General features: G+C 44.3%; 1 protein-coding gene across 2 annotated transcripts; it reads right to left on the bottom strand.

Annotated features, from left to right (window-relative positions):
• Positions 1 to 3,638: 3,638 nt before the first annotated feature.
• On the bottom strand, positions 3,639 to 51,200 carry LRRC56 (leucine rich repeat containing 56). Of its 2 annotated transcripts, XM_040410519.1 has the most exons (15): positions 51,174 to 51,200; positions 44,920 to 45,054; positions 23,630 to 23,674; positions 22,663 to 22,810; positions 22,473 to 22,560; positions 19,289 to 19,349; positions 18,393 to 18,489; positions 14,285 to 14,482; positions 10,588 to 10,759; positions 10,147 to 10,326; positions 9,924 to 9,988; positions 8,725 to 8,849; positions 6,733 to 6,917; positions 5,529 to 5,874; positions 3,639 to 5,098 (listed from the first exon to the last, which is right to left on the bottom strand). In XM_040410519.1, the coding sequence occupies exons 4-15, from the start codon at positions 22,801 to 22,803 to the stop codon at positions 4,924 to 4,926; spliced, it is 1,833 nt and encodes a 610-aa protein (XP_040266453.1). In that variant the 5' UTR covers positions 22,804 to 22,810; positions 23,630 to 23,674; positions 44,920 to 45,054; positions 51,174 to 51,200; the 3' UTR covers positions 3,639 to 4,923. The 2 variants fall into 2 exon arrangements, with proteins under 2 accessions (XP_040266453.1, XP_040266454.1); XM_040410520.1 differs by lacking the exons at positions 22,663 to 22,810; positions 23,630 to 23,674; positions 44,920 to 45,054; positions 51,174 to 51,200 and having other exon boundaries at positions 18,393 to 18,487; positions 22,473 to 22,491.
• Positions 51,201 to 58,564: the final 7,364 nt, after the last annotated feature.

Raw genomic sequence — 58,564 nt, 5'->3', positions numbered from 1 at the left:
TATGTCTGTGTTTAGCTCTGAACCTGGACAACCCCTTTAAGCTAGAAGGACTTAAAGGGAACCTGTCACCATGAAAATGCAATGTAATCTGACTGCAGGCAGCACAATATAGAGCTGGAGGAGCTGAGCAGATTGAAATATAGTTTTATGGGAAAATTATCAGTATAACTTGTAATTTATTTACTTAAATCTTAGAAGTTTTATGCTTAGGAATCATGTGGGCAGTCCTACTCAGTGGCTGATATCCTTCCCTGTATGCTTGGTCATGCAGAGTTAGCTGTCACCTACTGAGGGGCACCACGCACATGACTCTTAAGAAAAAAAGAGCAGAGATTTAAATAAATTACAAGTTAGGCTGCTTTCACATCTGTGTTCTCCCTTCGATTCTTCTGCTCCGTTATAGGAGCAGAAGAATGTAAAGGACTGATTCGTCACATAACTGAGCCGAGCGGAGCCTACGGACCCCATAGACTATAATGGGGTCCGTGAGGTTTCCGTTCAGAGGATCGGTTTTACATGCATGGACTTTTGTTGGAGTGGAAACCTAACTGACCCATAATAGTCTATGTGGTCCGTAGGCTTCATTCGACTCAGTTATGTGACGAATCCGTCCTTTCCGTTCTTCTGCTCCTATAACGGAGCAGAAGAACAGAAAGGAGAACACAGATGTGAAAGCGGTCTTAGGCTACTTTCACACTGCCGTTACTGTGTCCGCCTGTGAGATCCGTTTCAAGGCTCTCACAAGCGGCCCCAAACGGTTCAGTTTTGCCCCAATGCATTCTGAATGGATAAGGATCCGTTCAGAATGCATCAGTTTGCCTCCATTCCGCTCTGGAGGCGGACACCGAAACGCTGCTTGCAGCGTTTTGGTGTCCGCCTGGCAATGTGGAGCCAAACGGATCCGTCCTGACTTACAATGAAAGTCAATGGGGACGGATCCGTTTTTCATTGACACAAATATGGAATGGTTTTAAATTTTAATATGTGTGTTATGTCTTGATGAAGGGCTGGATTCTGTAGCCCGAAACATGTTACTACACCTTTTTCCTGTGATTTTGGTGGATTTTATATGATGAGCCAATAAAGAACTATTTTTTACTCCAAAAGAAGCTGGATTCTCTCTTACACAAATATGGTGCAATTGTAAACGGATCCGTCCCCCATTGACTTTCAATGTAAGTCAGGACGGATCCGTTTGACTTACACTTAGATTTTTTTTTGGACAGAATAATGCAGACGGATCCGTTCTGAATGGATACCAGCGTTTGTATTTATAGGTGCGGATCCGTCTGTGCAGATACCAGACGGATCCGCACCCAACGCAGGTGTGAAAGTAGCCTTATACTGAATCTTTTCCCACACAAATATATATTAATCTACTCACCTCCTCCTGTTCTATAACATGCTGCCTGCAGCTCAGATACCTTGTTCAACATGACAGGCCCCCTTTAAAGTAAACGTCTACTTTGAATTCCATCTCTAAGTAAATAGGCTCACAGTGCTGAGTTGATTAATTTCATAAAGGGAACCTGCCTCTAAAGAGGTTGTACCATCTCAGCCATTAGGGGCATATTGCTAGGATATGCCCCAATGTCTAATAGGTGCGGGTCCCACCTATGGGACCCGCACCTATACTTAGAACAATGCCAGCAAAGTCCCAGAGGGCGCAACGCGCATGTGTGGCCGCCCTCCATTCATTCCTATGGGAGCTCAGAAAATACACGAGCGTTACGTCAGCCCCATAGAAGTGAATGGAGCGGTGGCTGTGCACCTCCTAATTCATTTCAATGGGACTTCTGAAAATGCCTATGAAGCCAAAGACCGTACACTTCACTGCGCACTGCACATATGAAGCAGAGTACAGCACACCTGCAACAACCACCAGAGGGAGCATATTGAACTCCATAATGCGCTCCTAAGCTCCCCCTAGTGGTGGTAGTAGCCAGCATGCCTGGAGCGCTATTTTAAAAAGAACAAAGCTCACAACCGCTATATCAATATGTTAAGAAATTAATCAACACAGACGTTTAGCCCTAAAATTGTAGCCCTGAAAAAAATTGGTGTTTTGTTTGCGTGTGGACAAACGGTTTATCATAGAGTACCATTGAACATAAGGCACAAATTGGCTTACAAAAGACAGAGCTACCAGTAAAACACATATGTAGGTGTACACATATCTTGGTAATCACAAAGAGATTCATGTTGGTAATCTCATTTAAAAATTATAGTCAACGCGGCTCTATTCCAAATGGCTAATAACAGGGGCAATACATAGCATTCAACCGCAGAGCAAACGTGAATTACTAGCAGTTTTTTTTAACTGCAATTAAAAAAAACTTTGATATTTCATAGGGACATATTAAAGATTGTGGTCAGTGGGGGTCCAAATACGGAGACCTCCTGGATCACTAAAATCAGGAGTTAGAAGCGCTCGGCCAAGGTCTGTCTCTTCTCACTGCTCAAGCCCTTCTCAGACTTTCTATTGAGGATGCGTCTAACTGCTCATTTTAGTGATCATGGGGCCCCCAGCACTTGGACCCAAAACTTTCATATGTCACTATGAAATACGTTTTTTGAAAAGTACAGATAATCTTTAACTAATTATTCGTATATAGAAAACACCCCAAAAAATAAATAAAAAAAAGGGTCAACTTTTATGACATCACTCCATTCAAGTGGAATTAGATTTCCTGACATTTTGTGGAAGGAAACAAAAGCAAACATATGGTATAGTAATAGCCTATAACAAATAAATAATTTACATAAAACTCAGCTATATTACAAATTGATTTATGGCTTTCTGAAGCAACCTTGGCTCATTTCTAAAAACCACGGTTCGCTTTGGCCAATACAAAATGTACTAGTCAATGCAATGGCAGCAGGATATGCATCCTATTAGCACTGCAGTCTTACTTTACCATTTTAGCTGCTGTTTGATGGTTTTACATTTTTCATACAGGAAAATCTAAATTTACAGTAAATAAACCTCCAAAAATATAACAAATCACCTTTAAGGTGAGCCAATAATACATTAAAAATAATTTACCATGAATATTAATTTTTAATGAAAAGAATCTGATGTGTGTCATTTTCGAATCTAGACAGATTTGACTAACAACCTCTAGAACAGGGCTTCATGTGATGGAGAATATAAGACATACATTACTTTAAATGGATGTAGAAGTAGGGGATGGCCACATTGTACAGTTCTATAGAAGTATTCCCTTCAAATAATGCTGGAGAATTCGGCAGTATGCATTTAATTCCCCTAGAGCTCCACCACTAGATAACTTAGGGGGTATTCCCATCTGAGACAATGGGGGCATATAGCTCAAGAACAGAGCGGGGAAGGTGGTGGCCGGAGGACCCCAGGTTTTCCGGGGTCCAGCCACCACCAAGCGCTCTCCCCGTGGTAGTGAATGGGAGCGCACTGTGCTTGCGCGGGCACTGCTCCCATTCCTTTCTATGGGGCTGACGGAAATAGCCGAGGCAACTCTCTGCTATTTTCAGCAGCCACTTAGAAATAAATGGAGGGTGGCTGCGCATACGCAATACACCCTCCATAACTTTTTGGGCTCCGTTCTCAGTGTAGGTGCGGGTCCCAGAGGTGGGAACCACATCTATCAGACAATGGGGGCATATCCTCGCGATATGCCCCCATTGTCTGAAATGAGAAAACCCCTTTAAGCATTAAATGGGGCCCACTTAAATTAACTGACTGTCCATGTAATGCATGAATGCCCCAGGTCCTCCAGAGAGACATGTTCTTTGTAGTCACTTTGTGCTCTGTTCAATAGATGAGGGTGCTGAATGAGAGACCCTCTCCCTATTAACTCAGAATTCCTTAAATAAGGTATGTGATAGTCGTTTTGTAACTATAAAGGGGTATTCCCAACTGGAGCATTTATGGCATATCGCTAGGATATGCCATCAATGCCAGATAGGAACAGGTCCCAGGTGTGGGACTGGCATCTATCTCCAGAACGGGCCCCCCCCCCCCCCCAAAGTAACAAAGCAGCCATGCATGTGAGGCCACCCTCCGTTCCCAGATATGTGAGTCCTGGAAACAGCCAAGCACTGGCTTGATCATTTTCAGCAGTCGCATAGTGGTGAATAGAGAAGTGGGCAGACTTGCGCAGTATATTCACCAATATAGAACTTTTGAAAACGGCACAGTGAACCCTCTGACCTATTTTCAGGAGCTCCCATAGTGATGAATGGAGAGCACGCCACACATGTGCGATAGGAGCGTGTTCCAGAGGTGGGACCTCCACCTATCTGACATGGATAGCATACCCTAGCAATATGCCATCAATGTCCCAGATGGGACAATCCCTTTGACTCCACTAAAACCTGAAAAATTGAATGTGTTTTTAGTCCTTCACAACAACCACATGTCCAGTTTTTTGCACTAAAAGGCCTTCATGTCTGTCTATTTGTATTCCTATAATAAGGTGGAGAAAATAAAGAGGTCTCAAGTGAAGGAGGGCAGGGTCAAGGAGTCACATTTTTTTTTTTTTTACTCCATGGCACACCAGTCACCACCCCAGTCAGGCACAGGGACAACTCAAGTAAGTGACAGCCCTAAAGTGTGAAGACCCCATAAACCAACTCCCCAAATCGTTGCTTCCCTGATCCATCAAAGCGTGACATGGGAGTGAATAGAATATCAGGTTAACTGTAGTAATACCTGAACGTCAGATTGAAGTTGGGCTTTAAGTTATCAATTCAAGGCAACTTACCATCAAAATAATTTTTTATTAAGAAGGTTCCCTTTACCATCTTAAAATTGTTGAACTATTTTCAGAAATTGGTCCTCCAGTATGTTGCTTGTGAAGAGTTCCACTGAGCTAGAAGGAAGCAGTCCATTAAAATATGGAGGCTTCTTTGGTGGCCTTTGTAGAATATGTTTTTTTCTGCTTGCTATGTACTTGAACTTTTGCTGGCTGTTAAAAGAGTTGGTCGATTGGGCAGCCTTTGCAGAATACCTGTGGCTGTAACAGGACGAATGATTTGTGGGGGTGAGGGTCTCTCTGGGGTTTTGATGGAGGAGCGAATAACAGGCTGATGAGAGGAAATAAATCTGGCTAATGTTGGCCTAGACAGGAAGAAGAAGAAGATCTTGGTAAACATTTTTTGCTAGGACAATAGATCCTGGTTGAGCATCTAATATACAATGTCCATCCCTGCCAATGTACAGCCTACATAAACTTCAGTAAGCACACCGCTGGTCGTATTCTTACACAAAACAAAAAGGTAGGTGATAAATGAGGCAACAGTTTCCCCAAACCAATAAAACTTACCGTATATGATCTCCTAATCTAGTACCTGTACAATAGCTAAGTGAACTCTCCAGGATGCTTGCTGATGATCTACAACTGTCAGCAGTTGTGTTTTCTGATAAATTTTGGAAACAAGGACTTTACCATCGAAAGATGGAGGTCCACTTACATAACACAAAGCCTCATCTTAATCTACTGTAAAAATGAACTGTCACACTAGTCCCATGCATGTCTCAAAACACTCACCTGGAGTTATTATTTTCCAGTTGTCCTGTTCCAGAAGATGACCTTGTGTTCAGCTCACCTACTGGTTTACTAGTTTGTTGGATCATCAACTGAGCCCTAATAATGTTGTCATCAATATCAGTTGGCAAAAAGGCCTCATCCCCCATGCACGTATCTGTTGGCATTGCTCTCAGTGCTGTGCTCTTGCTTGGAGTGTAGACCCTAAGCAAACGCCTGGCTCGAATGTCTGCACCCTTGTTGGGTCTGGAATTTACACCTATTGAAACTGGTGGGCATGGAGTCATAGGGGGTGATGGCTGCTGTGGGGAATCAGGTGATATCAACTCTCCAGCATTCAGTGGGATGGCTAATAAACAGAAATAATAATTAAATACTTCTAAAATAATGTAATAAAACAAATTCTACAAGTCTGACCTACCCTATAAATCGTATTACTTGATGTAAAGAAATCACATACAAGTACACAATATAAAACTGCTTATGTATTTGAGATTTGCATAGATGTAATTTCTCAATACACTCTTTTACTGAAATCTCATTTCGCCTGGGAGCCTTTGTCCTGGGAGGACTGTCAGCAGAATGCAGAAACTGGTTCCTGTGGGGCATAGTGACAAGTCGATGACAATTCAACTTCCTTGGGACTTCTCTGCTCTATTAAAGGGCATCTGTCAGCAGATTTGTACCTATGAAACTGGCTGACCTGTTACATGTGCGCTTGTCAGCTGAAGACATCTGTGTTAGTCCCATGTTTATATGTGTCCGCATTGCTGAGAAATATGATGTTTTAATATATGCAAATGAGCCTCTAGGAGCAACGGAGGCGTTGCCGTTACACCTAGAGACTCTGCTCTCTCTGCAACTGCCGCATCCTGTCCACTTTGATTGATAGGGCCAGACAATGTAAACGTTATCACGCCTGGCCCTGTCAATCAAAGTGCATTTCTACAGCTGCCTGTTCAATAATATGCAGCATATACTGGTATTTTAGACTCTTACTATATCTATATTTTGAACCAAGGAGGATTCCATCATGAAAACCTCTCCCAAAGATTTTTCTTTGGGAGAAGCTTTCTTGATCTGTTAGTATGGGATTTAATCGCATTCCTGGCTCTAAGCATATGGCTCATGCAATTTGTTGTAATATTCTTTAGTACATGTACCACGACTGGATATTATTTCAAAACCAAGCTGGAGAAGCCCTCACCTGTCGGTGATCTAGGAGAGTGAATTGAGGTCTCAGGGGATACTCTAACAGGGCATCCTGAGTCCCAAGTGTCCCCCAGATCTTCATCCTCACTGCTGGAAGAGAAACTATCTGTATCCTCTTCATCACTATGTGATATTGTGAGAACCTGTGGAGCCCGTTCATCCTTTATCCTTTGCAGCACCCTAATGACATCAAATAAAAGCCATTATCATTTTGAGTCTTGCTTTAGCAGGTCATTGAATATAAGCTTAGTTCACACTTCACATTTTGATGCAGTTTCTGCATGCAGTTTTATGGTGCATAAACTAGTAATTCATAAAACAAAAAACAACACCGTTTAATTATATAATGATACAATTATTGCCTTGTAGAAAACTGGGTATTAATACACAAGATCATATTAACCATTTAAAATGCTTACATCCTGCATTTCATTCCTTTATTGCCAATGTGTCCTAAAGACAACTAGAAAACGTGTAAAATAAATAATGATGGGGAAGGAGGGGGGGGGGGGCACTTTATCAAACCCCTGCATCAGAAAATGGCGCTAAAAAGTACAGTTCTTTATGCAGTTTTTTCTAAAACAAAAAGTAGATGGGACATGGGTGTGTCCACCTTTACCCAACTTATTCACACATCAGTGAATCATGGACATGTGCTATCTGTGTTCTCCACGGACAGGACACGCATTGACTTTAAGGTGTGTATTCACATATCCGTGAATTTCCGCGGTTTGTGGGTTTGTGTTTACTTCAAGGAAGCATGTCTTATTTTTGTCCGTGTTCACAGGGCCTGCACGCCCATTATCTATGGTTCCATGAAAAAACACAGACAACATGGACGGCGTCCGTGTTTCACAGATCGTTGCTAGGAGATGCTCAGCTGAAAATGAATTTCAAGAGCAGCATCCGTGGAATACAGATGACACACGGAGGGCAAAAAATGGACACACAGACCAAACACAGATCATTCACGGACGTCTTCACGGATAAACCACCGACCATCTTGTCACTGATGACATCATGGGGACGGATGTATGAATGAGGACTAAGGATGGTGTCACACACACAGCTTTTTGTGGCAGTTTTTGATGCAGTTTTTTTTTAGCCAGAGGCAGACATGGATTGGAAGGGAATGGAAATTACAGTATAAAGAACTTATACTCCTACTTCCTACTGGATATATTTCTGGTTTTGGGGCACAAATCTGCATCAAAAACTGTGTGTTGCACCACCCTTCACATTACGTACGCCAAGAAACTGGCTTGTCAGCAGATTTGTACATATGACACTGACTGACCTGTTACATGTGCACTTGGCAGCTGAAGGCATCTGTGTTTGTCCCATGTTCATATGTGTCCGCATTGCTGAGAATTATGATGTTTAATATATGCAAATGAGCCTCTAGGAGCAACTGGGGTGTAACCATTACACCTAGAGGCTCTGATCTCTCTTCAACTGCTGAACCATTTGACGTGGCAGTTGCAGAGACAGCAGAGCTTCTAGGTGTAATGGTAACCCTCCCCCTTCCCCCCCCATTGCTCCTAAAGGCTTAGTTGCATATATTAAAGAATCATGTTTCTCAGCACTGCGGGCACATATGAACATGGGACCAACACTGATGTCTTCAGCTGCCAAGTGCACATGTAACAGGTCAGTCAGAGTCATAGGGACGAACCTACTGACAGATGCCTTTTAAATTACTCTTGAAATCTATGCCAGGATGATTCTAGATGGCACAGATTTCAGTTCCTGGTGCACGGACTTCCTGAGACGTGTGTCTGCGCAAACTAGATCAAGACTGGCACATTAAATGCCAGGCTTGATAAATTCACTCCTAAATGTATGTAAGATGGTGGTACACCCAATTACAGCTAACAAAATTATTTCGCTTATTTTTGACTTTGTCTGATTGTTGGTAGTAAAATATCTTAAGTTTGACAATGAACCAGAACCACTCTCATTAATCATCCTTGGTATGTTCTCTTACTCATGATGCATCTCTCTCCAAGCTTTCAGTTCTGCAAACACATCATCCCTATCCCTTTGAGACACAGAATCAAATGAGACTTCCGGCTTGAATCCCTTCGGTGGTACACTTGAGCCATGAGTTGCCTGAAAATAAAAATTACCGAAAATGATTAGTATAAGGCTACATGCACACGATCGTATGTGTTTTGCGGTCCGCCAAAAAAAAAAAAAAAAAGAAGGATGACATCCGTAAACCATCAGTTTTTTTTTGCGGATCCATTGTAACAATGCCTAAAATGGACAAGAATAGGAAATGTTCTATTTTTTTTGCGGGGCTACGGAACGGACATACTTATGCGGACAGCACACGGTGTGCTGTCCACATTTTTTTTGTAGACCCATTAAAATGAATGGGTCCGCATCCTATCTGCAAAAAAACCTGAACGGACACAGAAACAAAATACGTTCGTGTGCATGTAGCCTAAGTAGTACTTAAGCGTAGTGGGGTCCAACTAGACAGGCTTCACATGTGATTTCAGCTTTGCCGAAGGACTGTCCAGTATTCTTATTCCTATTTGCTTTTAAACCCCTATGCAGAGATTTGCCTCCATGGAGTTGATTTACAGACCACAACTTCATGTTTTTGCCCCATTCTCACCAAGAAAATACAAACTGACTGCTAAGGAAGTCAATTTGTTTGCAAGAGAATAAGAAGAAGGTAAATTATGTTTGCCCGTGGCGGGAAGACGGGGAAAACTGAGCAAAAGGTAGGCACTAAGTGGGTGCTCTAAAACATTATTTTTCTAGGCAATGAATGGCACTGGGTACTGTTTGCCTCCGTATGGTAAAGATATTAAACTGTGTGGGCACAGTAAGACATTATTTGGACAGACTGACAATCTGGGCATTGCTGTGGACAACATATGGCATGGTGGTCACTCTATCTTAGGATTTGCTCATATGCAGTAGATGTGGGCTGTGTGCTTCTCTCTTGACACCATGCCCCATATTATTCCGGAATGATTGGCACCATCTACAGCAAACAAGTTCAGAAAATGGATGGGTCATCATTCTCAAGATATTCACTACCCTCTAAACTTTTTCTTCCCTCCACAGGTGTGTCACATCTCAACCCATTCAACTCAGAGTAGTTTTGAAAAAAAGAAACAAACTATATTTTCAATATTTAGGAATCAAATTTTATTTTCTGGCGCTTACCTCCAACTTTTCCTTGCGTGCACGCAGAGCTTTAATAGGATTCCCACAGATGACTTTGCCAACACCTGCAGGTCACCAAAAATGAATAAACTGTAAAAAGAATAGAATGAATCTCCCTACCCCCTCATAAACGGCCATACTTTGGGGCTCCATGTAGCAAAAAAAAAAACAACACCCAACCAGATTCATTCTTGTATAAGCCCCATTCTAAAAATAATGTTACCATGAGTTAGGTCACTGGCTTCATCCTCGACTGGAGAATCATCTAATGGTTCAGCACTTGGGAGGCTAGTGACAATTCTTCCAGCACTTGAGGCTCTTGGGGCTGAGTGTGGTCGCCTGATTAATACTGGCTGGGCTGTACTGGGTCTCATAGATGGCTTTCTCTGGGCACGTCCTAGGTCTTGAAACAACATTTTTATTAATCAGTCACTGTACGGTTAATAAAAGACACCAAGATCTATAAATTTACCAATATGGTGTGAGACAAATCTAAGGCAAGATCGAAAAAGCCAATCCATTGACTCTTTTATTCAGACTATTAGGGTAAAATTGTGTTTTGCAACTTGACTTTTTTCTAACTATCGGTAGTTCTTATTGGCACTAGTAGACCACTATCCTCTCATCTATTGACCATCCATCCACATCTCTTAGTAGCACTTACCCACAGATGCTAAGCTGATAGCACTTTCTTTGAGGGAGTCCAACACCATTAGCCAGTCCTGGTTTGGAGTGCGTGGTGTGTTTGGGTTTCTCTGGTCAGCTGGGACATCATCAATGTATTGCAATTGTGGGATCAATCTTTTCACTTCTACACAGTAATTGTAATCTGAAGACTAAGAAGAAAAATCGAATATATCCCAAGTCGCTATTTAGGATCATGATTTTTGGCATTTTTCCATTAAGCATTTGTTCCAAGGGTTGGGGTATTTGAAAATTTACTGCAAAAGGAAACTATCACAGTCTATGCACTGGCTATTTGAATATTTATTGATTTCCTCTATCTTCTGCAGTGAACAGATTTATGAATCATGGTCTGAAGAAAAAAAAAAAAAAAAGTCACTGACCCCAAAAATGGTTTTGCATTCTCATCATAGTCATAATATTATACTTAAGGGCTTGTTCACACGACCGTGCCGTGTTTTGCGTATCTGCAAAACAAGGATGCCGCCCGTGTGCCTTTCGCAATTTGCGGAACGGACGACCCTTTATAGAAATGCCTATTCTTGTCCGCAAAACGGACAAGAATAGGACATTACTCATAATTTTTGCGGGGCAACGGATGCTATCCGCATTTTTTGCGGCCCCATTGAAGTGAATACGGCTCAGGTGCGGACCCAAAAAATGCGGCTGGGATGCGGAACAAAACCACAGTTGTGTGAATGAGCCCTAAAGGGAATGTGTCATCAGAAAATGACCTATTGTTTAAATCACTTTTTTATTTATTTTATTTTTACATTTTCAGGTCCCTATCTACTGTATATAAAAAAAAAAACTAAATGCCTGCAATTTTCACACTTGCCACTTGGCCTAAATATGTTAATACTTCCTGTCTTTCGAGAGCAGCTGCTTGGGCATAGATACAATGGACTTATTGACTTATATGGGAGAGTTTTCTAGGCATGCTCTGTGACCTGGGCAGTGGTTAGGAGGGAGCTGATGATATCACCTATTGTGAATGGTGGATTCTGACTAAGGCTACTTTCACACTTGTGGCAGGACGGATCCGACAGGCTGTTCTCCCTGTCGGATCCGTCCTTCGACTATTTCGCCGTGCCGCCGGACCGCCGTTCCGTCCCCATTGACTATAATGGGGACGGGGGCGGAGCTCCAGCGCAGCACGGCAGTTCGCGGTGAAAGGCCGCCGGACTAAAAAGTCGGACATGCAGGACTTTTAGTACGGCGGCCTTTCACAGTGCACTGCCGTGCTGCGCCGGAGCTCCGCCCCCGTCCCCATTATAGTCAATGGGGACGGAGCGGCGGTCCGGCGGCACGGCGAAATAGTGTAAGGACGGATCCGACAGGGTGAACAGCCTGTCGGATCCGTCCTGCCGCAAGTGTGATCCGTCCTGCCGCAAGTGTTTACTTGTCATTGTAAACCTGCCTGTGGCGATAATGATAATGGCTACTGAAAGATTACCTGTGCAAAACAGCAAAATCAAGACCCATTATTAGGCCAAGTGGCCAGTGTGAAAATTGTAGGATTATATAGAAACATAGAATGTGTCGGCAGATAAGAACCATTTGGCCCATCTAGTCTGCCCAATATACTGAATACTATGGATAGCCCCCGGCCCTATCTTATATGAAGGATGGCCTTATGCCTATCCCATGCATGCTTAAACCCCTTCACTGTATTTGCAGCTACCACTTCTGCAGGAAGGCTATTCCATGCATCCACTACTCTCTCAGTAAAGTAATACTTCCTGATATTACCTTTAAACCTTTGCCCCTCTAATTTAAAACTATGTCCTCTTGTAGCAGTTTTTCTTCTTTTTTAAAAAAATATACAGATTATAGATGTGACATGGAAAAGAAAAACAAATAAATGAAAGTTTAATATACAAACATGAATTAAACTGTAGCTCATATTCTGATGACACATTTCAACACCAAATAGATTTGGTTTAATGAATGTTTTTCAATTAAACAATCTTTCGTGTGACATTCGCCACATGATAAGTTATCCCTGCTGAGCAGCAGATGGTTCCCAGGTCCTGATGTAAACATCTACAATTCTTGGACGCTGGATCCATAGGGAGCAAGATGGCGGCAGTGATTCACCCATTCTTTGCTATCCCCTGACAGACCTTCTTCTGCTCCTGCGCTAAATAGTAAATGAACAAGTTCAGCACAAGCGCAGACAAAGAACCAGGGACAGCACAGAAAGTTGTGATGAGGATGAATCACTTCACCGCACCCATCTGGCACCCAATGGATGCAATGGCCAAGGATTGTAGATGTTTACATAACTCACAGATGGGGATCCAGGGACCTTCTGCTGTCCGATAGTGGTAAGTTTTGATGAGACACAAAGATGTATTTATTTATTAAAAAATGTTTTAAAAAATTGGCCAACCATTTTAAAGGGGTTGTGAAGTGGCTGATACTGATGACCTACCCTCACTTTGCTCTAGATGCTAAAGATTAGGGGCCTTGGTGCAAGAGTTCAGCTTGGGCCCCCCTTCCCTCAGTGCTTTGTGGCCAGCGGCAGGGAAGCACATAGCCTTCGTGCTGCCTGAGGCAAAAATTGAAACGGCACCCCCCATGACAAATTCTTGACCTAACCCCTTTGCTTCAGCCAGAGGTGTAACTTGACCAGCATGCACTTTCCATAATACTGGTGTCTTCTTATGTGGCACAAGGGTCTTTGGGCCCCTTCAGGCTCCTGCACCCCCTATAGCTATGCCCCTGTCTAGATGCCTTCAGCTGCCAAGGGCACCTGAAACAAGTCAGTTTCATAGGTACAAATCTGCTGACAGATGACCTTTAATGTAGTTAACACAATAAAAACTACATGCAGAAGAAATATTTGCATCACGCCATTATAAAACTTTAGGCACAGGGTAAATAGGTGTGGTTGGCAGTAACTTCCCTTTATATCACAACCAGGACAACTGGAATCAACAGGCAGTTTCTTCAATCATCAGGGACAGAAACTTCCTGCAGCTGTTATTTTTCCCAAATCACATTGCTAATAAGTCATCTTTAGTATAAGCCTTAATTAAATACTTGACCTATACCCATAGGGCATACCTAACAATCTGCAACTATCTAGCAGTAATGTAGCACTAATAAAACTATTGTAAAAAAACTATTGTCTAATATTTCCCATCATCATTTCATTTAACCATACATTTCCACTTCTTGATGAATGCACATGAAACCAATATGATTTGCTTCCCATTTTTAGGTTGCAGATAACAGCAGCACTATGGCTGGATTTATCTGAAGGCTGGGGCTCTTGGTCTTTTAGGCATGAGATCACCAGAGAAGATGATCTCACCCAAGGTGAAATCAGATCAGGCTATAGAGCCAGATGCAGACAGAAGGGCCGATAACCTTGTTAGAGTCTCTGTCTGGGGACAGATGGAAGTCAACACATAATAGACGCCATGGTCAGCATAGACCTTCATTACTACTCTTCAGCTGGACACTTAACTCATTTGTTGCTGGGTTGACCAGTACACACTGAAGAGAACAGTTCTGAAGTAATGGATGGGAATTGCATAGACAGATACTCCATTATCCCTATATAGCATAAACTTCTCATTAATAAGGGTGAAATAGTAAAAGTAGTGAAATCACGAACAATGTAATCACATCACAAATATAGGCAAACAAAGTACAAGACAGCATACCTCAGTGTCTTCAGGACTGGGTCGGGAACATATGGGGTTTCCTTCCAAAGTGAGTGTTGTAAGCTTGCTGCATAAAGCCAAGTACTGTAGTTCGCTAATATTATCCAGATTGTTGCCTTCAAGATCAAGGATCTCCAGATTTTCCAGCATGCTTACCTGGCTGAGATCCTTGAGATCATTATAAGCCAGGTACAGCTCCTGTAGTGGTCAACAGATGAGATGACACACAACACTAAATGAGACACTATTTCATGATCTTTTTTTTTTTTATATCATCTTCACTTGGTGCTTAGGGTACTTTCACACTTGCGTTCAAGTTTTCCGGTATTGAGTTCCGTCCTAGGGGCTCAATACTGGAAAAAAAACTTCTCTTTTACCCTAATGCATTCTGAATGGAGAGCAATCTGTTCAGTATGCATCAGGATGTCTTCAGTTCAGTCACTCTTACGGTATTTGGCCGGAGAAAATACCGCAGCATGCTGCAGTATTTTCTCCATCCAAAATTTCGGAACACTTGCCGGAATGCCGGATCCGGCATTATTTTCCATTGAAATGCATTAATGCCGGATCCGGCACCAAGTGTTCCGGCAAAACGGAAAAGATATACCGGATCCGTTTTTTCCGGATGACACCACATCTGGTCCGTCTACGCCAGGGGTAGAGGACAATAGACCCTACAGGAAAAATTATTGGTGGGCCACAGCATAGGAGACCAACGGTGCCCTCTTATATTCCTTTCTGCTAATACTGTAGAAAACCTACTCCTGGTAGCATCAGGTCCTTATGTATCTGGCCTTCCTGGTACACAAGGACCTGCTGCTTCCAGCGTCAGGACATAAAGGATCACAGGGTCCTAACTCAGCGTGCGCCAGTCATAGTGGAGTAAATAAGGCTGACCAATGACAAGCCTTACTTTGTTGCTCCGTCTCTCTCCTGGTGTCTTTTTTGCACATTGTGTGACCTCAAGGCTGCCTCAGCTGCCTGGTGTGGAGGTAAATGCTAAATAATACGGATATATACAAGTTGTATGTGGTGTGGGGTACAGGAGTGTATTCAGGTGAGGGAGTCAGTCCCACAGACAAGTCGACACTGTGGGCCAGATTTATCATTAGCTCAAGTCAGAATAATGGAGTGAAAAAGTCGCAAAAAAATGCGCATATGCTAAAACTGCGCACAAATTTGCGACTTTTTTCTGCTCTGCACTATGCTCGCCAGTTTTCTGAAAGTGGGTGTGTTTTCCTATGTAAATGAATCTCTAGACAGATTTACTATTGGGACTATTTAAAAAGTCGGAGAAAAGTCGGAAAAAAATGTGCAATTTCACTCCAGTGAGGACCATGCTTCTCTTATGAGACTTTTTAATAGAACATGCGACTTTTTTGTAAAAACGTGCGACTTTTAGTAAAGATGTGCGACTTTTGTAAAGCTGCTTACTGACAGATAAACTGCTACCGTCAAACCACATTTATTACAGTCTTAAAGGGCCGATCATAAATCGGACTTGGCTAAAACTGACTTTAGCCATATGTGAAAGTGGAGTGAGCTGTCAGAGGAATGATAAATCTGGCCCTGTGTTTGAACCTGACTTCACTTGGCCCTAACAATTCTCCTGCTGTTTGTCCTCATCATTGCTGAAATCGTCACATTCACAGCCTGTGTGACACAAGTTGCAACTGCCATCCTGACTTGCACCTTGACGCCATCTGTGGGAAGAGCAAGGGTACGGCCATACTTAGTGGGTTTTGTGCAGATTTTCTGCATCAGAAAATGCCGCAGCGTATGTGGCCGAAATCTGTAAAGGCAAGTAGTATGGATTTTGTGGCAAATTTTAGTGCGGAAATGCTGCAGATCTACCACAGATTTTACCCTTTACATTTCAAAAGGTTAATTCTGTGGTGGAAATCTGCAGCATGGCAATGCAATTTAAAATCTGCACCTTATGTCAAGTTATCTGCAGATATAATTGAGCAAATTCTCTGCCGTGTGAGGGAAGAAGTTTTTTAAAATCTCATCCACCTTGCTGCTACTGCAAGCACTGTGGATTTGAACTACTGTGCGGTCAAATGCGGTTCCTGACACATCCCCACTGAGGCTATTGATTGGCCGTCAGCAGTGACGTGCATGTAGACAGCCCATCACACTTCTGGTCCAGAAAGCAGCAGAGAATCTAGATGCAGATTTTCTGGTCCCCGTCTTTTTTACTTCCAGCCGGGCTAGAGATAGGTTCACGTATTGCTGCGGCCAATGACTGGCCTTCGTGGTGATGTGTCCCCATGTTGCATGCTACTTGGGGACCTATCGCCGCTGAGGCCAGTCAGTGTCTGCAGTGGCGCACATGTCCCTGTATGTACTGTGACCTTAAATAAACAAGATGGCGACTGGAAGATCGACAAATTGAGCCAAGATGCGGGAGCAGAATGACAGAAAGCAGGCAAGTATGATACTTCCCTTGCTTCCACATGCTAGGAGGCTTATTTTAAAAGGGACTCAGTCTTGGAATACCCCTTTAAGGGTGTGTTCGCATGGTGTAACAGCGGATGCTGTGCGCCGCTGTTCCCCTGCTTACCGCTGTGGTCCCGGGCGCAGTGTTCAGCGGTGATCTGCTGCCAGTGTTTCCTTTCAGCCCTGGCCACAGCATGCTTGCTGCTGGTTTCCTGCAGCATTTCCTTAAGGGCCGGCGCGCGTCACTTCCTGCGTTTTATGGGTTGGATCATGTGACCTCACCAACCAATCCTAGCCCTCCTGCACATATATAAGTGGCTCAGCCCCCTTCCTAGATGCGTCAGTGTCAAGGTCCTTGTGTCATGCTAAGGTTTCTGATAACTGTTTGTGCTCCTGACTTCTACTTGTATTCCTAGGCTCTGTTTGATCCCTGTCTGCTTGCCTTTACATTCCTGTTGCTGACCTGACCTGTGCTGCCTGCCCTGACCTTTTGCCTGTCTGACTTCGCCTCTCCCTTATCCTTCGGTCCTGCACTGTTACTCCTGGTAACGCCTGGACCAGCTGCCTTGTGTGCCTATCCTCCTCAAGAGGTAGTAACCTGGTGTACCCCTCAGGAAAGTCTATACCCATCATCAGGGGTACTGTGAAGATCGAGGGGTTCACTTAGACAACGCCCTTAGAGGGGATAGGACATGTGGCACAGTGGGTTCACACCTGCTGGTTCGTGACACACGGTTTATATTTCACTTAGATTTCGGTGTGCATTCTGCACAGAAATCCACATCCCACATTCATGTTTTTCTAGGTGTGATTTTGCAGTATTGACTATAATTGGGTCCATCAGGTTTGCATTATGGTTTCAGTGATTCTGCTGGATAAAATGTAGCTGCATGCATATCCCGTTTTCTTATCAGAATCTGCAATGGAGGCTCCTAACAATTTCTGCTGCAGATGTGAACCTCGCCTTAGATGAATGGAAATGATTTTCAGTTGTGGAAAATTCTGCTGCATGTGAGTTCAATTCCATATGCTGATATTTATGTATGTACAAAGATAAGTACTTTTAAATGCAATGAATGGAACCCTTCATCTTTCTACCATCTTAGGCTAAGTTCACACGAACGTGTGTGATATCCGTGGCCGTATTGCGGCCTGCAAATCGCGGGCCGCAATACACGGCCACAGTTCCGTGTGCATTCTGAATCACGGATGCGGACCCATTCACTTCAATGGGTCCGCAAATCCGGAATCGCGGAACGGCCGCACGGGACGGGACCCCTCTGAAGCACTACGGAGTGCTTCCGTGGGGTTACGTCCCGTACCTCTGTTCCGCAAAAAGATAGAACATGTCCTATCTTTTAGCGTAACGGGCGGATCGCAGACCCATTAAAGTGAATGAGTCCGCGATCCGATGCGGCTGACCTACGGCCGGCGATCGTGCATTGTGGCCCGCTATTTGCGGGCCACAGCACAGGCACGGGTCACACACGTTCGTGTGAACTCAGCCTTAATCTGTTGCCTTACATAAACCAAATAGTTCTACAACTATTTCCACAAAAATATAGCTAAAATATTTCAATTAAAAATAAGCATTTAAAAATGACTGGAGTCAGTGTGAACATGATGCGCTATAGAAATTATCATGAAAAATGAAAATATAGTATACCTTTAAAGAAGAGAAGGAGGATATGCCATCAAGATCAGTAAGGCTACAACGAGCCATCCAGAGCACTTGTAAACGTGACAGCGAAGTACCAAGATCTCTGGAAACAAAGCATCAATAAAATCTACAGCAACAAGGATTTGAAATACAATTACTATACAATATATCTACATCATTTATCAAGTACATATAACAGTACATTCCCTGATTAAAAGTACGTACATGCTTTCAGAGTTCTGGATCCTGTATGGTCACACCAGTGCCAGAATCATGGAATTTTGCAGTACTTTTCTTGTATAAGGAGTATTTAAAGGGAAAGTGTAAGAACACTTTTGTTCCCCAAACCGCTACCAGTAACGGACTGTTGTGCTTCGGCAGTTCAGCCATATGCTAACTAATTATATCTGTCAAGTCCCGCTCTATTAACCACTTCACATCTGGGCCATTTGCCCCCTTCCTGACCAGGCCTAATTTTGCAAATCTGACATCTCACTTTATGTGGTAATAACTTTGGAACGCTTTTACTTATACAAGCCATTCAGAGATTGTTTTCTCGTGACACATTGTACTTCATGATAGTCATAAATTTGAGTCAATATATTTCACCTTTATTTATGAAAAAATCCAAAATTTACCAAAAATTTTGAAAAAAATTGAGGTACGGTGGTCTGTTCTAAAGACATGGAACACTTTTGTCTTGTGAAATATATTAATAAAATGATCCAAATGACTTCTGCTGATTGTAGGTACCCTTAAATATGAGTAAAATGTTCCAAATCACTTACGCTAATAGTAGGTACCCATAAATATTGTAGGAGTGGGTTTACAGCCAAGACATAATCCTTTGAATTCCACATCATTAAGATTAATAGAAGACTAATGACACACAAAGACCTTACCTGATGGACATTATCACGCTATTGTTCAACTTAAGTTCTCTAAGGTTTGGCATGTGTGTACCTGGTAGTAATAAGAGGAAATATGTAAGTGATTTACTTCATATTAGTGTCAGGTAAAAGCCGTAAGACAAATGAAGCAATTGTGTTAAGACCATACAGGATGTAAAAGGTGAAGGCCAGCATTGAGCAGCGGCTAGGACTCCCCTTTCTAGAGAATCAGACCTTCTCATGATAATGTATGATCAGAAATAGTCCAATAGTGCCAAAAACAGCTATTCCTTTACTTCCCAGAAGGCCTGGTGGCAAGCGAGGTTAATGTTGAAGCTGCTGCTGCTTCCTAGGAGGTTACGACAGACTTCTAACCCCTGAAGATGCCAGTACCAGGTGAAACATTTCGATGGCTACGAATTTTAGTGGATTGTACTTTTTAACTCTTGAGCACTTAAAGGGGTATTCCCATTTGCATCAACATCCTTTAAAATAATAATTTATAAAGGTCGCTGTAATTTTGTAATGTACAGCATTTCTTTTACCCTTATTGTACCTATCTTCCTTTCTGGGCCGTATCTTATTTCCTGTGCTGTTATATCTGTGGACATGTCAAAGCAGCAACAGGGGCAGTGACAGAGGAGTATCTTTTGTAATTAGCTAGTGGAAAGGAGCTGTAATTCAGCATTAGAAGCCAGAAATGTGCAAAATTTTAGTGCAACTTATGCTAAATTCTAAATGTAACTACATAGTAAATGTGATGCAATGTGTTGTTTTGGATTGTGTGACAGGTATGTAACTGAATACTTTACTTTCATTTATTATTACTTGAATCTGGCTGCTGTTGGAGCATGAAGACTAACTACACTGAACAAAAATATAAATGCAACACTTTCAGTTTCGCTCCCCTTTTGCATTAGCTGAACTCAAAGTTCTAAAACATTTTCTACATACACAAAAGACCCATTACTCTCAAATATTGTTAATAAATCTGTCTAAATCTGTGTTAGTGAGCACTTCTCCTTTGCCGAGATAATCCTTCCCACCTCACAGGTGTGGCATATTAAGGTGCTGATTAGACAGCAAGAATATTGCACCGGTGTGCCTTAGACTGCCCACAATAAAAGGCCACTCTGAAATGTGCACAGTTTTGCCTTACTGAGGGGGGGGGGGGGGGGGCGGGGTCAGAAAACCAGTCAGTATCTGGTGTGGCCACCATTTGCCTCACGCAGTGCAACACATCTCCGCCGCATAGAGTTGATAAGGTTGTTGGTCGCAGCCTGTGGAATGTTGGTCCACTCCTGTGCGAAGTTGCAGAATATTTGCAGGAACTGGAACACGCTGTCGTATATGCCGATCCAGAGCATCCCAAACATGCTCAATGGGTGACCTGTCCGGTGAGTATGCTAGCCATGCAAGAACTGGGATGTTTTCAGCTTCCAGGAATTGTGTACAGATCCTTGCAATATGGGGCCGTGCATTATCATGCTGCAACATGAGGTGATGGTCGTGGATGAATGGCACAACAATGGGCCTCAGGATCTCGTCACGGTATCTCTGTGCATTCAAAATGCCATCAATAAAATGCACCTGTGTTCGTTGTCCATAAAATACGCCTGCCCATACCATAACCCCACTGCCTCCATGGGCCACTCGATCCATAACGTTGACGTCAGCAAACCACTCACCCACATGACGCCACACACGCTGTCTGCCATCTGCCCTGAACAGTGAAAACCGGGACTCATCCGTGAACACAACGCCTCTCCAACGTGCCAGACGCCATAGAATGTGAGCATTTTCCCACTCAAGTCGGTTACGACGACGAACTTCAGGTCCAGACCCCGATGAGCATGTAGATGAGCTTCCCTGAGACGGTTTCTGACAGTTTGTATAGAAATTCTTTGGTTATGCAAACCGATTGTTGCTGCAGCTGTCCGGGTGGCTGGTCTCAGACGATCATGGAGGTGAACTTGCTGGATGTGGAGGTCCTGGGCTGGTATGGTTACACGTGGTCTGTGGTTGTGAGGCAGGTAGGATGTACTGCCAAATTCTCTGAAACGCACTTGGAGACGGCTTATGGTAGAGAAATGAACATTCATTGCACGGGCAACAGCACTAGTAGACATTCCTGCAGTCAGCATGCCAATTTCACGCTCCCTCAAACGTTGCCACATCTGTGGCATTGTGCTGTGTGATCAAACTGCACATTTCAGAGTGGTCTTTTATTGTGGGCAGTCTAAGGCACACCTGTGCAATATTCGTGCTGTCTAATAAGCACCTTGATATGCAACACCTGTGAGGTGGGATGGATGATCTCGGCAAAGGAGAAGTGCTCACTAACTCAGATTTTGACAGATTTGTGAACAATATTTGAGAGTAATGGGTCTTTTGTGTATGTAGAAAATGTTTCAGATCTTTGAGTTCAGCTCATGCAAAATGGGAGCAAAACCAAAAGTGTTGCGTTTATATTTTTGTTCAGTGTTTTTCCTGCTGAAGCGTCTATGCCATAGTAATGCAATTTATCCATTGACATTTCTACTATAACAGTTCCCTTTCACCTTCATATGAGCTATGATGAAAATGAGTCTCTTGGGAGGCTCCTTGAAAAGTATATCAGATATAATTGCATGATTTCCTCCCTCTATCTGCTTATTATTTATTTATAACTTTATGTGAACAGGTCCAACGTCAGAAGTAAAATGCCCATCCAGTATTGCTGAAACCAAAATCTGACATTTTAGAAGAAGGCAGCTTTCAGGCAGTATTTTTGGACATTATAATTTTTTGTTTTATGCTCTACTCCTGGTTTTGGCTTACAAATATTGATGCAAAATTCTACTATGTTAAAATGGTTCAAAAAATCCAATGTCTATAGAAAATCTCCAAGCAAGGGCTTTACTAGCCTTAGCCATATACATAGGAATATGTCTATAACAGGAGAAAAAGAACTTGCAGTTGTATCTGGGCCCAAAAGGAAACCCAAAGGTTCCTCTAGGAGGAGACCCATATTCTAAATGACACATTACAGTTGGAGGCTATGTTACAGATTTTGCATTGAGGCCTGAAGGCTTCAAGATACTAGCTGTCATTTAAAGCAACATATATATGGGTTTCAGAATGAGTTTTAGAGATACGTGCTGCACAGCACATAGGGCCACCTGTTTGACCCCCTCACCTAAAAAACATCCCTCACCAAAATTCCCCAAGGTGCGCTCCCTTGTGTCCACACACATTTGGAGTGTTGTAACTTCTTGCAGATTATCTTCCCCAGTAAGTGCTTTCTGCATGGAAATAAAAAAGATGCAGTATTAGCTTAAGGGGACGTTTAATATAAAGCATGATTTTTTATATAGTTTGTAGGTATATTTGCAGTGAACCCATACCAGTCTTGAAGGGGAGAGGTATTCATCAACAAGGGTTTCATCTTCTCGGCTTATAGGATTTGGATTCAGCAGACCTTGCCAACCCAAATCAAGGACCCTCACGCTGGGTGTATCGGGGCGTCTCTGTAAACTCTTTGCCATGGTTTACCTAATGAGCACATGAGAAGTATGAATGCGTTCCATTTTCAAAGATGCCCTAAAGAAGAGCCACAACCCATCAAATTTCTGATATTTTTCATGTAGTGACCAGTTACAACCTGTCACAGCACAAACACACATGCAAGGTTGTTGAGGTCAGATGCAATTTTTAACCGATTACCATACAAATGTAAAACCTTAACGTAGAGTAAGGTTTAAACCATATTTTAGAGAACTATGTTGTCATCAGACATCTGATGACAACATAGTTCTTTCCATACAGAACATCTGCCAATGTAAATGGTGCCTGTGGATTACGAAGATTTTAAATTCAATTTTTTTCCCTGTGGTTAGATTTTAGGACTATTAGGGCATTTTGTTCAGATACGGCTGGTGTCAGATCACTGGGCTAGGAACACAGTACAGTTTGTACACAAGCTCTATGGCATATGAAGGAGCCATAAGCATCTGATGGGACATGACATTATTTTCTTCTTTCCTCTTCCTTGGAAATCCAAGAGGAAATACTCTAGAGACGTTTGTATGAAATTGGAGACATGCAGTAGAGCCCTAAAGACTTTTAGGGAGCTTTCACATGCTCCATTTTGATGCTGTTTTTTTTAAACCAAACCTAGAAGTACATTAAAAAAAGAGCAGTAGAATATTTTCTATATAAATTTCCTTCAGGTTATGATCCATTCCTGGCACTGGCATCAAAAATCTCAAAAAAACTCCATCCATGTGTGGAAGCATCCTCATGGGTGCCGTAGTATGGCTCCACACAACTTGGATGAGTGGTAATGTTTTTCAATTAATATAGGTCACTTACCTCTCAGAAAAGGAAAGGTTACATTTCTCTAAAACTTTCCCACTCCTGAAAAAGAACACAAAGATCTGCATTTTAAAATAGGATTCATAGCATTTACCTAGGATACAGCAAACAAGCTCAACAACAGCACAGGGGTAGTTACCCATCTTTCATAGAATCCTGGAAGACAAATCAGAAAAAAATTAAAATAAATTATATATATATATATATATATATATATATATATATATATATATATACACATACATATACACACACACACATACACACACACCTCTATCTATAGTTGTATCAGGAGGGCTGAAAGAATACAGGCCGCTGTGTAGGCGCAAATACCCACTGCCTGTCAGAAGGGCCAGGGGGAGTTGGGAGAGCGCTACCCTGATGGGACCCATAACTGTATTCATTTATCACTCACACTGGCCAAAAAGCACAAGAGGAACAAGAAGAAGGCAACAGATGAGGAGCAAACCACAGAGCAGATAAACATTTTGTGACCATCCATGACTTAACCCCTTAAGGACCGGGCTCATTTTCACCTTAAGGACCAGGCCATTTTTTGCAAATCTGACCAGTGTCACTTTAAGTGCTCATAACTTTAAAACGCTTTGACTTATCCAGGCCATTCTGAGATAGTTTTTTCGTCACATATTGTACTTCATGACACTGGTAAAATGAAGTCAAAATTTTTTTTTTTTTATTTGCACAAAAAATACCTAATTTACCAAAAATTGGAAAAAAAATTGCAAATTTCAAAGTTTCAGTTTCTCTACTTCTGTAATACATAGTAATACCCCAAAAAATTGTGATGACTTTACATTCCCCATATGTCTACTTCATGTTTGAATTGTTTTGGGAATGATATTTTATTTTTTGGGGATGTTATAAGGCTTAGAAGTTTAGAAGCAAATCTTGAAATTTTTCAGAAATTTACAAAAACTCAATTTTTAGGGACCAGTTCAGGTCTGAAGTCACTTTGCGAGGCTTACATAATAGAAACCACCCAAAAATGACCCCATCTAAGAAACTACACCCCTCAAGGTATTCAAAACTGATTTTGCATACATTGTTAACCCTTTAGGTGTTGCACAAGAGTTATTGGCAAATGGGGAGGAAATTTGAGAATTTCATATTTTTGTCAAATTTTTCATTTAACCCATTTTTTCCACTAACAAAGCAAGGGTTAACAGCCAAACAAGATTGTATCTTTATTGCCCTGATTCTGCCGTTTACAGAAACACCCAATATGTGGCCGTAAACTACTGTACGGCCACACAGCGGGGCGTAGAGTGAAAGGTGCGCCGTTTGGTTTTTGGAAGGCTGATTTTTATGGACTGGTTTTTTGACACCATGTCCCATTTGAAGCCCCCCTGATGCACCCCTAGATTAGAAATTCCATAAAAGTGACCCCATCTAAGAAACTACACCCCTCAAGCTATTCAAAACTGATTTTACAAACTTTGTTAACCCTTTAGGTGTTGCACAAGATTTAATGGAAAATAGAGACACAATTTCAAAATTTCACATTTTTGGCAGATTTTCCATTTTAATATTTTTTTTCCAGTTACAAAGCAAGGGTTAACAGCCAAACAAAACTCAATATTCATGGCCCTTATTCTGTAGTTTACAGAAACACCCCATATGTGGTCGTAAACCGCTGTACGGGCACACGGCAGAGCGCAGAAGGAAAGGAATGCCATACGGTTTTTGGAAGGCAGATTTTGCTGTACTGTTTTTTTTTACACCATGTCCCATTAGAAGCCCCCCTGATGCACCCCTAGAGTAGAAACTCCAAAAAAGTGACTCCATTTTAGAAACTACGGGATAGGGTGGCAGTTTTGTTGGTACTAGTTTAGGGTACATATGATTTTTGGTTGCTCTATATTACACTTTTTGTGCAGCAAGGTAACAAGAAATAGCTTTTTTGGCCCTCATTTTTTTTGTTATTTACAACATTCATCTGACAGGTTTTATCATGTGGTAATTTTATAGAGCAGGTTGTCACGGACGCGGCGATACCAAATATGTATACATTTTTTTTTATTTATGTAAGTTTTATACAGTAACTTCATTTTTAAAACCAAAAAAATGTTTTAGTGTCTCCATAGTCTAAGAGCCATAGTTTTTTCAGTTTTTGGGCGATTATCTTGAGTAGGGTCTCATTTTTTGGGGGAGGAAATGACTGTTTGATTGGCACTATTTTGGGGTGCATATGACTTTTTGATCGCTCGCTATGACACTTTTTGTGACGTAAGATGGCAAAAAATGGCTTTTTTTACATCGTTTTTGTTTTTATTTTTTTACGGTGGTCAACTGAGGGGTTAGGTCATGTGATATTTTTATAGAGCCGGTCGATACGGACGCGGCGATACCTAATATGTATACTTTTTATTTTATTTATGTAAGTTTTACACAATGATTTCATTTTTGAAACAAAAAAAATCATGTTTTAGTGTTTCCATAGTCTAAGAGCCATAGTTTTTTCAGTTTTTGGGCGATTATCTTGAGTAGGGTATGATTTTTTGCGGGATGAGATGACTGTTTGATTGTTACTATTTTGGCATACATGCAACTTTTTTGATCACTTTTATTACCTTTTTTGGGAAGTAAGGTGGGCAAAATTTCAATTTTCTCATAGTTTTTATTTTTTTATTTTTATGGCGTTCACCGTGCGGGGAAAGTAACATGACCGTTTTATAGATCAGGTCGTTACGGACGCGGCGATACCTAATATGTGTAGTGTATTTTATTTTTTTAATTTTTATTCAGTGATAAATGTTTTTGTTTTTTATCTTAACTTTTTTCACTTTTTTTTGCATTTTTGTGACCCAGACCCACTTGGTTCTTGAAGATCCAGTGGGTCTGATGTTTGTATAATACAGTACAGTACAATATATATTGTTCTGTACTGTATTTTACTTACACTGAACAGATCTGTGCTTTTAGCACAGATCTGTTCAGCACCATGGACAGCAGGACGCCTGAGCAGGCGTCCTGTTGCCATGGGAACCTTCCCCGTCTGCCACAACTTCGCACGGGGAAGGGTAAGCACAGGGCTGAGGGGGGCTCTCTCCCTCTCCATCGGGGGGCTGCAAAGGCACAGCAGCCCCCCGATGGAGAGGGAGGGAGCTCCCTGACCGATGACAGTTAACTTTTTAAAGGGTTGTGCTGGCACCCTGGTATACCCACTAGAAGCCAACGATCGTTCATGGGGAGGCGGGCGGGGGATCGCGATCCCGCCTGCCGCACCGCCCGCCTCCCGCAACGCCCCCACCGCATGCGACACCCCCCCCCCGCACCACCCTCCGGCATAAAATCGTGCAGGGGTGCAGGGGGGGGGTGAAAAATATTGATTTTAGCCACTCTAAAGTTTCTGATCCCCGCGGTCAGGGCCCGCGGGGATCAGAAACTGCAAAAAGCGCAGCAAACCGCAGGTCTGAATTGACCTGCGGTTTGCTGCGATCGCCGATACAGGGGGGTCAAATGACCCCCCCCTGCATTGTTACGGGATGCCGGCTGAATGATTTCAGCCGAAATCCCGTTCCAATTAACCCCTGGGGCGCCGGAATACAGATTTTAAATCAGGACGTACTGGTACGTCCTGGGTCCTTAAGGACTCGGGAAATAGGGCGTACCGGTACGTCCTGGGTCCTTAAGGGGTTAAGGTACCTTTCCAACAGGCGATGATCAGTAAGATTGAGCGACGAACAAGTAGTTTTTTGGTGTAGTAAAGGTTTCAACAATGATCCTTTAGACGCGCCTATTCTTGTTCACAAAATGGTATTTTCGATCGCATATTCCATTGTTTGTAAAGCAGACTGTTACATTGTGTTGTGAACAAATCATTCCATGGATATCATTCCATCGAGAGACTGAATTCTATAAGCTGTGATATCTATATCCCTTATTTTTAAATTTTGTATCTGTAATCTACTGTCACTATAATGCCTTTATTTTGGAGTTTTTGTACTCTCTGTGCTGCTCTAATGCTGTGAATTTCCCCATGATGGGACAATTAAAGGATTATCTTATTTTATTGTAATCCTGTGTGCAGTGAACGATTCCGGTTTACATGTATGAAATTGTTAAAAGGGTTCTCCGGGAATTAAGAAAATGAAAATACTTAAATATTACTTCATTAGAAATATATTTCATTAGTTATAATGGATCGTTTTATCTGGGGAGCAATCATTTGGAGAAATAAAATGGCCGCCGTCCTATTAGCACAAACAAAACTTGCCCTAATCACACAGGAGGGCAAATTACTTCACAGCACTGAGCTAAAGAGATGCCTCATCCTCCTCTCCTACTTGTCAGGGATTATGATCCTGAATACAGTTTAATATGATCTTTAGCTGAATCTCTGTAGGAATGGAGTTCATGGGGAGACATGAAGTACAGAGAAGACGGACAGGACAGTCTGTGGTAATGGAGACTGCATACAAGTGCTGCTGCTCATTATCTACACCTCCACTATCCTCTCTGTACTTCATGTCTCCTAATGAACTTCATTCCTACAGAGATTCATCTGAAGATCATATTAAACTGTATTCAGGATCATAATTCCTGAAAAGTAAGAGAGGAAGATGGCGCAGCTCTATAACTTGTCCTCCTGTGTAATTAGGACAGGTTTTGTGTGGACTAGTAGGACGGCGGCCATTTTGTTTCTCCAAATCATTGCTCCCCGGACAAAACGAGCCATAATAACTAATGAAAGGTATTTGGTAATATATTTATAATGAATTAATATTTAAGCATTTTCATTTTCTTAATTCCCAGACAACCCCTTTAATGTCCAACAATAATTTTTGTGCCTACGCAAACGATTGAACAGACAAGAAATCTACCAATTGTCGGTTGTCGCTCTATCATTCATTGCTTTTACACTGCTCAATAATTGTGCAGTTTCACTCGATTTATCCATAATTTACACGATGATCGGTTCATTTAAAGTCCCAAGGTTTGGTACAATTATTAGAGGTAAACATTTATATTGACACTCGTTCCTGATAACTACCCAGTGTAAAGGTGCCACTGATCACACTCGTCCGTCGGGTGAGCAAATCATTCATGCGGCACCTAAAATCATGCAGCGCATCATCTGTGGAAATAGGGTTGTGCTGCCGACAAATAATTAATCTGTATTGGGATGAAGAATCGCAGTAGCAAGTTAAAGCAGCCGAACCAGCTGTCAATGATCTGGCAGGAACTAATGGTTTGTTCCCATCATTGCCCTCAGTATCGGTCCATGTAAAATGGCCCTTAGGGAATGGGCCACTTGATAGGCAAAGTCAAAGACACAAGACAATCTTTAAATCGACAGTCCTGAGATCCGCCACTAGCAGTAGATAAATGCTGAGCACAAAAATCCATAAGTATCAGCTTGTGACTCTCTGTAAAGTGATGCAAGGATGCTCGAATAAACTGGAGCACAGAATGTGGACCATATTGATCAACAAATTGTGTTATTCTATGGGATAAATACTGACAAGCCCTACCACTTACTTTTTTTTCTAGAATGGGGTGTGGTTTGCATGTAATGCAATGTAAAATGATTATATGTGGACTGAATAACATGGATTATCCTGTCAAGAGGTGGGATATTCTAGGCAGCAAGAGAATGGCAAACAGTTTAAGTTGATGTGCTGGAAGCAGTAGAAATGGGCGAGTGTAAGGATCTTTGACATGGCCAAAATATGGTGATGGCTAGATTAATGTTTCAGAGCATCTCTAAAATGGTGAAATCCAGTGACCTGGTGACAGGGTCATGGGCGCCAAAGGCTCATTGATGTGTGTAGCTAGTGATATCTAGCCCATTTGGTTTGACCCCACAGGAACATAAATTGCTGAAAAAGTTAGAGCTGGCTATGATAGAAAGGTGTACAGGAGTTGCAACAAGTATGTGCGGCTGCATAGCTGTAGACTGAGTGCTGATGATGATCCTTGTCCACTGCCACAAGTGCCATCAATAGGCATGTGAGCATCAGAACTGGACCATGGAAGAAGGTGGAGTAGTCTCTTTTACATCATGTGGATGGCCAAGTGTTGTGGGTTGCTTGCCTGGGGAACATTTGGCACCAGGATGTATTTATGGAAAGAAAGCAAGCTGGCAGGGGCAGTGTAATGCTCTAGGCCAGGGATGCCTAACCTGCGGCCCTCCAGCTGTTGCAAAACTACAACTCCTAGCATGCTCTGACAGCCTACAGCTATCAGCCTACAACAGGGAATGGTGGGAATTGTAGTTTTACAATAGCTGGAGGGCCGCAGGTTGGGCATCACTGCTCTAGGCAATATCCTGCTGGAAAATCTTTGGTCCTTGTATTTATGTGGATGCTACCTAAACATGTATGTCAAATACAATCCTTCATGGCATTGCTATTCTTTAATGGCAGAGGTCCCTTTTAGCAGGATAATGTGCCCTGACACACTGCAAAAGTGTTCAGGAATGGTTTGAGGAATATAACAAAAAGTAAAAATTGTTGCCTTGGCCTAAAAATGATTCAGTTCTCAATTCGAATAAGTATCTGTGGGATATGCTCGAAAAGATAAAAATTACTCTTACCGGTAATTGAATTTTCCATATAGCCTCCACAACGGCACCAGCAGGAAGATATCTGCCTCCAGGGGCAGGAAACAACGTGGAGACCCACAATTTAAAAGTCCCCTCCCATTATATGAACATGAATTTATATGAACACAGAATTTTACAGTCAAACTGTTAACATATCATGTGAGAACACAAACAAAAAAGGAAAAAAGGGAGGGGAAAAAGGCGGGGCTGTTGTGGAGGCTATATGGAAAATCCAATTACTGGTAAGAGTAATTTTCATCTTTCCCATATGCCTCGCCAACAGCACCAGCAAGAGGATTAACAGAGTAAATATCCTCTAGGGTGGGACTACCGCAGAAAGGACCTTGCGTCCAAATAAGTTCCTATTATATGCAATGTCTAATTTATAATGTTTGAAGAAAGTGGACGGATTTGCCCAGGTCGCAGCTTTGCAGATCTGATCGAGAGACGCTGAGGCACCTTCCACCCATGAGGTAGAAACAGCTCTTGTGGAGTGGGATTTCAACCCCTTTGGGATTTTGACCCCCTTCTGGGAATAAATTAGGGAAATTGTCAATTTTATCCAGCGTGCAATCATAGTTTTACTCACTGCTTGTCCTTTGTTTGGACCCTAAAATTGGACAAATAAATGATCAGACTTTCTAAACTACTCTGTAGAATGTAAATATTGTAACACGCTTCGCCCGACATCAAGATAATGAAAGTTAGACTGCCTAGAAGAACCTTCTGGGGGACTAAATGAAGGTAAAGATACTTCTTGTTGACAATGAAATTTGGAAAGACTTTTGGTAAAAAAAAGCAGGAGAATGTTTTAGGATAATTCTATCATTCAGGATAGTCAGGTAGGGGGCTTTACAAGAAAAAGTATGGATCTCACCCACCCTTCTGGCTGTGGTGATGGCCACCAAAAAATCCATTTTAAAGGAGAGGAATCTAAGGGAGATCTCACTGATTGGCTTGAAGGGGGACGCCCGACAATATCAAATTTAAATCCCAAGGTGGAACCGAAGAGAAGTCTAATCCTAAAGGCCCCTTTAATAAATCTTTTTTTTAGATCTACTTCTGCTAATTTAAACATCTAGAAATGCAGACAATGTGGAAATTTGTACCTTTAGGGTACTTACGCTGAGACCCATGTCCAGGCCCTTCTGTAAAAAGTCCAGGATGATTCTGATATCCGGAGCCATGGACGGGTCCCAGGAACCTACGGAGAAAACCAAAAAAGCCTTCCAAACTCTACAGTAGATCTTGGAGGTGACTGGTTTCCTGCTTTTGAGCAAGGTATCGACCACCGAGTCTGAAAGTCCTTTTTGCTTCAGGATGTCGCGTTCAATCTCCATGCAGAGAGGTTGAGGTGTGGGGAGTTCGGGCTTAACTACCGGCCCCTGAAGCAGCAAGTCTGGAACTTGAGGGAGATGCCAAAAAACTCCTTTGGATAGTTGTAGAAGGAGAGGAAACCAGGATCTTCTCAGCCAATATGGGGCTATAAGGATCACCTGACAGTTCTCTTCGATGATCTTCGCCAGACACCTGGAAATGAGAGGAACAGGAGGAAAAGCATACAGGAGGCCCTTTGGCCACGGAGCAGAGAACGCATCCACTAAAGGGCCTGTCCTGATAGGACAGGGAGCAGAAGGGAATTATTTTCTTGTTTTCTTTCGTGCAAAAAGATCCAGAATCGGAGACCCCCAATATCTTCTGGTTCAGCGACCATTCCCCCTAGAGTGTTTTTCTGCTGAGGTAGTCTGCTAGTATATTCTGTTCCCCTTTCAAGAGGATGGCTGAAATGGAAATGAGGTGTTTCTCTCCTAGTATGAAAATACTGGCTGCTATTGTGGCTAGTGCTTTGCTTTTTGTTCCACCCTGCTTGTCAATGTACGCCACTGTCGTATTGTCAGACAGGACTTTTACATTTTGGTCTTGAATTTTTGGGAGAAAACCTTTTAGTGCTTTGAGGACCGCAGACAGTTCTTTTATGTTTGAGGAGGCCTTCAACAGAGACAAGTCCCAAGAACCTTGTATCATCTGCTGGTCGCAATGTGCTCCCCATCCATAGCCACTTCCATCTGTGGTGATGACTACCGCATTCTGCTGCCACCATGGCACTCCCCGGTTTAGATTTTTTTTGTATCAACCACCCGTAAAGAGAGGATTTTACTATTTGAGGAATTAATATCTTCTTGTCCAGGGATGACTGGTTTCTGTCCTAGGAAGAGAGGAGAAAAGATTGTAGTACTCTAGTGTGGGCCTGGGCCCATCTCACTGCTGGAATGGACGTGGTTAAAAGACCTAGCAAAGTCATAATCTCTCTTATCGAGACTTTCTTTGCTTGCAGGAATCAATTTATCTTGTACACTAAGGCTGTCTTTTTCTGGAGGAAAGAAGGAGGACATCATGCTGGAGTCTAGCTGTATTCCCAAAAATACTTTCTTTTTGTATGGGCGCAGGTCTGATTTTTCTGTATTTAGGGCAGACAGTCTCTCTTTTACTGTCAAGATCTGATCCAACAGAATCCGCTCTGATCTTGCTGCCAGAAGAAAGTCGTCGAGGTAAGGGATAAATAGGATTCCCTGCTGATGGAAGTGGCTTGAAATTTCTGCTACCACGTTGGTAAAAATTCTTGGTGCAGAGGAAAGGCCGAAAGGGAGCGCCTGGAATTGGAAGTGTTGAAGTAGATTTTTTACAGACTGCTAATCTTAGAAACCTCTGGGGATCTACATGGATTGTATGTGATAGTATGCGTCTGACAGGTCTAATGTCACCATGAAGCAATCGCTTGTTAGGAGGTTTACCATCGATTTTATTGTTTCCATTTTGAATTTTTTGTAGGTCACAAATTTGTTTAGGCTTTTTAAATTTATTATGGCTCTGTGGGCGCCATATGGTTTTTTCACAAGAAATATTGGCGACTAAAATTCCTCTTCTGCTTGAAACCGTGGTACTGGAATAAGTACTTTCTTTTGGACAAGTAGACTGATATGCGACATTAATAGAAGCTGACTCTCTGGTTTCAAGGTTTTGTTTATCATGAATCTTCTTGGAGGGTAAGAGTCAAACTCTATTTTGAGGCCTGACCGGATTAGAGATAGAACCCAGGGGGAGGGAGATCTTTTTTCCCAGGCCGAAGAAAAAAAAACGTAGTCTTCCTCCCACCGAACTTCTGGCATCATTTGTTAGTTTGTCTGGTAGACTTATCCTGGTTGAACAGGAACCCCCTGCCTCTGGATAATAGCCAGCGTGAAGAAGTTTCTCTTTTCGCCTGGTCTTGTCTGCCCCTCCTTTGCGTACGATAGGACCGTCGTTGAAAAAAAGTATTCAGATTCCATTGGGAATCCTTTTTTTCTGTCTGAGGCTTTTTCTAAGATGTCGTCAAGCACCGGACAGAAAATCCTGTCACCCTCACACGGAAAGCTGCACAATCTAGATTTGGATGTTGTGTCACCTGACCAGGATCTGAGCCATATAGATCTTCTGGCCGAGTTGGATAAAGCGGCCGATCTAGCTGCCAGCTTCACGACATAAAATTTGAGGCCTGTTTTAAGACTGGTAATGAAGTAATTGGCGTATATGATGTCAGATGTTCTTCTAGCTGGGAAAGACAAAGGGAGAAAGTTCTGGCAGTATAGGTGGCTACAATTGCTGGTCTGAGGGTAGCAGTGTTTGACTCCTAGGACTTTAAGATAGATTTGCATCTCTTATCCATAGGCTCCCTTAAAAGATCAACATCCTCAAAGGGTAGGGAGGATTTTTTTTTAATTCTCGCCACCGGGGCATCAACTTTGGGAGTTTTGTCCAAGACCGCCGAATCCTGTTCATCAAAAGGGTATTTCCTTTTTAATAATTTAGAGATCCCTGACTTTTTTTCAGGGTCTTTCCAATCGTTCTGTATAAATTTTTTAATTGTGCCATTTACTGGGAAAAACCTCTTTTTTTTCCCTAAGCCCCTTAAACAATCGGTCCTGGATTGTATGGGGCTCCTTAGAGTCTTCTATATTAATGGTGACCCGAATGTTTTTTAGTAAAGAATCTGTATCAGCTACTGAACATAGCGGTCGACCCGAATCATCTTCTGAAGAGATGGATTCTGAGTCGTCAGATAATTCTCCTTCGTCCAGCTCTAAGTCTTCCTCTAAAGCAGGCTGAGGATCAGATCTAGAGGTGGAGGGTTTCTGAGGAAGTTCTGATAGCTTAGTGTCTAACGCAGAGCTAACTTCTTCCTTTATGAGTGTTCTTAGGTTTTCTATAAAAGGATGGGCTCTCCTCAGAGACTACTTTTTCCGTACATCTGATACAGATTTACTTTTTGTAAGAAGAAGATAGTAACTTTTTGCACAGGGCACATTTTTTTCTGCTCTTTAGTGATGGTTCTGAGGACTTCCCAGCGGGCAATAAAAAAACAGAGGGATCTAATGAAAGAGTCTGGGCCAGAACCACCACCAAGGGTAAAGTGTGACGGAAAAAACCCCAAGGTAATATACACATATAGAAAGGCTATTGGCACAATCATCCAGTGCCCATTTAAGCCATAAATTGGAGGGGGGGGGAAAAAAAAAATCACTCTTACCGGGCTGAGGGCCCTAGGAGGGTCGGAGCTCTTTTTACCCACATCCACTTCAGGAGTGTTAGACATCTCTGCTGCATGCACGCGACTGACCGTCTGCCAATGCCGGAATCCATCTTTAAACCTGCACGCCGTGCAATTTCGTGGAGAGAAGGAAAGGCTTGACCCCAGCCTTTCCAAGATGTGGGACCCGATCCTCCTGCCCGCTGCACCCAGCGTTCGGCAAAGCCCGGGATTGCCCGCACAGCAGGACTTACATCAAAAGCGCAGGTAGGGAGCCCGCACAATACCCTTGCTCCTGCGCTCTGCTACAGCCCTCCCGATGCAAATCGGGGATAACAAACCTAAAGGCTGAGCGTCTTTGAAAAAAGAAAGAAGGATAGGGAGAAACAAAGAAATGCCTCCCCTGTCCCGTAGCTCTCCATCCTTTCCCGGGGACAGGAAATAACTGGAGGAGGTAAAGGGGAGGGGACTTTTAAATTGTGGGTCTCTACGTTGTTTCCTGTCCCTGGAGGCGGATATCCTCCTGCTGGTGCCGTTGGGGAGGCATATGGGATTCAGTTCTCAATTCGAATAAGTATCTGTGAGATATGCTCGGAAAATAAGCCTGATCTATGGAGGCCAAATCATGCAACATACAGTGCATAAAGAGTCTTCTGCCATCACCTTGGTCCAAAATACCAAAAAACATCTCCAGAAAAATTGTGGAGTCCATACATCGACCGGTCAGACATGTTTATTTTTTAAAGGGGTTATCCCATGACTAATGTAAACAATGAAAAAATCATAGGAAATTACAACCTCTAGAACCAGCCCTGTATCTCACATGGATCCAGAGATCTCCCCATTCATTGTTCTGCTAGATTTATATCAAGCTGGCAGCTCAAGGGGAGTGTCTTCTCTGCTGAAGCTCAGGAGGCGTGTCTTTTCTGCTGCAGCTCTCTCCCAATCACAGCTCAGAAGACAGTTGAGAATGAAACTGAGCATGTGCAGCCTTCTCAGTGAGCAGGTCAAAGAAATAAGAAAAAAAACTAACAGGTAGCGCTATACAGATAAATTTTATTGAATACCTCAGTGGCTATGCAAATACAAAAGTGTTCAGATACAAGTACTGATTTGAAAACTGTAGAATACTTTTCATAGGACTACCCCTTTAAGTAAATATAATGCTTGTGGATGCTTCTTATTGTTATTGCAATATTTTAAAGGTATATGGCGCCAGAACAGACCGAAGATGAAATCATCATATAAGTATACAGCAGATGACTCTTGGAGGGTTATGACATTTGCATTTGGCCCTATTTGTAGTAGCCTGTCTTATTGTTGGAAAGTACTGCATTATGGTGCTTAACAGTGCAGAAGCCAATAAATCACATTAATAAATGAGCAAGTAGTTCTATGCTTCCCATTATCCAGTCCGCACCAAGGCAGCTCCTGCACCTTTGTCTACAGTCCATTTAAACAGTTAAATGGATGTGTCAGCTATGACCTCATTTATTGATGCAGCAGTAAAAGGCATGGTTGCAGGATTGCAGTCTTTAGTCAACACTGGGAACAGGAATCTGATGCCAAAGTATTTAACTAATACTGTATATTCACTTTCAATTTGTGCCTTCATATATAAATTTAAACAATTACTTCATGCTGTGAGCTTGTAGATAAAATAGCTCATGACTATATGTCTGCACTGTAATGAAAAAATGATGCATGACTAATTTTGCAAAGATTCTTCAAAGTGGAGAAAGTGTGAGACTTAACACCTAAGCCTGGTTTGTACATGCTTCAAAGAATGGGCAAATGGACCTCAGTCCAAACTAAACACCCAATCTACTATACTAACAATTACTTATTTATTATTAGTCCTTTCCACCTTATTAACTAATGTCGAGGAATTTACTACACTTTTGACTAAGGCGGCATTCACGCGATACTGGCATTATCGTGCAGACCCCTTGACTGTAATGGGTCCTTGACCTGCATGTTGAGGTATATATACGTATTTTCGCACCTGGGCAGCCGCACCGCAAAAGATAAGACATGTCCTATATTTCTCCACAACATGCGGACCACAGACCTATTGAAGTCAATAGGTCCGCACCGTAATGTGGTGTGTACATAGCCCGCATCCATGTTTTGCCGGTTCCACGGTTTGAGGACCGCAAAACACTTATGGTCGTGTGAATGCCCCCTAATACTGAGCAGTTCCAGAACCTGAACCAAAAAGCATAAAACATGTTGCAAACAAAGCAGGCTTCACATATTTTGAGGGCCAGCCAAGACTGAGGAGTGAATTCATTGTTCTTACTATGTTCAAGGAAGCAGAAAGACTTGTGTAAGGTCTCCTGTTATTTTCTCCCTTTTATTTTAGTACAGTTTCACTTGTTTTGGATGGAATTTTATTTTGTCTATAGTTTTTTTTTAAAGTTTAAAATGTCAACATGTTTAGAGAGCAGAGACTCAGACATGGCCACAGCCTGGCTTGAACCTCATGACTATGCAAGCCATGGTAATATTTGATTAATTCATTACAAACTGATTGTTTTTCACTGTTCATGAGCAGTTTTGATGCTTACTGTGTGTCTGGTTCAAGCTGCACTGTGGCCATTCCCTAATGCACATCTGAGTTGTGACCTCCGGCAGTCTGTTCTGGCAGAAAAACAAACTGCCGGAGTTAACCATATCTGGCATAGCTGGGTCCCACCACTTTCCGGCATATACAATTGTGTTCAAAATAATAGCAGTGTGTTTAAAAAAGTGAATTAAAGGAATTCTGTCATGAGATTTTACCCCTATAACCTAAACATATGCCCATGTCCGTACTAACAACATGAATCCTAAGCTGACCTTATTAAACCTGCTTGTGGCTCCATTACCCCAAAAAACTGGTTTTTATAACCTGTCAATCACCTACCTAAGGTGCCCAAGGAGACGTCTGTTAATACAGGGTGCCCGGCCGCACCCATCACCGTCTGGTGCCCAGGGCCGCCCTCCCTGTCTACAGTGCCGCCTTCCTCACCTCAGCACCACCTCCGCAATCCTCCTGTCCCTCTGCCAGATCCCGCACGTGCGCACTAGGCTCAGCCTGATGCGCTCGTGCGGACTCCAGGCAGCGGCTTCGTTGAGCGAAGTGCGCATGCGCATCAGTCCGGCGCATGCAGACTTTGCTCAACGAAGCCGCTGCCAGGAGTCCGCACGGGCGCATCAGGCTAAGGCTACTTTCACACTAGCGTTCGGAGCGGATCCGTCTGATGTTTCATCAGACGGATCCGCTCCTATAATGCAGACGTTTGCATCCGTTCAGAACGGATCCGTCTGCATTATAACTTCGAAAAATTTCTAAGTCTGAAAGTAGCCTGAGCGGATCCGTTCAGACTTTACATTGAAAGTCAATGGGGGACGGATCCGCTTGAAGATTGAGCCAATTGGTGTCATCTTCAAGCGGATCCGTCCCCATTGACTTCCATTATAAGTCTGGACGGATCCGCTCGCCTCCGCACGGCCAGGCGGACACCCGAACGCTGCAAGCAGCGTTCAGGTGTCCGCTCACTGAGCGGAGCGGAGGCTGAGCGCTGGCAGGCGGATGCATTCTCAGTGGATCCGCCTCCACTGAGAATGCATTAGAGCTGAACGGCTGCGTTCAGGACCGCTCGTGAGCCCCTTCAAACGGAGCTCACGAGCGGACACCTGAACGCAGGTGTGAAAGTAGCCTAAGCCTAGTGCGCACGCGCGGGATCTGGCAGAGGGACGGGAGGATTGCGGAGGCGGCGCTGAGGAAGGCGGCACTGTAGACAGGGAGGGCGGCGATTAAGACAGGGAAGGCAGCGCTGGGCAGCAGACGGCGATGGGTGCGGCCGGGCACCCTGTATTAACGGACGTCCCCTTGGGCACCTTAGGTAGGTGATTGACAGGTTATAAAAACCTGTTTTTTGGGCTAATAGAGCCACAAGCAGGTTTAATAAGGCCAGCTTAGGATTCATGTTATTAGTACGGACATGGGCATATGTTTAGGTTATAGGGGTAAAATCTCATGACAGAATCCCTTTAAGCTCAAAATCCTTCTAATAGCTTTTATTTCCATACACACAAATGCATTGGTAAAACTACACATTCTATTCCGAATGAAAACATGAAGAAAAATATATCAAATTTGTGTTGTTCCTCTAAAAGAAATTGAAGAAAAGTGATTAGACTGTTCAAAACAATAGCAGTGTTTGTATTCTTCTTTACAAACTCAAACATTCATTATATAAACTGAAAAATGTTTGAAGATTTTGCTTTCCTTTGAATCACTTAACTAATATTTAGTTGTATAACCACTGTTTCTGAGAACTGCTGGACATCTGTGTTGCATGGAGTCAACCAACTTCTGGCACCTGTGAACAGGTATTCCAGCCCAGGATGATTGGACTACATTCCACAGTTCTTCTCTACTTCTTGGTTTTGCCTCAGAAACTGCATTTTTGATGTCACCCCACAAGTTGTCTCTTGGATTAAGATCCGGGGAATGGGCTGGCCACTCCATAACGTCAATCTTGTTGGTCTGGAACCAAGATGTTGCACGTTTACTGGTGTGTTTGGGGTCGTTGTCTTGTTGGAACACCCATTTCAAGGGCATTTCCTCTTCAGCATAGGGCAGCAGGACCTCTTCAAGTATTCTGATGTATTTAAACTGATCTATGATCCCTGGTATGTGATAAAATAGGCCCAACACCGTAGTATGAGAAACATCCCCATATCATGATGTCTTCACAGTGTACTGTGGCTTGAATTCAGTGTTCGGGGGACTTCTGAAAAACTGTCTCCGGCCACTAAACCCAAAAAGAACAATCTTACTTTCATCAGTTCACAAAATGTCTCTTTAGGCCAGTCAATGTGCTCTTTGGCAAATTGTAACCTCTTCAGCACATGTCAACAGGGGGACTTTGCGGGGGCTTCTTGCAGATAGCTTGGCTTCACATAGGTCTTCTAATTGTAAAAGTACTCACAGGTAACTTTAGACCTTCTTTGATCTTCCTGGAGCTGATTGTTGTCGGAGTCCTTGCCATTTTGACTATTCTTCTATCCATTTGAATGGTAGCTTTTCGCTTTCTTCCACGTCTTTCAGGTTTTGGTTGCTATTTTAAAGCATTTGCAATCATTTTAGCTGAGCAGCATCATTTTCTGCACATCTTTATATGTTTTCCCCTCTCCAATCAACTTTTTAATCAAGGTACGCTGTTCTTCTGAACAATGTCTGGAACGACCCATTTTCCTCAGAATTTCAGAGAAAAATACAGTTTAACCAGCATGTACCCCATTTGCTGCCTTCCTTCCTTAAATAAGTGCAATAATTGCCACCTGTTTTTCAAAGAATGAAGACTTCACTCATTGAACTGCACATTGCTATTATTTTGAACACGCCCCTTTCAATAAGTGATTGAACTACAGAGAATCAGCAGATGCATGTCATGACTGTTGGGTTTCTATTACTCTACTACACCTGCTAGTAAATTATTTGCCATGTAGAAATATCATTTCCACCAAAAACTGTTTTATCAGGGTTAGTGATGTCTGACTGCTATTATTTTGAACACAATTGTATGGCAACTTTCAGCCGGACAGAAAATGTTGCATGTAGCATTTTTTGGCTGGCTGAAAGTCGGCATGTTCGCCGGATACAGTGACCGGATTACAGTGCCGGAGTACAGATGTGAACCCGGCCTTAGTGCTTATATACACTAAAAGAATCCACAGTGTTTAACAGTTTGACTGCTGGAGAGCACAGTGCGTTTAGTGTTAGGCTACTTGTCAGGCCCTCCAGAATGTGATAGATCGTGGCAGAGTATTTTTGGGGATGTATGGACTTTCACTTAACCCCAAAAATGGTCCCCTTGCAGTCTCCCTCATGTCTTGTGCTGGAAGGATGCATATATACATGTAGATTATTGGAATGCATCTCAATATCATATACATTCCATAAACACTCTTAGATTATGTCTAATATCAACTAAAAATAAATACCTCATGTTAGTCCTTCTATGGTACTGACTAGAGAAGAAGCCAGACTGGTCTAGCTCCGGATGTGGACAGCCTGCCCAGCATTACTGTATTCAAATGGTGGCGCCAATTGCTTAGACCGTGAATATACTGCTGTGAATGTCATTGAACTATATAGTAAACGTAATTTAAAGACTACTGTTATTGATTAGGACCTAAAACTATTTACAGTAAAAAATTTATATTCGGTAACCGCCATAGTCAAATAGGATGTATTGTCATATTCTTCTCTAACTATAGTTACAAATAAAAACCACCATCTAGTATAAAAAAAATATACTATTCATGGGCTTATTAGAAATTGAACCTGAGAACCGATGAAACTGTGATAGAAAGGGGGATAGCCCTGGATCTTCATACTCTTGACAAGACAAACATGAACACCTCCTGTATTGCAGAAGCATACAAGATTATTGGTGGTGCACGACCAGGATTTCCATTGATACCCCTATATTTTATGGAGGCAGATTTCTTGTCCCCACCACTGAACGTTTTCTTTTTGACTATGTAGTTTGGGAGAGGGTAAAGTGGACTGAAAGGTGAGAAAGTCTCCTTGCTTTAGGTTTGAAGCTTTCTACATACAACATTATGCACAAATATGTACAGAATTGTATCTAGTAAATCATGTGTCAATGAGTTCATGATGACAGACCCAATGCAGTTGGGCTCCCACGCTGTTGACACAGTCCTAAAAGCTTCGGTCCATCTCTGTAGGGTCTTAACCACAAATAAGCTCTAAAATACCTATAACTCTCTAGGGAAATTCTAGAGAGCATCACAGAAGTCTTAAAGTGAAGCATTGCAGAAATTAATGCTGCATATCTTAGTGTGGAGGAACATCACCACCACCCCTATTGTTTAACAAACTGTTGGCACTGAATGGGTTTCTGGAAGAAAAATAATACTAATTTTGAAACAAATTCCAAGGAATGGTATTGTGTTCCTTTTTGTACTACTATCACTAACTAATTTTGGGTGCCCTTTGTTCATGAATAGTCATACAAAATTTACTGCAAACAATTGGTGCCCCATAAACTAATCTGCATTCATAAAATCCTTGCAATCCATATAGCCATTTGAAAATGTTGGCCGCACCCTTGGATTTTGACAGGATCAATTGACCATCTAATGCCAATGAATTGAGGGAGGATGGGGGGGGGGGGGGTCACCAGACTCTCTCCCAATGGCAAATGTTGAGAAAGAAGTATCAAACATGCTTGATCCTTTGTTCCTAGGGTGGATATGCTAGGGGTGTCTGGCAGCGGCTTCTCTGCATTGAACACACATAAATTCTATATAAAGGTGGCCATACACATTTGTTGATTGCTGAATGAACCTGCCAATTTCGGTGGAACCAACGTACCATCTAATATGTTTGGCCCGGTGTAACGGTCGCGTACACACACACACAGGGGGGAGGGAAGTGACCACTGCGCTCCACCCTTACCCCTGACCCTGCCTACTTGCCTCGCGAGTCCTAATGACAGGGGACAACTGGACGGCAATCCCTAACTTGGAATAAGTGCAGGGATGACAGACAGACAAACAACAGGACGTGAACGGACCGAGTCAATACCAGGAAAGCTACAAAGTACAAAGGATTAAGCAAAGAATGGTCAGGAGAAGCCGGGGTCAAATACCAGGAGAGCAGAGAAGTACAAGAGGAGTCCTAAGAGAGTAGTCAGGTGGGAGCCGAGGTCACAATACCAGGACGGATGCGCAGTACAGGAGGAGCAGGCAAAAGGATGGTCAAGGAACAGGATCAGTTAAGTATTCAGCAGTCCAACAAATAGCCAGGAACCTAGAAATTAACAGGCAACCTGTAGCCAGCAGGCTGCCTGTATTTATAGTGGGGAGTGAGGGTCATGTGACGTGGCCAGTGTCACATGACCGACAGACCAACCAGTCGAGCACCGAGTGATCAGCTCGGCACTCAAGGCAGACTAGGAGCAGGGAGCCACCCAGCTCGTAAAGCCGCCCTGGGAATGAGGTCAAACACATATCCTCATTCCCAAAGCTAAGCAACAGGTCTGCGGGCAATAGGGGACCGAGTGCACCTTCGGAACCCCGTGACACCCGGCTTGAAGAGAACAAGCTGAAGACCTCAAGAACGGGATCCAGTTTGCAGGACCAAAGGAGCGGGAAGCAGGTAAGTATGAACCTTTCAGGAGCCGATGCAGGTTAACGGCCTTCCCTTGATAGTTAATATTCGTGGGAAAAAAAAACTTTAAGGACAGTCAGCCCTTGGTATTGGAGGACCAACAAGAATAGCTGGCTTAGATATCTATTGGGCACACTATATAATCTACATAATGTACCCTGCTTATTGGGGTATTCTTAGTCCAGCAGAGAGGAGTTTAGGGGTTTGGATGATCCTTATAGATCTTTTTTCCGAGTATTAATAATTAGCTGACACTGACTATAATCATAGTCCCCTCTATATGGATTCAGTTTTCGAATAACAGTCTAACAAAGGTCATTTGCTAGCCAGGATTAGTAGACCTGCCTGCCCAGGAGCTAGTTGGCTTTAACTAGGGGATTGTTAAGCAGGCCAATCATTGTGATACTAAACTACCTGTCATGGCAGGATGAGCAAAGCCTCAAACCACATTAAAGTACATATGTGATGTTCAGATTTGAAATATGAAACATGTTGTTCTTTGGTGATCAGATAAGGAAGCCTCACCTTAGCAAAATAGCCCACATCAAATGTGATTTATCATCGCCTGAGATTGACTCCATAATGAATATTAACAATGAAGAACTGCTTTAGCAAAGTAAAGTTCCCTTCATCGTGGCTTTTCCTCCAAATACATTTATGGCATATGCACCGTGTATGCTATAAATGTCCTTTAGGTGGGGCCCTCTATAAGAAGAACAGAGGTCTGCTGATTTCCGAATGCTTTAAGTGAGGAAGTGTTTCAATGAGGGGATGGTGGTGTATGTGTGGTGCTCTCTTGATTCTAGTGTGTGGGAGTTACCGAAACAGCCAATCTGTTCTGATAGCTGGGGGAACCAATGGTGAGATAAGCATTTATGACATACACTATGGAATGTCATAAATGTCTTTTGTGGAAAAAGTAATTTAGAGGACTTGTCCAGAGAAATATATATTTTTTTAAATACGCATCTCACCGTTCCCTCGTTGCAGCCCTTCCCGCGCCAACCAGGTCCCCATTGGTCTCTACTTCCTGGTCAGGACTAGACCCACAGGAAATGTCAGGAGATGCCTGCTCAGCCAATCATGGCTGCATCAATGACCTGCCTTAGGCTACTTTCACACTAGCGTTCGGGTGTCCGCTCGTGCGCTCCGTTTGAAGGGGCTCACGAGCGGCCCCGAACGCATCCGCACGGCCCTAATGCATTCTCAGTGGAGGCGGATCCACTGAGAATGCATCCGCCTGGCAGCGTTCAGCCTCCGCTCCGCTCAGTGAGCGGACACCTGAACGCTGCTTGCAGCGTTCGGCTGTCCGCCTGGCCGTGCGGAGGCGAGCGGATCCGTCCAGACTTATAATGGAAGTCAATGGGGACGGATCCGCTTGAAGATGACACTATATGGCTCAATCTTCAAGCGGATCCGTTCCCCATTGACTTTCAATGTAAAGTCTGAACGGATCCGCTCAGACTACTTTCGCACTTAGAAAATTTTCTAAGTTTATAATGCAGACGGCTCCGTTCGGAACGGATGCGAACGTCTGCATTATAGGAGCGGATCCGTCTGATGACACATCAGACGGATCCGCTCCGAACGCTAGTGTGAAAGTAGCCTTAGCCTGTGATTGGCTGAGTGGCCATCTCCTTCCATTTGCTCTGTAGAAACAAGACCAGGAAGGAAAAAGCATCAGGGATCTGGTAAGTGTGGTAATGCAGTGATGTGGGATTAGTGAACTGAATAATGCTAGTTTTACGCCATTCTGCCACTTATTTACAAAAATATCCCACTGGACAAATCCTTTAAGTTCTGTGTTTCAGGACAATCACATAAACACCTCTTTGCATCACCCATGCCTCTGAATGGACTTGATCATCAATATAGTAATACTGTTGGGATTTTAGATTTGCACCGATTTCTACAACAAGCTTGAGCAGGAAATGTCTCAGTCACATGTTTTACTTACTTACGAGCAAGAAAACCTGATCAGTGCAGATGTTTTTCACATTGCTGCTGCATTCATTTCCCTCCTCTCAGTGGTTACAATAAATCTCTCTTATGTGCTTTCAGGTGTTAATGTCTTGTTCCTGTTCTCGGTTTTATTCCTGAATAAAAGCAAAATACAAATGTAAAAGACAAAGCGTGAAAGAATAATCATTAGAGGCTGAGCTTACTGGTCCCTTATGGAGAATGTCCAGAAAATAACAGTTCAACATTCCCACCAAACCCCCTTTATTGCTCCCTAAATGCTGGGAACTAAGATCATTTCATGGATGAACCTCAGCTCCTGGAGGACTGAAGATTAAAGTGAAGCTGTACTCTTGGCACAGAGGCTTATCTAAGGTCCTGGGCCCTAATAAAACATCTGCATAATTCCCATTGCAATGGAGCTACATTAATTACGTCTGTAGCACACTACGACTGTTAGGCCTCCTGCATAGGACCGTATTTTTTTTCTGTTTCCGTTCCGTTTTTTTGAGTTCCATTTGTATGCGGAACCATTCACTTCAATGGGTCTGCAAAAACAACGGAAGGTTCCGTTTCCGTATTTCCGTTCAAAGATAGAACATGTCCTATTAAGCCTGCAAATCACGTTCTGTGGCTCCATTCAAGTCAATGGTTCCGCAAAAAAAAACGGAATGCATACGGAATGCATCCGTATGTCTTCCGTATCAATTCCATTTTTGTGGAACCATCTATTGAAATATATTTTTTTTTTAAACGGATCACAAACGGAAACAAAACGGAACGGAAACACTACTGAAACAAAAAAACGGAAAAACTGATCCGTTTAAAACAGACCACAAAACCATACGGTCATGTGCAGGAGGACTTAAGACTTAAGGACTGTGTTCGTGCATTGCGGCCCGCAGCACGACCACGGGGTGCAGACATTCGTGTGCAGGAGGCCTTACAGTGCGGTTCACTGTGACACTGCGTTGTTGTATACTGGTCTTGTGTCTGAACAGTGTTCTATATTGTATGCCTGGATTGCTGGTGCCTTGCACCAGCATCTCTGTTCCTTACAGGTCAGCTGACAAGTGTACTGGGACCACCACAGGAGGTAGCAGTCTGGTTGCATCCCCTGCGGCGAAGACCAGATCCCTCTAGAGGGGTTAATTGGTGAAAACCAAGGGAGCATCAGAATAACGCCCTTAGGATTTGGCCCAAAGTCACAATCTTTTCAGTTAGCCATTAAAATGTATCAACCACTAAGTAATCTCATTTTTATATCCCCACACAGTAGTGACGCTTCCTATGGGTCCATTCATACAACATTGTCCGCTTTGTGGACCGCAAAGCGCAGATCCTTGAAACACGGACACAGGCTGTGTGCAACCCTCATTGTGTTATAGGCGGACCCATTGATTTCAATGAGTCTGCGATCTGCATGTTGTGGCCAAAGATAGGACATGTCCCATCATTGGCCGCATCATGCAGATCGTGGACTCATTGAAGTCAATGGGTTTGCACCGCAATATAGTGCACATGGCTAATGCCCATGCTTTTGCAGATCTGCGGTTTGTAGTCCACAAACTGGACACAGTTGTGTGAATGGGGCCTTAGTGTACCAACACAGTAAGAATGTTTTCTTACTTCTTCCTCACAATAGTAATGATTCCCTGAGCCCCCCAGACAGTAATGATTCCCGTTTAGTGTCCCAATAAAGTATGATGGCCCCGTAAGTGGCCCCAAGTGTGATACCCTCTTGGGTGCCCCCCCCCCACACACACACACATTATGATGCTGATATAAGTGGCCCCAATCATTTCCCCCACATAGAGTGATGCCTCCTTAGTACCAATTGTATAATCACCTACCACACATTCCCACGAAAAATGCAGAAGAGGAAGTCTCTCCTGTGGGCTGTCTGTGGCAAGACACTCATCTCGCCTTATGGAAGATGTGGCTCTGGAGCTAGGCTGTAGCTATATAGGGGATGCAGATGTAGTAGTTCTACCTGTATGTGACATTATTGCGGCTGCTGTGTCTTGCCACAGACAGCCCACAGGAGAGACTTCCTCTTCTGCATTTTTCGTGGGAATGTGTGGTAGGTGATTATACAATTGGTACTAAGGAGGCATCACTCTGTGTGGGGGAAATGATTGGGGCCACTTATATCAGCATCATAATGTGTGTGTGTGGGGGGGCACCCAAGAGGGTATCACATTTGGGGCCACTTACGGGGCCATCATACTTTATTGGGACACTAAACGGGAATCATTACTGTCTGGGGGGCACTGGGAATCATTACTATTGTGAGGAAGAAGTAAGAAGACATTCTTAGGCCGAATGCACACGGCCGTGTTCCGCGGCCGAGAGCGGTCCGTGGTATGCCGGGCTGGATTCCTGTTCAGAGCAGGAGCGCACGGCGTCATTGGTTGCTTCATGCCGCCGCTGCACTACAGTAATACACTCGTATGATCTATACGAGTGTATTACTGTACAGCAGCGGTGGCATGAAGCGCACGGCGTCATAGCAACCAATGACGCCGTGCGCTTCTGCTCTGAACAGGAATCCAGCCCGGCATACCACGGACCGCTCTCGGCCGCGGAACACGGCCGTGTGCATTCGGCCTTAAAGCTGTTTCACACGAGCGAGTCCATTGCGGGAATCACGCTCCGTGTGCGAGTGTGATCCTCCGCTCTGGACTTGCAGGAGCGCACGGCATTATCATGATTTATAATGCTATGTGTCTCTGCTTGACCTTATTTCTACAGAATCATACTGACCGCTTTATGTCACTATGATTCTGTGGAAAAAAGGCCATGCAGAGACGCATAGCATTATAAATCATGATAATGCCGTGAGCTCCTGCAATCCAGAGCGGAGGATCCCACTCCCACACGGAGCGTGATTCCCGCGATGGACTCGCTCGTGTGAAACAGCCCTTACTGTGTTGGTACACTAAGGCCCCATTCACACAACCGTGTCCAGTTTGTGGACTACAAACCGCAGATCTGCAAAAACATGGGCATTAGCCATGTGCACTATATTGCGGTGCAAACCCATTGACTTCAATGAGTCCACGATCTGCATGATGCGGCCAATGATGGGACATGTCCTATCTTTGGCCACAACATGCGGATGATCGCAGACTCATTGAAATCAATGGGTCCGCGTATAACACAATGAGGGTTGCACACAGCCTGTGTCCGTGTTTCAAGGATCTGCGCTTTGCGGTCCACAAAGCGGACAATGTTGTATGAATGGACCCATAGGGGGCGTCACTACTGTGTGGGGATATAAAAATGAGATTACTTAGTGGTTGATACATTTTAATGGCTAACTGAAAAGATTGTGACTTTGGGCCAAATCCTAAGGGCGTTATTCTGATGCTCCCTTGGTTTTCACCAATTAACCCCTCTAGAGGGATCTTGTCTTCGCCGCAGGGGGTGCAACCAGACCGTTACCTCCTGTGGTGGTCCCAGTACACTTGTCAGCTGACCTGTAAGGAACAGAGATACTGGTGCAAGGCACCAGCAATCCAGGCATACAAAAAGTCACATCATAAATGATACTCAGGGCTTGTGTACACAACCGTATGTATTTGGCGGTCCGCAAAACACGGATCCAGAGAAAAAAACGGATGACATCCGTGTGACGTCCGCTTTTTTTTTGTGGATCCATTGTAATAATGCCTGTCCTAGGATATGTTCTATTTCTTTGCGGAACGGACATATGGACATGGAATGCACACGGAGTCATTTCCGTTTCTTTCAAGCCCTATTGAAATGAATGGTTCCATGTACGGACCTATAAAAAAAAAACGGAAACAGAAGAAAAATACATTCGTGTGTATGAGCCCTTAAATGTGTTCTAATCTGAAATCCTGACCTACTTTGCACTCCACTTCTAAAAGTGGGGAGGCTCAACAAATGTCAAAATCTTTTACCAAATGTCAGAAAAATATAAACCAAATGTTGCACGTGGACCTCGCTTGTGACTTTTTACGCCACAACACTGGCATAGCAGATTTGATAAATGATCTTCAAGGTGCTCTGAGTCAGTCATGCTCCCCCATACTTTTTGACACCTGCAATATTTTCAATATGCACATGAATTTTCGCTAGTGTAAAACGCGTTCGAAACCACTTGCAGGTTTTCTGGGATTTTCTAGTGGTGTGTTTTTTGTTTTTTTTGCGCGACCAATGTTTCAATGGCCCTCATTTTCAGGTACTTTTTTTTTTTAGCCCATAGAGAAAGAGATGAAAAATGGCAGATAAAAAAGCCAAGGGTTTCAACATGCTGCGATTTGAAATAAAAAAAATGCCTGGGCCACAAAAACGCAGCCAATTAGAAAAAAGTGCTCCAGCCTGCAATGCCCCCCCTGTAGTGCTCCAGCCTGCAATGCCCCCCCTGTAGTGCTCCAGCCTGCAATGCCCCCCCTGTAGTGCTCCAGCCTGCAATGCCCCCCCTGTAGTGCTCCAGCCTGTAATGCCCCCCCTGTAGTGCTCCAGCCTGCAATGCCCCCCCTGTAGTGCTCCAGCCTGCAATTCCCCCCCTGTAGTGCTCCAGCCTGTAATGCCCCCCCTGTAGTGCTCCAGCCTGTAATGCCCCCTGTAGCTGTAGTGCTCCAGCCTGCAATGCCCCCCTGTAGTGCTCCAGCCTGCAATGCCCCCCTGTAGTGCTCCAGCCTGCAATGCCCCCCTGTAGTGCTCCAGCCTGCAATGCCCCCCCCCGTAGTGCTCCAGCCTGCAATGCCCCCCCGTAGTGCTCCAGCCTGTAATGCCCCCCTGTAGTGCTTCAGCCTGTAATGCCCCCCTGTAGTGCTCCAGCCTGCAATGCCCCCCTGTAGTGCTCCAGCCTGCAATGCCCCCCTGTAGTGCTCCAGCCTGCAATGCCCCCCTGTAGTGCTCCAGCCTGCAATGCCCCCCTGTAGTGCTCCAGCCTGCAATGCCCCCCTGTAGTGCTCCAGCCTGCAATGCCCCCCCTGTAGTGCTCCAGCCTGCAATGCCCCCCCCTGTAGTGCTCCAGCCTGCAATGCCCCCCTGTAGTGCTCCAGCCTGCAATGCCCCCCTGTAGTGCTCCAGCCTGCAATGCCCCCCCGTAGTGCTCCAGCCTGCATTGCCCCCCCGTAGTGCTCCAGCCTGCAATGCCCCCCCCTGTAGTGCTCCAGCCTGCAATGCCCCCGTGTAGTGCTCCAGCCTGCAATGCCCCCCTGTAGTGCTCCAGCCTGCAATGCCCCCCTGTAGTGCTCCAGCCTGCAATGCCCCCCTGTAGTGCTCCAGCCTGCAATGCCCCCCTGTAGTGCTCCAGCCTGCATTGCCCCCCCGTAGTGCTCCAGCCTGCAATGCCCCCCTGTAGTGCTTCAACCTGCAATGCCCCCCCTGTAGTGCTCCAGCCTGCAATGCCCCCCCCTGCAATGCCCCCCTGTAGTGCTCCAGCCTGTAATGCCCCCCTTTTTAAAAAGTCGCATCTCTGTGCCAGGCAACCCGCTAGACTAGTACTCTAAGGCCTCATGCACACAACCGTTCCGTTTTTTGCGGTCCGCAAACCACGGATCCGCAAAAAACGGAAGCCGCGGAACAGGCGGCTAATTCTAGAAATGCCTATTATTTTCCGCAAAACGGACAAGAATAGGACATGTTATATTTTTTTTGCGGGGCTACGGAACGGAGCCACGGATGCGGACAGCACACGAAGTGCTGTCCGCATCTTTTGAGGCTCCATTGAAGTGAATGGGTCCTGCGGCTCGGATGCGGACCAAAACAACGTCGTGTGCATGAGGCCTTACAGACATAGATGTTCACCACATTGCACCAAATAGGTTACTGTGCGACATTTCATAAATTCATCACAACCTCACAACTGACACCAAAACCACCGCAAATTATTACTCCCCCCCCCACACTTATTTTTTTATGCGCTTATGTATGCTAGAAATGTACCACATAGTAAATGCCCTGATAATGCTGCCATATAGTGCTCAGGATCAACTTACAGCTCAGCAGTCAGTTAGTCACATTACCGCAATATATGTATGGATTAACACATGGAAAACATAATGTGACACAGAATTACGGGTCGGACGTATGGACTGTGCGTGGAAGTGCGGATGAAGCAGAGCTTCTAATTTAACCCTTTAGGGCTGCATTAGGGAGTGCAGCAGCAGCAGCTGCCCTACACAAAGCCACACTGTGATATCTCAATAACCTGCACCGTGCCACAAACCAGGCTCTGCTACATCTGCCCTGCTAGTGTCTCCCCCGTAACGCTTACCTCAGTAATGCAGGACGCTGCAGTCACTGGTTTACTTCACGGCTTTGCTGCATTACCAGGCCACGTTGCTAAGGGCTACTGTTTCACAGCAACAGGCAAATAAAAAGCTGGAATTAGCATAACTAAACATTCATGCCCTAAGGTAATTGGAGACCAGGTTGCCATTGTGGCTTTGGTTGAGGAAGCAGAACATATTAACCCCTTGACTCTCAAAGACCTGCAGACACTTCTACAGATTTTAAGTTACATTTGTGGCTTTTTTAGCTTGCAAAAATATGAAATTCAATTTATGCTTTTTAGGCCTCTTGCACACGAACAATACGGATTAGGTCCGGATGCGTTCAGGAAAACTCGCACCATTGCGCAAGCAAGTTCAGTTAGTTTTGTTTGCGATTGCGTTCAGTTGTTCAGTTTTTATCGCGCAGGTGAAATGTGCCTTGATGCGTTTTTCACGCACATGGTAGAAGACTGAATGTTTTTCAAAACGGACCAGAATAGGACATGTTCTATTTTTTTGAGGGACTGCGGAACGGACTTACGGATGCGGACAGCCTACGGGTGTGCTGTCCACCTCTTATGCGGCCCTATTGAGATGAATGGGTCCATATCCGATCCACAAAAAACGGCTCAGACGCAGACCAAAACTACCGCCATGTACATGAACCCTAAGGGCTCATGCACACGAAAGTATTTTTTTTCTGTTGTTATTCTGTTTTTTTATGCGGCCGGTATGCGGAACCATTCACTTTAATGGGTCCACACAACAAAAAAATATAATGGAAATGACTCAGTATGCATTCTGTTTCTATATGTCCGCATGGCCGTTCCGTTCAGAATATGGCCTCATGCACACGACCGTTGTGTGTTTTGCGGTCTGCAAATTACGGATCCGCAAAACCCGGATGGAGTCCATTCCGCAATTAGCGGAACGGCGTGGAAAGCCATTAATATAACTGCCTATTCGTGTCCGCAAAACGGACAAGAATAGGACAGGTTATATATTTTTTGCGGACCACGGAACGGAGCAACGGATGCGGAAAGCACACGGAGTGGTGTCCGCATCTTTTGCGGCCTGATTGAAGTGAATGGGTCCACATCCAAGCTGCGGCTCGGATGCGGACCAAAACAACGGTCGTGTGCATGAGGCCTATAGAACATGCTGCGTTTTTCACGCAACGCAGAACTGATGCGTGAAAAAAAACGCTGATGTACACAGACCCATTGAAATGAATGGGTCAGGATTCAGTGCGGGTGCTAGGCATTCAAGTCACGCATTGCACCCGCGCGGAAAACTCGCTCGTGTGAAAGGGGCCTTACACCATAGAAATGGCTGTGGATTTTATGAGATCGGCAGCATATATGGCATGCTGCAGATTTTGGATTTTTTAGGCTTTCTTAAAATCTCATCCGCTTTGCTGTTACTGTGCAATACTACAGATTTGCCGTACAAAAATCTGTGGTGATAAATCTGTGGCCCATGTAAACATACCCCAAAAACCAAAGCACCAGGAAAAACACTGTACAATGCTATACAATGTGCAAGACCACCCAGCTTTCTCAGGCCCCTAAATAACCAGCCTGCCTAGTTAAGCCCTTATATATTGCCACTTCCATATGATTACACAGCTCAGCAGGTTTGCCATTCAGGACTGGCTACATGACAATTCCTTTGGAGGAAGTAAAGGTAAAGGTAGCCATATAGATAATGATTACCCAGCTTTCCCAGAAATAGATATAAATAGAAAAAGTGGATAAACTGAGGTGGTCATTTATCAAACTGGTGTAAAGTAGAACTGGCTTAGTTGCCCATAGCAACCAATCAGATTCCACCTTTCATTTTCCAAAGGAGCTGTGATAAATGAAAGGTAGAATCTGATTGGTTGCTATGGGAAACTAAGCTAGTTCTGCTTTACACCAGTTTGACGAATTACCCCCTGAATTTTTAAAGCATACTTTCAATTCTATCAGGATGTCTGAGAGGTTCCTGGAAAAATAGGAGACTTCGCACACAAGCTGTAGCATCCCCCAGATCAGGGGCGTCGTTAGGTCAAAACATTCGGGGCTTGAGCCCTGGATGTTTTGTCCAATGCCCCGAATGTTATGCTGACCGTCTGGCCCCACCCTCTTGTACTTGTTCCACTACTTGCGTGCTGCGCGGGCATGAGTTCAGTCACTTTGGTGCGCAATCCCGTCCTGCAGTGCGTGATCCCGCGAGACCCGCCGCTGTAGGTCACTGGTCTCGCGGGATCACGCGCCGCAGGACGCGATTGCGCACCGAAGTGACTGAAGTTGAACTCATGCCCATGCAGCCAGCGGAACAAGTACAAGGGGGATGAGGGGATGATCTGTGGGGTTGCCCAGACGGCTAGGCCCTTTACAGTAGTTATTAACCCCTTTCAATAGTCCCCCATTCACTAAAGGGGTGACTGCTGAAAGGGGTTAATAACTACTGTGAAGGGGGGGACTGCTGAAAGGGGTTAATAACTACTGTGAAGGGGGGACTGCTGAAAGGGGTTAATAACTACTGTGAAGGGGGGACTGCTGAAATAGGTTAATACTGTGAAGGGGGACTGCTGAAAGGGGTTAATAACTACTGTGAAGCCCCCCCCCCCCAGCGATAGGGGCGTGGCTTCACTGTATCACGCCCCGTGATACAGTGGGCTTGTGCCCCGGATGTTTTCAGACCCTAGCAACGCCCCTGCCCCAGATGCTCCACATCCTAAATAAATACTCACTGGGGGTTCTTTGAAAAGACCAACTTTTTAACACCCCCTGATGCTTCCGGAGGATTCGCCTAATTCCAGCCTCTGACTAGAGTATTTTTTATTCCTCTTTTAGGCCCTTTTTCAGGCTTAAAATAAAATAGGCCTCATTTATCAAGACTAACAGTAAAACTGTCTTAGTTGCCTATAGCAACCAATCAGAGCTCAGCTTTCATTTCCTTAAGGGATCTGAAAAAAATGAAATCTGAGCTTTGATTGGTTGCTATGGACAATTAAATTTTACTGTATGTTTTATGGAGTCAAAGTCCTTGCCCCCAACACTCCAAAGTGACAAGGTAGTGGCAATAGCCTTGGGACTATTTTTATGCTAAAAACGAGAGTAAAAAAATTTAATAAATGACCCCCCGCTTTTCCTTGTAGACTGTAGTCCACTACTGACAACATCCTGACAACAAGGTGGTGACTGCAAGCTGCAGGGATGACAAGGGGTTAGTGCAGTACTCCTGACAGTGGGTACAGAGGCGGATGTCGGAGTCCCACTATGGTGTCATTGAGCATGATGGGTGTAACTGTATTTTACATGCTCTCTATTATATTAGGTTCTGTCCTTTTTTCCCTGCTTTGTGCTTTATTTCTGTCATTTATTTTTCAGCTAACCTGAGGTAAATCTATTGGCGGATTCTGATTGGATGATGGTTGCTTACCTGTATCTGGGGTACCTGTTTTCTGCCCCTCCCATGATTGGCCAGCTGTTCTCTGTGGCGGGAATTTGGAATATTTATAGGAGCTGTCAAGCGGGTTCAGAGCTGTCAGTCGCCGAACCTGTGAAGAAGAGAAGACGTCGTTGAAGCCCCAGTATATTGCCGGCGTAGCTGCAAAAGAGCTAATTAGCTTCGCCGGCATTACTGGGCACAGGGCCGTCTTTGCCGCAGGGCAAAAGGGGCAGCTGCCCCGGGCCCAGTTGCTCCTGAGGGCCCAAGGGAGCTCCGTTTCCCTACTCCCATTCACTAGTGACTGCGTCGCTAGGTTAAAACATTCGGGGCCTGGGCCCCTGATGTTTTGTCCCATGCCCCGAATGTCCTGCCTGCCTGCTAGATACAACTGTATTGCCGTACACAGAACGGCAATACAATTGAATCTAATACACTGGGAAGAGGTGAAGGACCTGTGGTGACATCACAGGTCATGTGATCAGCAAAACAGGCTGTGATAGGATGACCTGGATGATGTCACCATAATGTGACCAGTGCAGGATTGGACCGGAGTGAAGAGGAGAAGGAGCCTTAGGGCTCTTTCACACTTGCGTTGTTGTGTTCCGGCATAGAGTTCCGTCGTCGGGGTTCTATGCCGGAAGAATCCTGATCAGTTTTATCCTAATGCATTCTGAATGGAGAGAAACGTTTTTTGGCCGGAGAAAATACCGCAGCATGCTGCGCTTTTTGCTCCGGCCAAAAATCCTGAACACTTGCCGCAAGGCCGGATCCGGAATTAATGCCCATTGAAAGGCATTAATCCGGATCCGGCCTTAAGCTAAACGTCGTTTCGGCGCATTACCGGACGTTTAGCTTTTTCTGAATGGTTACCATGGCTTCCAGGACGCTAAAGTCCTGGTTGCCATGGTAAAGTGGTAAAGTGTAGTGGGGAGCAGTATACTTACCGTCCGTGCGGCTCCCGGGGTGCTTCAGAGTGACGTCAGGGTGCCCCACGCGCATGGATGACGTGAACGCATGGATCACGTCATCCATGCGCATGGGGCGCTCTGACGTCATTCTGGAGCGCCCCGGAAGCCTCACGGACTGTAAGTATACTGCTCCTCCGCTCCCCACTACTACTATGGCAGCCAGGACTTTAATAGCGTCCTGGGTGCCATAGTAGCACTGAACGATTTTGAGGACGGATCCGTCTTCAAATGCTTTCAGTTCACTTGCGTTGTTACGGATCCGGCGGGCACCTCCGGCAAATGGAGTGCACAACGGATCCGGACAACGCAAGTGTGAAAGAGCCCTAAGGATGATGTCTGTATATGAGGACTGGAGAGGTAAGTGAAGGGAGAGGCAGAGCAATGCTGGGAGTTGTAGTTATTTAACTGGGATGTATGTTAGGGCTGAAGGGAGGGATGTTATTGACATGGAACTGTGTGCTTGAGGTGGCTGGGGGAGGGAGTGATGTTATTTACATGGGACTGTATGTTGAAAGTGGATGGTGGGGGTGAATGATGTTTATGTACATGGGACTTAATGTTTGGGGATCCGCTTGTGAGATCCGTTTCAAGGCTCTCACAAGCAGCCCCAAATGCATCAGTTTAACCCCAATGCATTCTGAATGGATGCGGATCCATTCGGAATGCATTCGTTCGGCTCCGTACAGCCCCCCATTCCGTTTTGGAGGCGGACCCCAAAATGCTGCAAGCAGTGTTTTTGTGTCCGCATGGCCTTGCGGAGCCAAACGGATCTGTCCTGACTTACAATTTAAGTAAATGGGGACGGATCCCTTTGCATTGATACAAAATGGTGCAATTGTAAACGGATCCGTCCCCCATTAGCTTTCAATGTAAGTCAGGACGGATCCGTATTGGGACTTAGAAATTCAAATCTAATACAAACGAATCGGTCCTGAACGGATGCATTCGTTTGTATTATCGGTGCGGATCCGTCCTGTACAAGTACAGGACAGATCCGCACGACCGCAAGTGTGAAAGAAGCCTTAGGGGGTGAGGTTTACATGGGATTGTGCGTTGGAGGCGGCTGGGGAGGAGGTGATGTTATTTACATGGGACTGTATGGTGGAGGGAGGATTATAACTGCAGGGGGCACTGCAGATCCAGGGGACATTATAGGCGGTCTTATTACTACTGGGGGCTCTATTGGAGGGTCTTATAGATCTGCCTTTTTTCTACTAAGCGCACTATGGGGGCCTTATTACTACTGAGGGGTCTGTAGGGAGCTTTATTACCACTGGGGGAACAATAGGGGGCCTTATTTCTACTGGGGACTCTGTGAGGGTATTATTAATATGGGAGGGCTCTTCTAATAATGGGGGTATTGTTGAGGAGCATTATCACGGTTGGGACAGTGTTACTAATGAGGGCATTCTAGAAGGGAATTACTATTGGTGGGACTATGAGGAGCACTATTACTATGGGGGGCAGTAATGTTTCTTCAGGATAGTATTTAGGGGTATTGGGGGGGGGGGGGCAGGGGCGTAACTAAAGGCTCATGGACTCCGGTGCAAGAGTTCAGCTTGGGCCCCCCTTCCCTCAGTGCTTTGTGTGTCTTCTTATGCGGCACAAGTGTCTTTGGGCCCCTTCATGCTCCTGGGCCCGGTAGGGACTGCTACCTCTGCACCCCCTATAGCTACACCCCTGGGAAGGGGGGGGGGGGGGGCACAGCAAGCAGCAGGATAACACTGTGGGGACTCCAGTTGGGGGATAATGATAGAATGTGAGGAAGCTAAGATGTCTGTGTGTCACACTCTGCAGAGACGAGGCGGCTGAGAGAAATTGTCCAGACCGAGTGGAGAAGATGATGAGAGAGAAGATCTACAGAGAAGATCTACAGAGAAGATGATGAGAGAGAAGATCTACAGAGAAGATGATGACAGAGAGGAGACATCACCTGGAGGCCCTGGACGTGACAGGTAAGTGCTACTGTATAGCAAGTACAGCAAAGTGCGGGGGGGTGGGGGGGGGATCCAGGGGGCCCAAGTAAATTCTTGCCCAGGGTCCAATCAATATTAAAGACGGCCCTGACTGGGCAGAAGGAGGAGCGGTGGCTGTAGCGCTGAAGTTTTCGGCGGCGATCAAGTTTGAAGAGCAGCGCAGATAGGACTGGGCTCCGGCCAAGAGTAAGATCTGAAGGTCCGCACCGGAGGTTCTACTGTCGGAGAAGATTGGCGCCGGCTGAAGGGGAGGAAGAAGACCGCTTACCTGTTATGGAAGAGCTGCTGAAGAAACGGATCCTGTGCGCGGAGGGAAGAGGTGGAGAGGCGTGGCTTCGGCGCTGCTTGGCTGACGGCAGGTCAGCTGAAGTTGAGGAGGCGGGTCACGTGATGTGGCTCCTTCTACTGACGTCATCGCCGGCTTCTGGAAGTGCAGTTAGCGCAGTCCGGAGTGCTGAAGAACCAAGCCGGGTCTCCAGAAGAGCTAAGAAGCTATAAAGATCTTTCTCTCCTTCGGAACCTACAAGTGGATGAGGTGGCAGTAGGCGCTCCTCCCCCAGACGGGCTGCATCGCAGTCTGGGGTATTGAGTCGAGCGCCGCAGCCGGCCTCCAACTCAACAGAACTGGACTCCGCTCAGGATCCAGGTGAGATGACATGTGGGCAGAGCCTTGCTTTGCCCACCAACATAGGGACTAATGTTAATAACCTACTGCTTAGCTGTCACCGCCAGTTCTGTGAGAAGGTCTGGCAGACGTCCTTCTCTACCTCTTGCATGATGTTCTTTGTTTTGGTTTCACTTTGTCATCTCCTTTCCTTCTCCCAGGTGTCACCTATTTAGACTATTTGTCTCCCTTTATATTCCCTCCCATACTGCCTCACTTTGCGGTTTATACTACTTCCTGGATGAAGTGTTCACCGCTGGAGGCTGCTACTGCTTTTTACTCAGATAAGTCTTTTCATGTATTGTGTTTCCTTGCTGGCTTGATTCTAGGTGACTCTGACTCAGTCT

Source organism: Bufo bufo, chromosome 10 (assembly GCF_905171765.1).
Source record: "Bufo bufo chromosome 10, aBufBuf1.1, whole genome shotgun sequence".
NCBI lineage: Eukaryota > Metazoa > Chordata > Amphibia > Anura > Bufonidae > Bufo > Bufo bufo.
This window is presented reverse-complemented; position numbering and strand designations above follow the sequence as displayed.

Coding starts and splice junctions, on each gene's coding strand:
- LRRC56 (XM_040410519.1), bottom strand. CDS start 22,803: ATGGCAAAGAGTTTACAGAGACGCCCCGATACACCCAGCGTGAGGGTC. Junction 19,350..22,472: donor GCGCACCTTGGGGAATTTTG/GTGAGGGATGTT, acceptor TATTACTACCAG/GTACACACATGCCAAACCTT. Junction 18,490..19,288: donor AGCGTGATAATGTCCATCAG/GTAAGGTCTTTG, acceptor CTTTGTTTCCAG/AGATCTTGGTACTTCGCTGT.